Raw genomic sequence first — 72,089 nt, forward strand, 5'->3', positions numbered from 1 at the left:
CCTACGTCACCAAAGAATCAAAACCCAAAGAAATCAAAGACGTTTCTGTAGTTTCCGACTTTGTTGATGTCTTTCCCAATGAACTTCCTGGCATTCCTCCCAATCGTGAAGTAGAATTTAGGATCGATATTATTCCTGGAACTGCTCCGATAGCCAAGGCTCCGTACCGCTTCGCGCCAACCGAGATGAAGGAACTGAAGAAACAATTGGACGAACTTCTCGAAAAGGGTTTTATACGACCAAGTTCATCACCATGGGGAGCGCCGATACTATTCGTCAAGAAGAATGATGGATCCATGCGTATGTGCATTGACTATCGAGCTCTCAATAAAGTCACAATCAAGAATCGTTATCCACTCCCTCGTATCGATGATCAGTTTGACCAACTTCAAGGTGCTAGCTTCTTTACAAAAATCGATATTCGTTCCGGCTATCACCAACTCAAGGTCCAATCCGAAGATATTCCGAAAACCGCTTTTCGAACAAGATATGGCCATTATGAGTTCACCGTTATGCCATTCGGACTTACTAATGCGCCAGCCGCATTCATGGACATGATGAACCGAATCTGTAAGCCTTACTTAGATAAATTTGTGATTGTTTTCATCGATGACATACTCATTTACTCTAAATCTAAGGACAATCATGAAAATCATCTTCGAACGTTACTTGAAATTCTTAGAACCGAGAAGTTGTACGCTAAGTTCTCAAAATGCGAGTTCTGGTTGCACGAGGTGCAATTTCTTGGTCACATCATTAACGTCAATGGTATTCAAGTGGATCCCGCTAAGATTGAAGCTATCTCTTAGTGGGAGATCCCAAAGTCGCCAACCGAGATTCGAAGTTTCTTGGGATTGGCCGGCTATTACCGTAGGTTCCTAGAAAACTTTTCCCGAATCGCTTTTCCCTTAACCTCCTTAACTCGTAAGAACATCAAATATGAATGGGGAACAAAGCAACAAGAGACGTTCGATATACTTAAACAAAATCTTACCCAAGCTCCTATACTGGCCTTTCCAGAAGGTATTGAAGATTTCGTTGTCTTTTGCGATGCATCTTATTCCGGTTTGGGATGTGTATTGATGCAACGAAAGAAAGTAATCGCTTACGCCTCTCGTCAACTCAAAGTTCACGAAAAGAACTATACGACTTACGATCTAGAGTTAGGCGCCATAATCTTTGCACTTAAGATATGGAGGCACTATCTCAATGGAGTAAAGTTTATCGTGTACACTGATCATAAAAGCTTGAAACACATCTTCGATCAAAAAGAGCTTAATACGCGCCAACGGCGATGGATGGAGTCACTCAATGACTACGATTGTGAGATCGTCTACCATGAAGGCAAAGCCAACGTCGTGGCCGACGCCTTAAGTCGCAAGGAACATGAAAAGCCCAAAAGAGTCCGAGCATTGCGCCTAGAACTCCAAATCGATCTTTTCGAACAAATCAAATCGGCTCAAATTCAAGCGATCAACGAAAACCAAATCTCCGACGAAAAACATAACGGCACCATTGATTTGTTAGTCAAGGGTGACGATGGTATCCTTAGACTTGGCAATAGAATTTGGGTATCAATCGTTGGAGGATTGCGTGAGAAAATCTTAAACGAAGCCCATAAGTTCAAATATATGATGCATCCCGGAAGCGACAAAATGTACCATAATCTGAAAGCAAATTATTGGTGGAATGGAATGAAAAGGGATGTCGCTTCGCATGTTGCGAAATGTCTTACTTGTTTGAAAGTCAAGGCTGAACACCAAAAGCCTTCGGGACTGCTCCAGCACCTCGAACTTCCCGTATGGAAGTGGGAGTTAATTATTATGGATTTCTTAACCAAACTCCCTAAAACGACTCGACAACATAATGCTATATGGGTAATTGTGGACCGTTTAACAAAGTCCGCACATTTTATACCTATCAATGAGTCATACTCAATGGATAGATTAGCGCGTATTTATGTAAATAACATTGTTGCTTTGCATGGAGTACCGCTATCTATAATCTCTGATCGAGATAGTCGTTTTACGTCTCACTTTTGGAAAAGCTTCCAACAAGCACTCGGCACAAAGCTTAACCTTAGCACCGCCTATCACCCACAAACTGATGGGCAAAGCGAAAGGACAATTCAAACGTTGGAAGATATGCTCCGCGCATGTGTGATAGACTTAGGTGGAAGTTGGGATGACCACTTACCCCTAATGGAATTCTCGTATAATAATAGTTATCACACGAGCATTCAAGCCGCACCATTTGAGGCATTATATGGTCGAAAATGTAGGACGCCCGTGTGCTGGTCTGAAACCGGAGATAATCAATTATCTGGACCCGAAATAGTCTAAGAAACCACCGACAAAGTTATTCAAATCCGAAAAAAACTTAAGACGACACGTGATCGCCAAAAGAGTTACGCCGATGTCCGTCGTAAGCCGTTACAGTTCAATGTTGGTGACAAAGTTCTTTTGAAAGTCTCGCCCTGGAAAGGCGGAGTCCGCTTCGACAAGAAAGGAAAGTTCAGTCCTCGATTCGTTGGACCCTTCGAGGTACTCGAACGAATTGGTATCGTTGCATATCGTTTGCGACTACCCGAGGAAATGCAAGGGAAACACAACATCTTCCATGTCTCAAATCTGCGAAAGTGTCTAGCATACGAATATTTTGCAATGCCGTTAAAAGATGTTGGAATTGATGAAACCTTAAAATTCATAGAACGTCCAATCCAAATCGAAGATTCAAAATTAAAAAAACTTAAAAGACGAACCTTGAAAATCGTGAAAGTAAAATGGGATTCCCGACAAGGACCCGAGTATACTTGGGAACTCGAGTCGGAAATGAGAAAGAAATACCCCCAATTATTCTCGTAAAAGCAATCTCGAGGACGAGATTTATTTCATGGTGGGGAGGATGTAACATCATGAAAATTTCGAACCAAAAATGTAAACTTTCCAAAGTATAGGGATCATTTTAGCCAAATTCCAAACACCAAGGTTGAAAATGAAAAATATGTTTTCTTATTCTATCGCGCTATGCGACCGGACAAAGGATAAGCCTATCGCGTACCGCGATGGGGCTTGGTCAAAGCTTCTGGAAGAGGTCAACAGCGATACGCGATCGCTGTTAAGCCTACGTCATCGCGTACCGCGATGACGTGGCCTGACACGTCTGACACATTTTCACCACGTGTCCACACATGGCACACCGGTCGCCACGTGTCCCGACACGTGGCACATCGTCTGCCACGTGTCAACACGTGGCACACCGTCTGCCACGTGGCGACACCAAATTGTGACTCACCAGACCTACGTCGCGCTACTCGACGGGTGCACAGGAGCCCATCGCGTACCGCGATGGGATCCCAGATTTTGCCTATAAATAGCAAGTCCGGGATCTCATTCAAGGCACACCAAATTCAGCTATACTTTCTCTCTATAACATCTCTCTACACCGCGAAATACGTGCCACCGATCCACCTCGAAAACCGTGTCCGATTCCTCGATAAGCGTGCCATACCTCAATACTCGTGTCATTCCCCGACGACGTGTATATCAAGAAGGCGATACTATTCCGACGTCCTGACGATTGTCTCGAAGTGCGTGCCGTGAAGGGTTGGTGCCTTGAGAAGCGTGCCAAAGTAAGGAGAAAGATTGTACGAGGAAGGGGTGTTGATCAAGCGGCGTAGAAGTGCTGCTCGAGTATCTAGGGATTTTTAAGCCAAGTAAAGGTAGGCATAATGCCCGACTAAAATAATAATAAAATATTATAAAGGCTTAATACCCTAAGTCGGAATTATACTCGATGCTTATGAAAAGAAAATAAATAACAAAGAAAAGAAAAGAAAGAAATATAAAAGTGTATATATATGTGTGTGTGTGATTATATATACAATTCTTTGTTATAAATATTATTTAAGTAATAATGAGTATTCTTAAATAATAAAGAAAAGAATATGTTTCTTAAAGAAGAAGAAACGTAGGGTTTTTATAATAAACTAAAGGTTTATAAATATTACTTTTTAACTAAAGGTTTTTAATTAAAAGAATATTGAACTAAAGGTTCATCGAGATAAATAAAGACTAAAGGTCGTAAGCCGGATTGTATATCCGACTAATAAAAGTTATACTCGTACTATAGGTGTGAGATAGCAAGAGAAAGACTCACGGACGGTGTTGGAAGCCGATCCCACTTGAAAAGGTGAATACGCCCCACTTTTACAAACTTGTTTTCAAACAGTCAAATGTGTTATGTGTAAAACTTTACATGTGACTAAATGTCTCTAAAAACATTATGAATAAGAGTAAAACCCTAGCCCTCAGCCTGTAGTATACGTTTGTCTGGATCCTTACATATGTGGTTAAATGCGGTGGGCACATCGCACCACGCCTGGTCACGACCTCCAGCCACGATGGGCCGAACCAAAGTATGTTCGAGTGAGAATGACCTTGTGTATATTTATGATTCCAAAGTCACCAACCGAGATCCGAAGTTTCTTAGGTTTGGCCGGCTACTATCGAAGCTTCATTGAAAACTTCTCTCGTATAGCCGTTCCCCTAACTTTTTTGACTCATAAAAACATTAAGTACAAATGGGGAGCTAAATAGCAAGAGTCGTTCGATATACTTAAACAAAAGCTTACCCAAGCAGCTATACTAGCCTTGCCAGAAGGTACTGAAGACTTTGTTGTTTTAGTGATGCGTCTCATTTCGGCTTAGGATGTGTACTAATGCAACGAAAGAAAGTGATTGTTAAAGCCCCTCGTCAACTCAAGGTGCACGAAAATAACTACACAACTCATGATCTAGAGTTAGGCGCCATAATCTTTGCATTAAAGATATGCAGGCACTATCTTTATGAAGTCAAGTTTATCGTGTATACCGATCATAAAAGTTTAAAACACATCTTCGAGCAAAAAGAACTCAACATGCGTCAACGACGCTGGATGGAGACTCTAAACGACTACGACTGCGAAATCGTCTATCATGAAGGAAAAGCCAACGTTGTGGCCAACGCCTTAAGTCGTAAGGAACATGAAAAGACGAAAAGAGTCTGAGCATTCATATTAGAACTCCAAATCGATCTCATTGAACAAATCAAATCTGCTCAACTCCATAAAGGCAAGATCTCCGACGAAAAACGTAACGGCACCATTGACTCGTTAGTTAAGGGTGACGATGGTATCCTTAGAATGGGAAACCGGATTTGGGTACCAATGTTGGGGACTTGCGTGAGAAAATTATGAACGAAGCTCATAAGGCAAAGTACATGATGTACCCCGGTAGTGACAAAATGTACCAAAATCTTAAACCAAACTACTGGTGGAATGGGATGAAAAAGGACATCGCTTCGCATGTGGTGAAATGTTTAACATGTTTAAAAGTCAAGGCTGAACAACAAAAGTCATCGGGACTGCTTCAGCAACCCGAACTTCCCGTATGGAAGTGGGAGTTAATAACCATGGATTTTATCACTAAACTCCCGAAAACGACTCGACAACATAATGCTATTTGGGTTATCGTGGATAGGTTAACAAAATATGCACACTTTATACCCATCAACGAATCATACTCAATGGATAGATTAGCGCGTATCTATGTGAACAATATCGTTGTTTTGCATGGAGTATCGTTGTCTATAATATCTGATCGAGATAGTCGTTTTACATCTCACTTTTGGAAAAGCTTCCAACAAGCCTTAGGCACCAAGCTAAACCTTAGCACCGCCTATCATCCGCAAACTGATGGCAAAGCAAAAGGACAATTCAAACGTTGGAAGATATGCCCTGCGCTTGTGTGATAGACTTAGGTGGAAGTTGGGATGACCACTTACCCCTAATGGAATTCTCATACAACAATAGTTATCACACGAGTATTCAAGCCGCACCATTCGAGGCGTTATATGGTCGAAAGTGTAGAACGCCCGTGTGTTGGTCTGAATTCGGAGACAATCAATTTTCTGGACCCGAGATAGTCCAAAAAACCACCGATAAAATCTTACAAATCCGAGAAGGACTTAAGACGGCACGTGATCGCCAAAAGAGTTACGCCAATGTCCGTCGTAATCCGTTAGAATTCAATGTTGGTGACAAAGTTCTTTTGAAACTTTCGCCATGGAAAGGCGTAGTTCGCTTCGGTAAGAAAGAAAAACTTAGTCCTCGATTCGTGTGACCCTTCGAGGTACTTGAACGAATTGGTACTGTTGCATATCGTTTGCGACTACCCGAGGAAATGCAAGGGATACACGATGTATTCCACGTCTCCAATCCGCGTAAATGTTTAGATGACGAATCTTTGTCTATGCCACTAAAATACGTCGAAATTAACGAGAACTTAAAATTTATTGAAAAACCAATTCAAATTGAAGATACAAAGATAAAGAAATTGAAAAGACGAACATTTAAAATCGTGAAAGTAAAGTGGGACTCACGAAGAGGCCCCGAATACACATGGGAACTCGAATCCGAGATGAAAAAGAAATACCCTCACTTGTTGTAAGAAGCAATCTCTAGGACGAGATTTATTTCAAGGTGGGGGAGGATGTAACACCATGAAAATATTGGACCAAAAATAACAAGTTTCTAAAGTTAAAGGACCAAAAATGTTAAAATCTAAACCTTGGGGTTTTAAATGAAAATTCTGGTTTCCTGACCCATCACGATACGCGATGGATCAGAAGGGAAACCCATCACGTATCGCGATGGGTTGTCTGACACGCGAACACGTGGCTTGCCACGTGTCCACACGTGGCACAACGGTCGTCACGTGTCACCACGTGGCAGCACGCCCGCCACGTGTCGCCACGTGGCACAACGCCTGCCACGTGTCGCCACGTGGCAGGTCTACGGGGTGACTGGCCAACCCTACGTCGCGATATGCGAATGGGTTTTCTGGTGACCATTGCGTATCGCGATAGGACACCAGATTTGCCTATAAATAGAAGGCCATGGCCCTCTCACTCATCACACTGAAATTACATATACATCTCTCTCTCTCTCTAGCATCTCTCTAGAACCCGATAATCATACCCTCGATCCACCTCGAAAAACGTGTCCATAATACTCGATCTCCATTCCCGATTCCTCGATATTCGTGCCACTTACCACCGACAATTCAATCAAGAAGGTGTTACCATTCCGACGTCCCGATGACCCGCCTCGTGAAGCGTGCCAGTGTGAGAAGAAGTGTTGGTGTCTCGTTTTGCGTGCCAAAATGAAGTGTTGATCAAGAAGGAATTGAAAAGGGTGAAAGACGTAGAAGTGCTGCTCGATTGTCTAGGGTTACTATAAGCCGACAAATGTAAGCATAATGACGAATAAAATAATAAAATATTATAAAAGTCTTAAAACCGTAAAGTCGAGGTTATACTCGATACCTCGATAAAATAAAGGAATTATATATAACAAATAAAAGAAATGAAAGAAAAGAAAAAGATAAGTATATCTATATAAATATATATATATATGTGTGTGTGTGATTATATATATAGATCTTTGTTATAAAATATTATTTAAATAATATAATTATTCTTAAATAATAAAAGAAAAGAATATGTTTCTTATAGAACAGAAACGTAGGGTTTAAAGAAATAAGATTTAACTAAAGGTTGTTTTATAAAAGAATACTTTTTAACTATATGTTTTAAAGTAAAAGAGATTTAAACTAAAGGTTCATAAAAGAAAATAATCGAAGTAAAGATTATAAAAAGACTAAAGGTCTTAAGCCGGATTGTATATCCAACTAATAAAAAGGTTATACTCGTATTATAGGTGCGAGATAGCAACGAGAAAGACCCTCGGACGATGTTTGAAGCCGATCCAAATCAATAAGGTGAATACGCCCCAAACTTTACAAATTTGTTTTCAAACGAGTCCAATGTGTTATATGAAAAAGGTTTACATGAGACTACGTGTCTCTAAAAACATTTATAAACAAGAGTATAAACATAGCCCTCAGGCAGTAGTATACGTTTGTGTGGATCCTTACATATGTGGTAAAATGCGGTGGATACATCGCACCACACTTGGCTATAGTCACGCTCAGCTGCGGGGACTAATGACCATGTGTATACATATAGTGCCTAAGTAATGTCAAACGATGCGGTGTTTGCTGGGGTGCTTTGTGTAGAGACTTGAGTTTATAAATTGTATTGTTTTAAAGCTTGAATATTCCTAATCTACGATGGGCCGGACCTAAGTTATGTCTCGAGGGGTAATCAAGTAAAAAGAAAATGTTTTAGCGTCAGCATATTCACAATCATTCGTTGCTAACGTATTTTCTTAACATTTTGCAGGTAATCAAGATTAGAGCTTGGAAAGACGAAGTGCTCAAGATATCTGATGGCTCGGATCTTTTGTTAAAAACTTAATATATATAAAGTGATGTTTTGTAAATTAAATAAGTAAATGTTTTGTAAACACTAAACGGGAACTTTTAAAATCCCGTCTTTTGTTAATGTAAATATTAAATCCACATGTTTCAAAAGACTTCCGTTTTAACACGTAACTCTTATTTATTTACAAATGTGGTACCAAATGTTGGTTATACGCCCAGGCCTTAAACGAGGGGGTGACAGAAATAATATATATAAACTATATTAAGTTAAAAGAATTCATATTAAGGAAATTGGTGAAATAATTTCATCCCACATGGAAAGGAGGAAGAAATTGGAATTCCTTTCCATGGGTATAAATAAGGAAAATAACTTCCATCTCACATAGAAAGTGGGAAAGATTTGGAAGCTCTTTATAAGGGATGGAGTTTCCATAGTAATATTCTTTTATGTATAGTATGCACCAAGTGGTCCTCGCGGAGGGTGCGTACGCACAAATCGGGCTCGGGCGAGGAAGACGGCGATGGGCGATGAGCGCTTTTATGGCGCACTTCGCACGCTCGCATCGCCGCAAGCCGCTTGAGAGCCGCCTTATTGTTTTTGGAAAGTAGAACCAAGACCAAGACGTAACAATCATCAAAAGTAAAGTGAATGAAAATTCTGAAATTCAAGACCCATCGCGATACGTGATGGATCGAAAGATGACCATTCGCGATAAGCGACGGGAACATCACATCGCCCCAGGATGGGCGGTGTCGCAATATGCGATGGCCAACCTTTTGGGTCATCGCGATACGCCTGACCCGACTCTAAGGTATTGAAATTTTTTTAATATTTAATAATAGACAGCTGATCTTCAAAATTTTCGACCCCTGTCAGAAAATTTTCTGGGTCCGCCACTGGTTGAGAACCCTAACAACATCACTTGCATGAATATCTGGTCCATGAATTACGAACCAACCATGAACATTGTTTTGCTTTTGTGATTTTAAAGATCGATCTCTTTTGGACCACCGTTATCGATACAAACTTATACAACACAAATACATGACCATTATATACTTTTAATAAGAATGATTATTTAATATCCATGGTCTTGTCCATGAATTATTCTATATAACTTGATACAACTAATTAAATGTATTTTATAATAAAGTAGTTGTAAAGTCGTTAATAATAGTTAAAATGGAATATTAATAAGATGTAGAATACCCGTCCTCTACATCATAGTCCACGATCTCATATTATGGTTTTGTTACAACCACTAAAACCTTAAAAACAAATTGAACTACTTGATTTATATAGTAATAGGATTTGTTTAGTTAGACAAATGAAATGATAGTTCTAGAGTTGATGGCGTAGTAACCTAGATAAAGTCTAACAAACACTTGAAGGCTCTAAGTTAATTCAGGAAAGTAAAAGAAATTCGTTTTAAAAGGGTGCTGCTAAACGTACCCCCTACACCATTTTTACTAAATATACACTCACCCTTAACATTATTTATATACATGTTAGTCCATACAACATTTTTTTTCATTTAATAGTCTTCACTACATATATTAAATTAAAAACTATCAAGTATTACTATTAATTTATTTTTTTAGTATTAATATTGTAAATATTTATAATATCTATTTTTTTAATTTTAGTAGTATATATATTATAAGTTGGATGTGGCTCAATGGTAGAGCACTCACTTTACTAGTGAGAGGTAGGGGGTCAAACCTCACTATCACCAACTTATATGGGAGATATAAGGGATGACCCTGGCTTGCCAGGGTTCGAATCCTGATCTCACCCGGTTTTACCGGCTCCTCGCTGTCGTGCCGTTTGGCGGGCGTGGGGGTCGGGTTTTATCCGGTGAATCCCTCAACAGGTGGACCGCTAGGGGCTCCGTCCGTCCGGGCTAGTGGCCGGCTCGAGCTACCTTTGGCCAATGGGGGCTGCGTACGGAGTACCCGGCGTTACTTAGTTGGCCGTTCAAAAAAAAGTATATATATTTATAATATCCTTATTTTACCTCTTTATTATTTAAAAAATAAACCCGAAACTCGAAAACCTAAAACCCTAAACCCGACCCCTAACCCTAAACCCTAAACCCGAACCATAAACTCTAAACCCGAAACCCTAAACGCTAAACCTTAAAACCTAAATCCTAAACCCGAACCCTAAACCCTAAACCCTAAGCCCGAGACCCTAAACCCTAAACTCGAAATCATATAAAAAAACGAAACTTGTAAAAAAATAATATAAAATCCTTATTTTTTTGCTAATTTGGCAATCATATAATTTCAAGTTGATTTTTCCAGGAGGGGTATGACAAGCAACCAGTGGATACATTTAACCTGACCCTTTTAAAATAAATGACAACTATTAAAGAATGTAAAAAATCAGGTATGTGAAGAAATTAAAAAAAAATAAGATGTATAGAGTGTTTATTACATAATTTAGCAAAATAAAAAATTCCTATATTGAAAAATAGATACTTATAAAAGATAAAAAAAAAAATTTAGTTAAATTGTTTTTTAAGGAACAAGAAACCATACTCTCATAGTTTCATTCCACTCCTCGATGATATTTATTTTATTCGATCAGTTCAAGGTTAGATGTTTTAACTTTTAACAATACGATCGAAGTTTTTAAAATATTTAACCTGTTATTTAAACCGAACTACAACCACTAGCTTGGTCTAGTTTAATGGCAAATGTGTGTGACTTACAATTAAATGGTTGTGAATTATAGTTTTACTTGAGACATTTAGTAAAAATATGTAAAAAAAAATAGTCATTTAACCTTTACTAACTATTTTCTTCATTTTCAAATGTGCACTTATGTAAATGCGTATTATGTTCATGAATCAGATTTATCATTTAAAACTTTCAATGTAACAAATTTGAAAATACAACTCTGTTTGACATCCAGACCGCTTAAAGTGACTGGTCTAGCTGTCCCATCCAACCCAACCAGTTTGGTATACTATTTCTCAAAACTAGAGTTAGTATGAATTGGTGAAGGATAGTAAGGGCCATGGGTAGCCCTTACTAGAGTTAGTAGAGTTAATATGAATCCTCATGATCCTAAGCAAGAAATTTGCCCACAACAATTACCATTGTCAAGGGTGAAGCTTTTTGATGGGAAAATATAGCTGAGTCAAGCTCCGCCACAGACCATTGTTAGCACCTCTGCTCCCTGCAACATCGACTATTCACTGCCACCAATACCACCTCTCATGCCCACTACTGTGCTTGTGGTTGTCACTAGTGCCATAAAAAACATAATCGCGAGCGACCCACAAAACCCGTTTTTACCCACACTAAGTTGAAGTTTTTTAAGGAGCCCGTGTTGACCTAAACCAGTTTGACCCAAACTCTTTTTGGCACGTCACCCGACCAACCAGGCTCACGGTGCTAGCTCTGCTAAGCTTCAATTCAACTTTTAAAGTTATAATAAGAGCATCCACATCCTCCTCTATCTCCAAATTTAAAGCAATGGAGCTCCAAATATGCAAACTCAGAACTAGAGTTGGCAAACGGGTCGGGCTGGGCCAAAACAAATTAGGGTCCCGGAATGGGTTAGGGTCGAAACGGGTAATATAGAAAAGGGGCCCAAGACTCGAGTTGAACGGATCCGGGTCCAAACAAGTTCGGGTCGGAACGAGATGGGCCTTTTTTCCTTTTTATTTTTGCCATTGCTAAAATCATGACATCATCATTAATAGACTTTGGTTCGGGATGGGATGGGATTTGTATCGGAACATGTTTCGGGTCAAAACAGGTTTCAGGTCGGAGTGAGTGAATGCTTTCGGATCACAACAGGATTCGGTTCGAAACGGGTTCCGGGTCAGAACAGGTTTCTTTTGGACCTGAACGGGTGGGGCCGCTACAAACCTCAGTAATATGGGGAGCTACGTACGGAATTTACACAATGCATTCAAAAATCCTGTAACAGAGATGATACATTGTAAGTTATCAAGGGAGCTAAGCCTATGGAAATTACACAAGGCATTCCAAAATCCTAAAACAAGGATGATACATTGTAAATCTTGAAAACGGTTGGTTGAGTCAGGTTAAACGGGTCGTTTTTAAAAGGTTTCAAGCAAATATATGAAAAGTTAATTTCATAGTATGTGCTTCGACAAGCCCAACAAATTACTAGAGTAGCTATCACTATGCCAACAAGCACACACCGCCTCCACTACATTGCCCTATAGACAGATAAAAAGCCGAATTCTAGTGTCGCTTATTGTACTTCCTTTCGATTTTATGAACTTCACCACATACATGTTACCATAGTTTGGGTTAAGTATCATCCCATGGCAGGAGTTCATTTCAATATTAAGCAACCATTTTAAATAGAAATATAACTATGAATTCTTTTGCACACCAAAAGTATAAAATAAAAGACAAGATACTAAATTACGAGATAACAACCAGATATTACCATTTATCTAGTTAAAACATTCTTACAGGATTATGACTCCGGATACAAGTAGACCATTTTTGCTTTTGATGAGGCTCGTGAGAATAGCATGACATCTTTTGCAATGCTGAGCATTTTCTGAGCATCAGCCGTAGCCCTTGGTTGGATAATCATATTTTCAAGGTGGGGAGAATGATCGAGTAGAAGCTCTACAAAGAGCAACTCTGGTCTTGATCCTTCAAAAGATGTGATTTCCACAGTTCGCAACATGAACTGTGTCTGATCCAAACAGTCGAGGGATTGCAGATAACTAGATGTTAATTCCATATCAGCCTCGTCTCCCTACAAAAACATAAAAGTGAAACGACGTATTACCACACAATTTTTAACTATGTAAGCTAAAAAAATTATTAACAAACATTTAGCCATCTTTACCATCGGTATATGCGTCACACTAAGTTCTTCCAAATTAGGCGAGTTCCGAAGCATACATAGAGCACCTTGAAGTTGATCCAAATCACTAAAACTAAAACTTTCAAACTCCAACTTCTTTAAGTATTTTAGCTCACCTGGAAGCCACTTTGGAAACTTTTGTGCAGCCAAAAACTGTGCAATGTAAGTGAGATTTTAACAATTTAACATACCAAAATAACATATAACAAAGGCTAAACATTTAGATTTGAAAGTTTGTATCACACCTTAAGAAAATAACTATCAATGGTAAAAGATAAAATGTTGGGCAGCTTGCGTAACATCATGGCCAAAGTAAATCTTTCAACTTGTAAAGACTCGTCTATGGACTTCAACAAACATATACGAACCGCTGCAAGGAGTTCGCTATGCAATAACCGAAGAAGCGTGGCATCATGGCAACTAATGACCCACAAAGTCTGTAGATTCACAGCCTTGATGTTAAAGCTGTCAACATTGACACAACAATCCAGTGTCAACACTCTAAGTAGCGGTAAATTGATGACGGTTCCAGCCAAATGATCCCCAAACCAAATCCCCTCCATATTAAGATTTATAAGATTGGGAAAACCTTCAAACCCAACCGGTGGTTTGAAGATACAATTATGTAGTACCAATATGGTCAACTCCACACAAGAGAACACAGAGTATGAAAGCGGATAAACTTTGTTCGAATTAAGAAGGATGAGCATTTGGACCCGGTTTCTCGATAAGATTAGCATCCATTGATCAACTTCCTGGAAGCTATCAAGTACAATGTCTGGTATATAAAGATGAAAATTCAAAATGGGACCTTTGTGATTGATCATAATCTTGTTTATAGTTCTTATAAACCCATTATGATGCAATGCTCTCCTTTTTGTTAACTTTTTTGAGAATTCCTCGTCGAAACTCAACGACGTCATGGTAGTCCATACGTACCGCCACTTCTTTGATAGAACACTTGTCCTTACGGCGTCTTTAATGGGGAGCAGCTCTAAAATCGGGTCTATCAAATCCGGTGACAAGTTACTGATTATGTCTTTATCAGTTACAAACCTCTTATGCTTATGATTCTCTGTCATTAAATTCAGGAAAACCATTACTTGAGGGCATGTTTGGCGCAAATAAGCAAATAAGTATGTTCGGATATCACAAAATCACTTTACTTTTCTGCTTTTGTTATGGGTTAAAAAGTTGTTTTTCAGAAAAAGCTTTTTGTTTTACTTTTTGCTTTTGGAATACCAAATTACAAATATACCTGCAATTTCATTATCTGCAAAACTAGTAAATATATAAAAATATCATTTTACCTACTTTTTGGTTTTTCCAAATACAAAAGCTAATCCAATCACTTTTTTTTAAAATTACTTTTGAAAAAGCCATAAGGCTATGTGTAGTGGACGACAAAAGGAAGGTTTTTTGGGCCAGTTTTAAGTGGAACACCGCCCCCTAGGCGATTTTTGGGCAACAAGGGGGGAGGGTATTTTTGGGGGGGCAGCATACCTTTGTTGTCGGTTGTGTGATAAAAATAATAAAATAAGTGGAGGGCGATTTTTGAGCTACAAGCCACTACGCCCCTAAAATGAAAATAGCTCATCAGCTGACATGGCACCACGTGTCAAAAATCCCCCCGTTTTGTAACCCTTCACTACACAGAGCATTTACATTCAACCCCTTATCTCCAAATCCAAAATTACATTAAAAATCATTACATTTTCTCTCTCATTTCAATTAAATAACATTTTTTTTATATTTTTATCATTACCATTTATCTTTCCGTCACTCACAACCATTTTCAAAATATATTAAAAAATTATAGGGCGTGAAAAGTAGTTTTTCAAATATACAGAAAAATCACAGCATCTCTCAGTCACATCACCCTAAGCCACCCCACACATTATAAAAACTTCACTCACATTTCTTATATTTTGATGGATTGAATGTGAATGCTCTAAGTAAATAAGCATTTTTGTCAAGCACTTTAGGAGTTAAATAACCTTAGCTAAACACCCTCAGAATCAGTAACATATAATTAAAAAATGCGAATAAAATTCAACTGGAACAAAAAACAAAGGCATAAAAACATACAAAGATATCATCAAGATCTTTACGGGTATAAAAAGAATGAGATGGTAAGTAAGGTTGCGAAGTAGAACTTACCCATTCAATCCCTCAAGCCATCAGTAGTTCTTGAGACTGGAATTAGGGTTCCCAAAGTAAAAGGGGGAAATGAAGGAGCAAGTAATGTGAAATTGAAACAAAGGAGATATTTAAAATATTTTAAATAAAGGATTTGCAATTCAAAAGGATATCGCATTTTCGCTTACCCATTGTTCAGATGTAGCTCGGTTAGTGTTGTATATAAATTAAAAAATTCTCTTAAAAAAATGAAAATAAACTTTTAAAATTATGAGATAGTTAAGTGAGTGATTTAAATTAAGTCATCTTCTAGGGAAGCAAACGAGCTGAGCTTAAGCTTGACCTGGCTCGAGTTCGGCTTATTTAACTTACACAGAGCTTAAGTTCGGCTTGTTTCAAACTCTATTTTCAAAGCTCGAGCTCGACTTGTGAGTAGATTTTCAAGATCGAGCTCGTCTGAGGCTCGACTCACTTACTATATATATATATATATACATCAATTATACTTTATATAATTATAAGTATTTTTATATAATTCTTTCTAATAAAATTTTATGTATAAAATAATATATATTATTTAGTTATTTTTATTTATTTTTTCATAATATTATATATATATATATATATATATATATATTAATCAATATAATTTTATATATAAAATAAATGAGGGCCTCTCACCGAGTGTTTCTTCGTTTTCAAGTAGCTCGGCTCTCGTGTCTAGAATAGCGTGACCGATTCTGGTCGAGTGTGAACAGTTATGACCATTGACTCGTATTTAATTATTAACTTCGTTAAGGTCCGAATCAATAAATAGAAAGAGGTAGAGTTGAACCAATACTTCAATTATATCAATTAGTTGAGTATGTCACCTTTTTAAATATTAATTATATTTTTGGAAAATGTTCTATTGACTTGGTTGTATATATAATATCCAACCTATAAACAATTTAAGAAAAACTTTTATGGGTTGAATGTTATATTTTAAAAGAAAATTAAGCATAATTGAATAGTAGTTACAATCGTTGTACAACCTACAACAAAAGGAAATGTTGATTCGAAAATCATAAACAAATATAAGAACCGTAACGATCTAAAAATACAATATTTGACTGGTAAAGAAGAAGGACTCTAACAAAAAGTTGAATGATAGAATATTCATTATTTGGGGATCATGAAATCATGTTACAGGGGAGGTATAGTTAGTCCCAATATAATATATTTATGTACAAAGATAACTTTGGTATCAACTGACGTATACATCAGCATTAGCTGACGTAAGTTTTCAAAAATATTATGCAACAATAAAACAGTTAGCAAGATAGATTGCTGATGGAATGATGATCTCCTAAGGCAACGTTAAAACCTTGTGGCTATATGATTTGTACAACTGTCATAAAACAATAAAAATGTAAATATGATTTAAACAAATGTTTTGAAATAAAAGCGGGTATTTAATTCTCGGTGTTTCATAAAAGAATATTTTAAAGTCTTCCGCTTAAACTCTATAGGACATGTACCAACTATTGGTCACATATCCAGGCCGCTGAGGTAGGATGCGGCATTTAGGGAGTGATTTAGGGTGTTGTTAGTAAAAAGAAAAGAAAATGTTGTGATTTTTCAGTACATTTGAAAAAAATTTCTATCACTCTATAAAATTTTATTACTTTTTTAAAGTGGTCATGAGTAGATGATAGATAAAATGTAATGATAAATATAGGTGCACAAAAAACCCGAACCCGGATAAAGACCTGGAATTGGGTTTTTTGTACCCCGGGTGTTTACTATTCAAACCGGTTTAACCCGTACCTGACTTTACCCGTAGGGAACGGATAATGTATGCATTTAGTACCAAAAACCGGACCTGAAACTGGACCGATTTTTACCTGGTAAAACCCGAAAACCGGAACAAGTTCCATATCCTGAACCGGGTTTTTCCGATAACCGATTTATCCCCATAGAATACCTAAAAAATACCCGAAAATACACTTAAAAAGTCCAACCCCTTAAATAAACGGATTTATACCCGAAAATAGGTTTTTTCAAAACCCGAAAATAGAGTATTTAAATACCCTGTACATAATTTAGAGACAATGCCTAGACCGAACCCGACCCTGGTATGACCAATACCCGAACCTGGTTTCATACCCGAAACCTGGTATTTGCACCTACATTTCCACCTATACAAAACACTATTGTCTTCAACCGAACCCATTTTAACCCGTTACCCAATCTACCCATCTTGCAACCTTTACACAACAAATAAAACACGGGCATAAAGCATATCATATCACATCTACGAAGGGATATTGAGGAGTACTTGCTTGAAAGTCTTCGAGAAACATGTTAGCAGGAACTTCAAAAAAAATGAATGATTTGTAGGTCGTTAAAAACCGTGCGAAATTCAATCAAAGTGCTGATACGTCGCTAACCATGGAATCAAAGAATGGTAATTCAATGATTTTTGTTGCACTTCGATGATACCTTGTCACCTGTATTAATTATATATAGCCGAGATAATTCACATATCAGAAGCGAAAATGACAACACAATGATAAATTTGTTATTCAGTGTATGAAGTTTAAACAAATAAACATCATCGAATTCACAAGTTAAAAAATTAGAAGCTTTGGTTTCTGCTCATCTCAATCAAGCACATCGAATTCAGTTCTTATCATAGTTAGTCTATAAGTTATACAAATACAAGCTCATTATTGAATTTAAATTAGTTTTTTTCAACGGTTAAATTTTAAATAGAGTAATTATTTAGTCACAGTCTTGTACATGAATTATTTTATTTTATTATTATTATTATTATTATTATTTATACAAATTCTTTTTCATTAAAAGAATTTGTACTTTTGTATAGACATTCTTCTTCTTTTTTTTTGTATACAAATTCTTTTTACATGAATTATTTTATTATTTTTTACATTGATTAAATGTACTTTTGGAAAATGTAGTGGTAAAGTTCTTAATAATATTTAAAAAGGAATATTATAAGCTATAGAGAATACGATTCATGGTCCAATGGTCTCATATCATGGTTTTGTTACAACCACTAAAACCTTAAAAACCAAACTGATCTATTTTGATTTATATAGTAAAAGGATCTGTTTAGTTATTAGACAGATAAATGACAACCATTAAGGAATAAAAAAGATCATCTAAGTATATCTTTGATACATTCTTATTTTTCTTATGTTTTTATTATGATATATATATATTATGGGTAGTTATTCTATAAAGGATAACAAAAATAAGAAATGTGAAAAAGCCATAAATAATTGACATGTGTCAAGTGAGAACCAAAAGGAAAAGAGTATAGAAGTAATTGTACGCATTTTCTCTCTCCACATGCAAGACACATGTTAATACCCCCCATCATTTTAGAGCGTCTATAACTTTTTCGTATGATATTTAAAAAAAATCATCATAATAACAAGCGTTTTTTATCTTTAATATGAGTATAATTTTTGTTATATAATTTAAAACAAAAATTACGTCATTGTGTCTTTTTGCACACCATTGTGTCTTTTCGCCCACCATTGTGTCTTTTCGTTTATCATTGTGTCTTTTCTCACACCATTGTGTCTTATCGCTTATCATTGTGTCTTTTTTCGTCATTGTGTATTATCGCTTATCATTGTGTCTTTTCTCGTCATTGTGTCTTTTCGCTTATCATTGTGTCTTTTTTCATCATTGTGTCTTTTCGCTTATCATTGTGTCTTTTTTGGTCACTGTGTCTTTTCACACATCATTGTGTCTTTTCGCTTATCATTGTGTCTTTTTTCGTCATTGTGTCTTTTCGCACATCATTGTGTCTTTTCGCATATCATTGTGTCTTTTTTCGTCATTGTGTCTTTTCGTACACCATTGTGTCTTTTTTCGACATTGTGTCTTTTCGTACACCATTGTGTCTTTTCGCTTATCATTATGTCTTTTTTCGTCATTGTGTCTTTTCGCATACCATTGTGTCTTTTTGCATACCGTTGTGTCTTTTTTGGTCATTGTGTCTTTTCACACACCATTGTGTCTTTTCGCAAATCATTGTGTCTTTTTTCGTCATTGTGTCTTTTCGCACATCATTGTGTCTTTTCGCATATCATTGTGTCTTTTTCGTCATTGTGTCTTTTCGCACACCATTGTGTCTTTTTTCGTCATTGTGTCTTTTCGCTTATCATTGTGTCTTTTTGTACACCATTGTGTCTTTTCGCTTATCATTGTGTCTTTTTCGTCATTGTGTCTTTTTGCACACCATTGTGTCTTTTCACACACCATTGTATCTTTTCGCTTATCATTGTGTCTTTTCGCACATCATTGTGTCTTTTTTCGTCATTGTGCCTTTTCGCACACCATTGTGTCTTTTAGCTTATCATTGTGTCTTTTTTCGTCACTGTGTTTTTTCGTCATTGTGTCTTTTCGCTCATCATTATGTTTTTTTAAATACTAATAACACCGTTGTGTGATAATAATATGTAAAAAAAATGATAAAATAACAACAAATGATCTAATACATAAAACACAATGATTAATACATGTTACACAATAACATGAAACGTAAAACACAATGGTGAATACGTATAATACAATGACCTAAAACGTAAGACACAATGGTGAATACATATAACACAATGATTTGAAACGTAAAACATAATGGAAACAACGTATTACACAATGAACAACAAAAAACACAATTAAAAAACCCATTAATTTTTTTTATTTTTATTTAACAATATGGTACTCATATTAAAGATAAAAAAAACGCTTATTATTATGTTGAATTTTTTTTAAAAAAATAATGTCGTATGAAAATGTTATGGACATTTTAAAATGATATGGGATTGACATGTGCCTTGCATGTGGAGAGAGAAAGTCAACAAATGTGGGTTATTACCTTCATGCTCTTTCCATCATTTTATATGTATTAAATTAATCTCAGTCATTCAAATCTAAGATCAATGGACTGGATTTCTTCTCACCCTTTTTCATTTTTGTTATCCTTTGTATTTTAACTTTACTCTATATATTATTATGTCCAAGGTTATTTTTCACGGCTTAATGCTTTAACGGTATGTTTGAAGTCTTTTAAATTCGGAACCGGTTATTTAAGGGTTATTTGATTTTAATAATCATAACTTTAACCTATTGACGGAGATTAATCTCAACTGCAAAAATGTTTTCTGACCGTCTTAAAATTCAACATATTTTCCTCCTATAGTCCCATACTAACCAGAATATAACCCCGTTAGAAAGTCGTATTAGATTGTTGAAGTAAAAATAGGTTGAAAATTGGATTATCAGAAAACATTTCTTCTGTTAATATTAATCCCGACTAATAGATCAAATTATTAAAATCCAATAACCCGCTATTTATACAGTACTGGACATTTAGCCTTTCTTATCAATATTCTTCACTCTTAAATATGCAGTTGTATGTGTGTATTATACTTACGAGTCAATTTTATCATTTTAAATATTTTACATAAATTAACAATTTCAAAAAAAACATATCGGTTTATGACGTTCAAACAGCTTAAACCGACTGATCCAGTTGTCACGTCCAATCCAACCAGTTTAGTATATCATTTTTCGAAGCTATAGTTAGTGGTTCGTCCCAAGATTTTACATTAAACCCGACCGAACCGGAAAATAAACACCCAAACCCATTTCATCATGTCTTCTACACAAATATTCAGACCCCACCAAAGCTAATGGCATATTCACCAGAAACATAAGCAAAAACTATATTAGATTAAAAACTTTCACAACTAAAACACCAGCAACAACTCCATCATATTCTTCATGAAACATGCATTATAAATCACCACCTACATGATCACCAAAACCATTCAAAACACATACACATTTCAATATGGCAAAGCATTCACTATCAACTACTATATTCACAATACTCATTGTATCTCTTATTGGAACCTTGAATGTATTAGCAACCGACCCGACACCCGAACCAGGTGTCCATGTATTCGAGCTCTATATTCATGCAAGCTATCAGCACCCGAATCATATACAAAACAGCTTGTAAGATCATGATCTAATCAGCAATTTGCAAAAATATGATCACCAACAAAATTTTGACTGAATTTTCATTAATAATTGATACAGTAGGGTGTACATGGGTCGGTTTTGTGGCGAAGCTTGGACGAAAACGTTGAGGGGGGCGAGCGTGCAAAATATGTCAAAAGTATTTCATAAACACAGGGGACGGGCTCAAATTTTCTGGTGAAAAACGGTAAATTTTAGGACGAAAACAGGTAAAATTACACTACCGCGAAAAAACAAACGAAGGGGGGCTGAGGTCACCCCTGACCCTAACTATCCTTCGCCAATGGTTTTAGGCTAAAACCAAACCAGGAACCGCAAATACGGTTTCTGAGACTTTGAAAACCATTTGATTTTAGTTTTACCAATTTGGTTTTGGTTTTACCATTCAATTTCGGTTTTTTGGTTTTCGGTTTCTGTGTTACCATTGCGGCCGAAAAAACATTTGGCCTAAAATAATGAACTTGGGTCTAATTTTTTTTCGTTTATTAATAATTAACTAATCACGGTTCAAAAAACAAATAAATAATTGATAATTATACATTTCACCAAAAAAATCTGTGCTACATTGTTTATTAAATTATTATAAATTACTTAACATATATATTAAAAATAAAAATTCATACATTCGGTTCACTTTTTCGGCTTTTAATACACACAAAACCAAAACCGAGCCAAAAAATCAGTTTTTGCGGAAAAATAAAATCAACTGTTATTCCTTTTCATTTTTTCAGTTACGAATCGATTTTTTCGGTTTCACGCACACCCTGATCCACAGTAACAAGTACCAATCTAACTCACTTTATAAAATAATCAAACACCAAAATTTAAACATGAATTTATTAATATTTATCCCAATCACCAACTTTACCTTGGTGTTACCAATAGAAGCCATAGAAAGAGCAATAATCTCAGACCCATTTCCTCTAATAACAGTCGGCTTCAGTTCCACAAGCTCAAGACACGCTTTCATCCTAAACCCAGAAGCACCAACAGCCGCGGGGTCAAGAACCCACGGCTTATTAAACTTATTAGCCACACCGGCTGCAGCTTTCATGGCGGGAAGCCATTCAGGTGTGAGTGTGCCAACGTTAATAAGAACGGCTTGTGTGTGAGGAGTGAAGTCTGGGATCTCGAGAACAGAGTGGATCATTGCGGGTGATGCACCGGCGGATAAGAGTGTGTTGGCGATTAAGTCCATGGAGACTAGGTTTGTGATGCATTGGATTAGTGGTGACTGGTGTCGGACTGATGACAGGTGGGTCCATGATTGTGAACCCCATGTGTTTGTGAGCTCTTGTTCTGTCATACCTAGGAAGCTGCAACCTGCGAGAAATGTTGAACTCGAAGAATCTTGTTCTTGTTTGGTCGATCACTATCCTAGCGTAGAACCCGTGACACCTTTTGGTAAATACCTTGCTTTCAGTTTCCACTTAAGCAACTTGATATCGAATCCGAAACGAGAGAAGACTTATTGTTTCCGAACACATGACTCAAATAAAGTTTGTTTAGTATCTAAGTCTAAGCTCGAGCTTTATATGAAAAAAAAAAACGTGTAATGTATTTAAGCAATTATAACCATTCTTATAAACTGTTTTCTTAATAAAAAATGAAAGCAGAAAGCCAAAATAAAATGGGTTTTAATCAAAGTTTATGTCTTCAAGTTTTAGTTTCAGATTTAAAGAAAATATGAATAACTGATTAATCAATATCGCTTTGATACCACAAGTTTTAGTTTTATGTCTTCGAGTATCTTGAAAGATCCAACAAATCGAGGACATAGTTTGTCTTTCTTGCCAAAACAATCAACACCTTTTCAAGGGGATACCTTGAGAAAAACACGGTCGCCAACATTAAACTCGAGAGCTCGTCGCCGGTTATCAGCGTAACTCTTTTGACGGCTACGAGCGGTTAAGAGATTTTGTCGAATTTGAGTGATTCGATCGGTAGTCTTTTGAACAAATTCTGGGCCGGTGATTTGGGTTTCACCAATTTCATTCCAACAAATAGGAGAACGACATTTATGATCATAAAGTGCTTCAAATGGAGTCATACCGATACTCGAATAAAAACTGTTATTGTATGAAAACTCAATCAAGGTGAAGATGAGAATACCAAATTTCTACTGAAATCCATGACACATGACCTAAGCATGTTTTCGAGCGTTTGAATCGTTCACTTGGATTGCCCATCGGTTTGAGGATGATAGGTTGTGCTAAGATCCAATCGAGTTCCCAACGCGGTTTGAAGCGACGACTAGAAATGTGAAGTAAAACGGCTATCACGATCGGAAATGATACGTAAAGTTATACCATGATGACAAACGATGTGTTGAACATAAATCTGAGCAATTTGATCAATCGAGAAATTTTCGTTAATCGGAATGAAATGAGCGGATTTAGTTAATCGGTCGACTATAACCCAAATACCGTTGTGGCGACTTCGAGTAGTCGGGAGTTTAAACACGAAATTCATAGATATATCTTCTCATTTCCAAATAGAAATGTGTGGTTGTACAAGCAAACCAGATGGTCGTTGATGTTCGGCCTTTACTTTAGCATAAGTAAGGCATTTTGCCACATATAACGCGATGTCTTTCTTCATTCCGTGCCACCAAAATGTGGACCCTAGATCGAAATACATCTTATCCACACCGAGATGAATTGAATATTGAGACTTATGAGCTTCGTCCATGCTGAATGTGCGAAGATTATCACGACTAGGAACCCACAAACGATTGAGGTAATACAACAAACCATCGCACTTAGTTTCAAGTTGATTTTTGGCACCACAGGACATTTCATCGTACATGTTACCCTCGGTGACAGAGACATGTTGGGCTTCAAATATACGAAGTTGGAGATCGGTTTGAACAGTCACACTATGATGTAAAATTGATTTCACATGGGTCTTTCGACTAAGGGCATCGGCTACAACATTCGCTTTACCGGGGTGGTAACGAATCTTGCAGTCGTAGTCACTAAGTAATTCAACCCATCTTCGTTTTCGCAGTTTAGATCCTTTTGGTTAAAAATACGTTGAAGACTTTTATGGTCGGTGAATACCACACATTTAGTTTCATAGAGGTAATGCCTCTAAATTTTCAACGCGAATACAACGGCACCGAGTTCGAGATTGTGTGTTGTATAATTACTTTCATTAACCTTAGGTTGTCGTGAAGCATACGCGATAACTTTACCTCGTTGCATAAGGACACAACTGAGGCCTTGATTAGAAGCATCACAATAGACAACAAATTCCTCATTGCCCTCGAGGAGTGCAAGGATCGGTGCATCGCAAAGCATACACTTAAGAGTTTGAAAAGCTTCATCTTCCTTTGGCCCCCATTCATAAGGTTTATCCTTGTGAGTTAAAGCGGTTATAGGCAAATCGATCTTGGAGAAATTAAGAATGAAACGACGATAGTAACCCACAAGACCAAGAAATGAACGAACTTCAGTAGAAGAGGTTGGAGTTTTCAAATTCTCAATGACTTTGATTTTGGTTGGGTCAACGTGAATACCCTTTTTGTCTACTATACGTCCAAAGAATGAAATTTCTTTCAACCAGATTTCGCACTTTGAGAACTTAGCATAAAGTTTTTTGAAAACTCACGTTCAAGATAGAAACCACACCAAACATCACGTACACGATTGTTTTCATCAAGGTACTTTTCAGGTGAAATATAACGCGTCAAACGGATTTGCTTTATAATATGACGTGGTACGTGAGAACAATGACAAGTGTCAGAATATGATTGGTAGATGAAATCTCGTGGCGGTTTACAAATATCATGTGGGAGACGGATGTGGATGAGTTATTTTGGGAATTTTGATTTTTGGTAGATCATCTTGGGAACTTCTCTCCTAAAAAAGATCATTTTGGAAATTTTCTATTTGATAATTGGGTACTTGACACGGGATTTTAAGGTAAAGTTAAAATACAAAGGAAAATAAAAATGAAAAGTGTGAGAATGATTTTTGACCACACAAAAAAAGTTCTTAAAAATAAATTCAAAAAAATAATAAAAAAATCATAACTCATAATATAGATGAAAAACGAAAAAAATAAAAAAAAACTAAAATGTTTCTGCCATGATGCCATCATTCCCGTTCTAAAAAATAATAAAAAAATAAAAAAAATTGACGAAAAGACACAATGGTGTGATCAAAGACACAATGACGAAAATAAACAAAAGACACAATATATTGCAAAAAATAGCACAATGCCGAACAAAATATAGCACAATGTTGAATATTATAACACGATATAAAGAAAACAATATACAACGTCAAGAAAAAAGACACAATTAATGACGAAAATAAACACAAAACACAACGATAAACAAAAAGACACGACTTTTTTCACTTACCATTGTGTTTTTTTATGAGAACGAGAAAGACGGTGGAAACATGTTTGTGTTTTTACTTTTTTCGTTTTTTATTATATTTTGAGTTATGATTTTTTTATTTATTTTTTATTTTTTTGACGGTTTTTTTTTGTTTGGCTACAAATCATTCTCATTCTTCTCATTTTTGTTCCCCTTTGTAGAATAACTTGAATCCGAGGTTTTATAATTGGGATAAAAATTTGGATTCCCAATACTCGTAACAAATTGGATCCATTGTCTCCCTAGAGTAGATTGAGATCTTTCTTCAATTTCAATGAAGTTTGTGGCTTTGGACGGACGAAATCAGGAACTGAGTGAAAGCCGCGGATTTAAAACTTAATTGTCAAGATTAGAGGTGCACAAACCGGTTTAAAACTTAAAACCGGTTCAGTTTGGTCAACAAAAGTCAAAACCGGTTTATGATCGGTTTCGGTTCGGGTTGAAACCGGTTTCTTACCATGTTACGATCGGTTTCGGTTCGGGTTTTGACAGGTTTTTGTCCGGATTTGGCCGGTTTTGGTTCGGTTAACCGGTTTGAAACCGGTTTTGGTGGAGTAAACTGCAAACCGGTTCCAAACCTCGGTTTCAATCGGTTCCAAACTGGTTTCTACATAATCAGTTTCAAATCGGTTCGGTTAACCAATTTGTTAGCCCACCTCTTGTCAAGATGGACTTTTATTATACTAAGAATTAAGTGGCTATCTCAGTTAATATGATGCATGATAATTTAGAAAAATGTTGTGGACTTGTGGTCTTAACTTTTATGTGAAAGGATGAAGTAGTAATTTCAGTTAATATAATGCATAATAAGATAGTTTATGTATTCATCAATGTCTTCATCCAGTACCATCTATGATGTTATGTTCATCTGTCGTCACAACACACAAACAGGTCTGCCCGCCTGAAGATATAAAAACATGTATTTTAAATAACATCTCAATAATCTCTCTTACCTTCACATAAATACAAAGAACATAGACTGTAGTTTCTGTATCATAGCTTCCTTCGTTTAGCCTGCAGTGATTAATAACAAATTTGAACAATCAGAAAAAAAAAAAGAAAAAAAGGTAACTCTTGTAATTTCCAAGCATATGTCGCAAGGTTGTCACTTCTTTTGTTTGCTTACATCGTGAGTTGCTTTAAACAAACTAAGGCTTCAATATGTTTAAACAAAATAAACGTGGTCATTTGTAAAATAATTTGTTCACATGTCTGGTGTTTATTTGCTAAGGTATTAGATTAACATAAAGATACGTATTTGGAGTTACAAAATAATCATAATCTTAAACTTATTATTGGAAACTATAATTTGAAACGAATTCCATATACGAATAGACCCGGGATAGCGTTTGAGAAAATGAAAAAAATGGTTTTTGGTTGTCCAATGGAATAAAATCAATGATCACACATGGAATCTTATTCTATAAAAACCATTAATTCCCTATATTCTCAACACCACTACCTAACAACAGCCACCACCTGACCACTACCCCCACCACCTGACCACCACCGCTGCCACCACCTGACCACCACCACCACCGTTACAATAACCATCATCATCTGACCACCAGAGCTGCAACTTTCACCGCCACCACCACTGCTTGACACCGCAACCCCCACCATCACCATCGCTATCACCACCCCCTCCCCTGCTTCATGGCCATCACTGCCACCGTTGCCACAATCACCACCATCGTCCTCGCCGGAGCTACCACCACCATCGCCATTGTAATGGTTTTTTTTAGGAAAAAAATTGTTAAAAAATATATTTTAAAATAAGAGTATTTTTATCATTTTTATTTCACACATACATTTTTTTATTGATACCAAACAACATATAACAATAATATATTCATTTCCTATAGGTTAATCAAACAAGACAAATGTATAATAATGATTCATTTCATTCATAGTCTATTCTATTAACTCCCATGTCATTTCCCCTGCATGTCATTATCCCTAACTAAACATACCCCTAATTTCATTATATTTTGATTATATATATCTTATTTGAACTTTAGCAAGCATAACCGAGTGCAGACAAAGAAACTTAATCGAACTTGTCCGAATATATAATCACAATTTTACGAGCATAAATAAACAAAAATTTGGTGTGAAGGGTTTTAATGAACACATGTTTTGTGCGTTTAATCATCTAATGAGGAAAAGGGAAAGGGTTTTGAATGTACCTGACCAACTATTTCATACGTGCTTTGTGAGAACGCTCTAAAGCTCATTCTGGCTCGCTCTGGTAAAAAGAAGAAAAAGTAAAGTGTCATTTCCGTTTCTAAGGTTTAGTCAGTTACGCAACTTTAATACAAAAACCTTTTATATTATATGGACCCAAGAGGTTTTCGAATCTTATTTGTTTGTCTATTTCAGTAGCCACGCTAATTTTGTAACGTTAAGTCAAGAATAATTTTGTCCTTTTACTTATTTGAATGAAATTGACAATTATGATCCAGAGACAATTTTATAACTTGAACATTTCATACTTACTCACCTCAATATATTTTGTTAGAAATAATTAATAAAATGTTTATTAAACTCATATTTTTACTAAAAATATAAAATTACTTAAATAGTTATTTTTTACTAGCTTTTTTTTTCTTTTATTACTAACTTTTGGGTTTTGATGATTTATTCTAGCGTTCATTCTAATCTTTTACGTTTTTCTTTTTGTTTAAATAAAAATTTATTCAGTTTCATATATTTATTTATAAAACTTTATTCATTCATTGATATCTACCTATTCTAATAAAGTAAAATGACTGTAGACACGTGTCAGTTTATGGTTAATCCTCACAATTGTTTTCCCTCCAAAACTAATATATGGCATATATCAATAATTATTCGATTTCCTTTTACACTCCATTTATATTATATCTATTAGATGATTAAATTATTCACTTTTCTTTAAATTTATTTATATTATATCTATACAATTTTAATGAAAATAAATATTTACATATTATACTACTATACATTGTTAGATTATACTTCACAACATACTTGGTGAAATCCAAAAATAACAACAAACTGTATTTATGAAATATTGAAAGAATATAATTTTAAATGTTATCATTAACATATTATACTATGTATATTGTTGAAAATTGTAAATAAAAAACAACAAAAAAAACTCTAATATGCTTTCCATTTATGACGTGATTTTTTTAATCATTAAATTATAAATATATGCTTAAAAGTTGATCCATTTTTTAAAATAAATCCATTTATCTATTGGTTTGTTTATACATTGTCATATCAATTTATAAATAAAAATATATAATTTAAATCTATCTATTTATTTTTTTGGTTAATTTAGTAAACACTACATATATGTGTTAAATTGTATGGATAATATATAACAATCACTATCAAATATAATAAAGTTTATCATATGTAGTTTTTTAGATTTTTTTATAAAGGATTTCTTCAGGTTTTTTTAACTTAAATTTGATTTATTACGAGATAAAAGTTGATAAACAGATCGTTTGGTACAAATTAACTATATTTTTCTCAAATTTGTTACGGGTAAAAAATGGGTAATCTAAGTATTTTTAAAATGTTGATAATGCAAATAGATTTATCGTCAAACTTGTTACTAGTTCAAAGTTTTAATTTAAAAATGTAAAACAAATGAAAGTTAGAATTTTTAATTCTACTGTGTTTCGAATTTATTTTTAAGGACATTTTTAGAGGTAGTTAAAAGATTCAGATTTTGCACATTAAGTATTTCTCCCATGACTATTCAAAATTTATGGAAAATGACAAACACTTCCGACATGTCACCTCCAGGCCTATCAATGCTTCTAAATTTTAACAAATTAGAAACATTGTATGTGAAACATGTCAAACAAATTAGAAACATTGTATGTGAATGGGTTAACATGTTTTTTTTTCAATCGGCAAAGTCGAGAAAATGCTAACAATGTTTATTATATGAGAAATATTCTCTGAAATTAGTTCATAACCAAATTTCTTTCAATTATACATATATGAAATTACCTCTTTTATTTAAATACAAAGACAAAAGGTAAAAGGTTTAAATGAAAGCGTAAACAAATCATCACAATCCCAAAGATGGTAAAAACCACAAATAAAAGAAGAAAAGAAAAAAAAAACACAAAAACAAAACTAGTTAAGAAATACATAAAGTCCGGGATGATAATATTTCATCACTTTTGAATTTGTATATCTAGAGAGCAAATTTTAAAATACTTATAAAGAATAAATATTTGTTATTTCTTTATACGTGTGTGTAAAAATGGGGTGCATGCGTGATGTGATAAGGAACGACGCTTAAAGCTTATTTATATAAAAAGAAAAAGTATTAGATTAGAATGAAAACTTACACAAATCATCAAAACCCGAAAATCAACAAAGAAAAGAAAAAAAAACTATTTAAAAATTATAAATAAGTGATTTTATATTTTCAGGAAAGAGATGAGTAAATATACATTTTATCAATCATTATTAATAAAATAAATTGAGATTGTAAAATATGGAATATTCATCCCTAATAATTTATCACAATCGTCAGATACATCCAAAAAACTAAAAGAACATAAATAAATACATTTTACTTAACGTTATAAAATTAACGGGGCTAGTAAAATGTACAAAAATAATAAGATTCCGAAACCTCAAAGCTCTAGCTACAAAAAAAATGCTTTTGTGGAACTGACAAAGTCACAAAACCTCAAGAATGAAAATGACACTTTACTTAAGGGAAAAAAAAAGAAGAAAAGTTATACACCAGTTAATTATTATTCACTTCTACTCAAGGATGAAGTAGTTGCATAATATTACATATAGGTATAAATTTTATTAATAGAAAAGACATTTACCTTCAAAAAATCCAGAGTTGTCCAAGCTATAGTATCCTGTTGTAAACTGAAAAGGAGAGATATCTCGGCCAATGATGTGGTTCCATGACTTGTAATAACCCAACACATCTTCTTCTTCCACCTCAATCTTCCCATCTTCATCATACACAACACTAATTCCACACTCCCTTGTAAATGGCTTTTTGTCACCATCACGCTCACTATGTGCTACAGTAATAGTAACCAAGTCACCTCCTTTCATCTCATTAGGCCCAAACATCCAATGGCTTAACATACATAAACACTCTCCACCAAACTTCACTTTACTAATAATATGATCATAAATCCAGAAAAGCTTTTTTGTAATATTACTAAATTTGACCATTGGCAACAAAACATATTCATCTGCATGAAATTGAAATGTTTCCACACAGCAGAAATTCAATCCTCGTAGCTTGTTAGGAGATGATGGAATGGTAAATGATATTGATGGGCCCTCGCTTCTATATTCAATCCAATTCGGCATCTCACACCCCCGATAAAACGTGCTGAATATTCCTAATTCATAAAACATCATCTGCCAAATAAATACAACATTAGTAATCACCATATATAAATTCATAACACATATTCACACAACCAGAGACAATTAAGTTATTAGTTGAAACCTGGGTTCGACACTCAGTTGGTGTTCCTTTAAATATGCGAGTTGTCGGAAGCCTTTCTTTAATAAAGTCTAAATTTGTCCAGCCCAAACTATGCAATACCTTTTCCTCAATATCTTCCATAGCTTGGATTTTCACCACACCATCAACTTCAAATGAACAAGGCCGTAGTAACGCTTTCCAACAAAATCTTAAATTGCGTGGGGACATTTCTAGATGAAATTTAATTTTCTTTAGTGAGTGAGTGTAGATTGATAGTTTTCTTAGAGTGTGTGGAGGATGCTCAATTGATATAACCATTTCACAATTGTTCATACCAAGTATCTCAAGCCTAGGAAGGCTTCTCACGCAATCAGGCATTGAAACAATTGGATTACCATCTAAATACAACTCCTTCAACATGAATAAGCTACTGAAGTCCCTGGGAAAGGATTCATTAGACAAGTTATTATTTGCAAGTGACAAAATTCTTAATGAGCTCGACAAAGAAAACGCCATGAGCTTCAAATCTCTTGGTGTAGTCCCAATTTCAGATACTACACAGGAACAACAACCATCTAACAATAGTGTTTCAACCTTCTTTAACTTGCCAATGGATGTTGGAACCTTTTTAAGCCTGTAGCAGTAACTCAAATCAATGTGAACAAGTTCAACACATTGATCAATTGATTCACACACCTCAATCAAACTTATGCACTTTCTAACTATTAACCTCTCAAGTGCAGGGAGTTTGAAAAAACCACCGACGCTACGAAGACATTCACAAAAACTTAAATCAAGAATCTTCAATAATCCAAGCAATCGTCTGTCTTTTGACATGTCAAAACACTCAATATTGCTATAGGACATGTCAAGAGCAACCAGATTCTCCATTGGTAAGTCTAAAGGTATAGACTTTAAAGGAGACCCATGCATACACAACAACCATCTTAATTCTTCTGGAAAATCCTCATAAGAACCATTCATTTGCACATGATTGAGTTGCAGTAGCATTAGATTATCCATCTTACTCAATGACTTTGTTTTCACCTCAAACGATCCACGTAACTTCTTTTTGTCAAGCATTCTCATGTCAAGGGCAAGACCTAGAATATCTTCCGTACCCTACCAACAATGGGAATGCAAAAAAAGGTTATATACAAAGGTTATATATATATATTGACAATAAAAATACTTAAAAGGAGAAATATGTACTAAAAATTATTCATGGGCTCTAACCTTCTCTTGTTTCAACACTTTGAATGACTCCTCATGACACCATAATCGACTACGCCTCCATGGCTTTTGAAGAGATTCTTGACGCACTAAATCTCTTCCCATCTCTTGAATCAATGAATGCATAATCAAGTAATTCTTATTAACGTCGACACTAAGAAGGCATCTGTCAATAAGATTCATGATTCCAAATCGCGTCTCTATATCACATGCATTTAATAATGTTTCAGTAAAATATCTATCTTTCCCAACAAAGAAACAAGCAATATGCTTAAATAATTCCATTTCATTTGATGACAAAGAGTCAAAGCTCATTTGAAAAACTTTTTTTATACTGGAATGAGGTTCTTTATTTAACCCTTTTAAGCATTCTTCCCAGTATGCAACATCTCGCTTTTGCAATAACTTGCCCAAAATCTCAAGAGCTAGTGGATGTCCTTGACAATACTTCACAAGCTTTTCCGAAACCTCTTTATAACCTTCTTTGGGATTGTGGCTCTCGAAGGCATGACTGCATAGAAGCTCTAATGATTCACGTTGATATAAGCCATTAAGTAAAACCTTTATGTGATTGGGATGAAGTTGTGACTTGAATGATGCACACCTTTCCGTCAAAGATGCATCCTTGGTAGTAATAATGATTTTGCTTCCCGGATGTAAACCTTTGTTTCCAAGTAAAGCATCCAACTGGTCAAAACTACCAATATCATCAAGCACTATAAACACCTTTGTAGAGACTTCATTAACAGCTTGTAATGAGAATCTTTTTGAAACGACTCCATGAAGTTGCTTTTGTAAACCAGTCAATCCATCAAATCGTTCATTACATCTTGCGTTGATACCTTCAATAAAACTGCTTTTGTAGAATTTACTAGAGTGTAATCGGAAAACATATTTAGCCAATGATGTCTTCCCAATCCACCCATGCCTATGATAGTGAGAATGTCAATAATATGACAAGCTCCATCTGTCAACCATGAACCGATAGATTCAATATAACGATTCATCCCGATCAGACGTGGCCATGTATTACTTAGAGGTACACCTAACCTACGGTGGATGTCGGTAATAACTTCTTTAATAATCTCAGTCTCTTTCCTGGAATTTGAATTCATTGAGAGAAACAGTATATAACATCCAAACCAAATATAGTTGTGTAGTATATAAAGATTTTAAAACTATAAGAGATTTACATTTACCTTCCCTTTGAATCTTTTCCTTTTAAATCAGCGACCTCGATGAGTGCTTTCTTCCATAACTCTATCTTTTGAGCTAATTCACTTCTCTTGTATGCATTTGTTTCATCCTCCATCCTCCGTTTATGCTTCGCCATTGCTTCCCGGAAGCTATCTTGTTGCTTCCTGACATCACTGGGTTCCACATGGTACAATATGGGGATAACGATTTGGTTAAACTTCTTCTTCTGTTCAAGGATCAATGTCAATTCATCCAAGCACCATGCGGAAGAAGCATAATTCTTGGACAAGACTATTATAGAAGCCTTAGATGATTCGATTGCACTCTCCAGTTCTGGTTTCAGTGGCTCTCCGGTTTCGATCTCTTCGTCATCCAAAAAGGTGGTGATATCGGCCTCAACAAGGGCGTTGTAGAGGTGATCGGTGAAACTATTACGAGTGTCAACGCCTCTGAAACTTAAAAAAACTTCATATCTATGATTATGACCGTGATTCGATGAAGATCCTGCAGGTAAAAACTCAGTGGGAACAACCATCTGAAGCTACGAGGTAAGAAGATGAAGACAGGATCGTGTAATCGATCCGATATGTATAGATATCTAAGTCAACACCATTATTGATAGAGGAGTAGACCGAGTGGTTGTGGAATTTTTCAGCCCCCCAAGTGATGCTGCTTATATATATATAATAATAACTAGTAAAGAGCCCGTGCGTTGCGACGGATATGTCAGCTGATGTTAAATTTAATGCTGTTGTGTAATACCAAACAACCATTCTTGATTTTAAACATTTTATTTCGTCCATCCAAAAATAGTCGTATTAGTTTGTATAATAAGAGTGTATGTCTAGTGTGTTAATTCCATTCATTATTGGGTCTCTATGTATATGATTTAGTCGGTATGAAGCTAATGGGTTCATTTTATATGTACACGAATTGGGTATATTAAAATAAATACAAAATTTGTGAATTGCAAAAAAAAATGTAATTTTAATAGGAAATTAATCATACATAACTGAAATACAGAATGTTGAAGATAAAACAAAATTTATACCAACCTCTCGTTAAAAACAAACACACCACATGGATTGTTGACATGACATTTTCTCAATACACGAATTGCTCTTGATATTTTCTTAGTTGATACCCATTATTAGTGACCAATCTTCATCTTTAACTTTTTATTTTTACTTTCACATGTAAATAATGTGAGGGGATTCTTCATTTATTAGAGATAGTTAAAAGTGGTTGTTAGAGGAGGAGAGAGAAAATGTTACTATTCATGGTTAAGGGTGTGTGTGGGATTGCTTATTTAAGTGAAAAGAGACTTTTGATTAAAAGGACTTATAAACTTATAAAATTTTGAAAAGAAGTTTTTAAAATGATGTTTGGATTAGCTTATGTGTTGGGGAAAACTAAAATGACCAAAATGGACACTCTTTTTTAAAAGGAGTGTAATGGGGTTTAAGGATGAGAAGGATATAATAAGTAAATCAAACTCATTAAGTTAATAAGTTACATATTCCTAACTTTTCAAAACCCCTCTATTTTGCCTTCACCATAAGTTAAAATCCATAAGGCCTTATGGTTTGCCAAACACCTTATACACCTTATTAACTTTTCAAAAAGTTTATAAGTTACAAGTTGATGAAAATAAGGAATCCCAAACACCCCCTAAATTTGGAGAAACACAACAATTTTTTAATGTTTTTGAAAGTTGTTGTAAGTGAAATAGAGATAAAATGTAATGATAAAAGTATAAAAAGGTATTATTTAATTGAAAATGAAAGAGAAAAGATATTGTTTTTTAGTATAATTATAGAGATTGACATAGATAATAGAATGAGAATGCTCTAATACATAAATCATAATCCATCTTTTAATCATATAAATCTCAAAACATCAGCACCAATATCCAACAATTACACTTTTAAACAGAGATCAGCTCAGATTAAGTTATGGAAATGACCTGATTTTTGTTCTCATAACAAAAGTAAATTTCATGTCCTGTTAGTTTCAAATGACTTTCAATAACTACAAATATCATATAATCTATCAATATTCTAATTATCCACCATAATAACCAAGTTGTATCATTGTATATGTGTCAACATTAGAACATTTTGGTCATCGTAGTCCCTCCTCAAACCAAATTTCATCTTAAAACAAAAACTTAAAAACCGACGTCTAACAATTCTAAACAACAAATGGCAATATAATAATAATAATAATAATAACAATAAAAAAATACTAATTTCACATACTAACATAGTCAAATACAAAAACGACAATCATCCATAACATCATATAGAATCTAAACCAGATTCAAAAGTCCCATGAAGATACAGAAGTTTTAGTTGGCAAACTCAAGTCATAAAGAAGATAACTGAACCCAAAAGCATTCACTCTTCCTGAGTAGAGATTCAAATGTGTCTGTTCTGTTACATCGCATAGCTCCGGTCTCTCAAGAAGATAGAATCCATATGAAATCAGGTGTAAAATAACCAAGCCTCATGAATCAAACAAAATTGAGCTTTAATAAGTTGTTTGACTTTTGAAAGTCAAGCTTTAAAAATGCCCTATCGAAAGATACCGCACTTCACGACATGTATGTATTTTTTAAGCTAATCTACTAATTCATTAATGTACCAATTCACAATAACTTGCAATGTAAGTAAGCCACAAATTTCTTTTTAACCAATTTGCAAATAATAAATACACGTAGCATTTAAGTTTAGAACTAATTTTAGTGCAGTAATTTCACAAAGAAAAGTTAATGAGTAAGACCGAACCCGAATGGCTTTCAAAAACTTTAAAACCAAATTTTGTGTTTGAGCCCGTAACACCATCCCATCCCATCCCATCCCATCCCATCCCATCCCATCCACATCCCTAATATAAAGATATGGCTTCTTAAACATGTATAGTATGAAACCTTTTTAATTCTCATGTGGTATTTGCTAGATGTTACAAAGTTTGATGTAGTTATAACACAGATGTTACAAAGTTTGATGTAGTTATAACATATGATTATATCAATTTTAAAGTTGAAATGTGTAGTATCACTACCTTGAAAGTGAAAACTGCCTCTTTCAAGGTAAGGCAGGAGCATGTTACACATCTCAAATTTAGTTTTCATACATTAAATACCAAATTTCAAGGGAAGGCAGGAGCATAAACATTTCAGGTCATAAGGATAAACAAGCCGACCACTGGCCAGGCCGAGTCGTTTACAACGCGAATAAAACACTCCCACATTATCCCTTGTTTATACCCAAAGTATGTTGGTTTATACTAAATTTCAATTTACTATTTGACAAACATGTAACTTAAATATCTATTACATTCAATTTCCAAACTGAGTTCACGAGTGTATCCTTGATAGATTCTAGTTGTGATTTAACAACGCTAACATGCCTATATCCATCCGTTTGAAACTTTGTCTACTTGAAGTTACATTAATTGCAAAGCTGAAAGTTAGGTTCACTCTATAAAAGATAATTAACCAACTTTGTCACATTTCTATTACGTGACGCTTGATTAATTATTTTTCTACAAACTCGTTTAACTTATGTTTATATTAGACACAAATATGACAAAAGTAGGTTACTGCTTTGACAATTTGCCTTTTTTTTTTGTTTCTTAAGAGTTATATTTAGTTGAAGTAATTTGTGATTTAAAAAAATGACCTTTGTTTCAAACCTACAAGAAAAAATAAAAAATAAATTATGAAGGCAAGAAAACGCAAAAATAAAAAAAGTAAACATAAACCAAAACGTTTATCTAAATCCCGGTTTCAATAAATAAATAAAAAGTTTCTCAGTTTGGCTAATTTTTACATATATGTATAATACTAAAATGAAAAATTTAAAAAGCAAAAAAAATTGCAAAAATAAAAGAAGTAAAAAAAACCAAAACGTTTTTCTTACATCACAATTTCAGAAAAAAAATTATAGGTTTAGCTAATTTATACATTTATGTATAATACTTATTTTTCAATTTTATACACGTATGCACATATAAATACATATATACATACATACATATACATATATGTACATACATGTTATTCTTTATACACATATATGCAACTAAGATCCATGATAATGTATATATGTGTACATTATGTAATTGGAATGATAATATACATATATATATAATTAAGGGTTTTTTTGAAGTTTGGATACTTGATAAACGTTTAGATATTTTTTTCTTTTTAATTTTTTTTGCTTCTCTCTCTCTCTCTCTCTCTCTCTCTCTCTATATATATATATATATATATATATATATATATATATATATATATATATATATATATAGGAGTTTTTTTAGTGGTCTAAAATGATTCTCAAAGTTCTCAATTTTAAAAGGTTCTCTTAGGACCTCAAAATATTTAAGTCTGCAAATGAACCGAACATCGGTGAAATGTTCGTGGACCGTTCTGCGGGAAGTTCGTTTATGTTTGTTTATTTAATAAACGAACGAACATGAACACATGTTCCGCTCATTCATTTATGTTCATGAACGTTTGTTTATGTCTGTTCGTTTATGTTCATTTGTGTTGATTTAAGTGTTTTAGTTTATGTTCATTTGTCTTTGTTTGTGTTCATCTACATATGTTCATATATGTTCATTTATGTTTTTTATTATTGTTTAGTTATGTTCGTTTAGATTTTAAACACACGAACATAAACAAACACAAATGCTCATTTTTTAAATATATGAACATGAACATAGATATTTGTTTGATCAAGTGTTCGTATTCGTTTAAAAAATGAAAGAACACGACCATCCCCTTGCCCTTGTTTGTGTTCGTTCAATTCGTTTACAAGCTTTCATTATTCACATTGATGAATACACGGTCTCAATCTCAAGGTTCTGCCGATTTTATTTATGTCCGTGAACATATTCATTTTCTTAATGAACGAACACGAACATAAAATCACGTTTCGTAAATGAACAAAGCCTTAACAAGCGATCATAACTATATTAATATACATATAGAACGTATAAAAAAATTCTTTTCACTAAGGGTATGTTTGGCAAAGAGCTTTTAGGAGCTTTTAAGAGCTTTAAGCTACAAGCATTTAAGAAAAAACTCATATTTGGCAAAGAGCTTTTAGGAGCTTCTATAAGCTTTAAGCTACAAGCTTTTAAGAAAAAACTCATATTTATTGAAAAGTCTTGTTTGGTTGGAGTAGCTTGAAGCTTTTAGGTTATGAGAAAAAGCTTGAAGCTAAAAGCTCCAACTAGTAGCATTTAGAAAAAAGCTACAAGCTTTTAGCATTTTAAATTTTACAATTTTGGTACTTGAACTTTCATCACTTTTTGTTAATTTATATAATAATTTCATATTTAACCTTTATTCAAAACAAACTACCCCCCTGTGACTTTTTAAAAGGTCATAACCTTTTCACACATTAATATTTCTTTAAACAAATTACATCATAAAAACGCGCATTTTATTCTCTTTAATTTGAGTATCATATTGTTATACTTCTTTAACTTTATAAAAATAGCATATTATGTGATTACTTGTTAGGGTCAGCAACAGTCGAGTCAGGCAAGCCCATGTCATGTGTAAGACCAAAATAGGGTTACATCATAAAAACGAGCATTTTATTCTCTTTAATTTGTGTATCATATTGTTATACTTCTTTAAATTTAAAAAAATAGCATATTATGTGAATATTGGTTAGGATCGACAACAAGTTGAGTCAGGCAAGACCGGGTCATATGTAAGACCAAATTAGGGTCGGAATAAGTCGATGCAAAAAGGACTAATTTAGTTCGGTTAATGTTGGTACGTTTTTTAGTCGAAATGGGTCAAGTCAGAATAGGTTTCGGATTAGAATAGTGCACCGCGCGAGCACCCAACTAGTTTTATTAAAAGCTCCAGCCACTCTACCAAACACTTAAATATTTCTAAAAAGCTACAGCTAACAGCTACCAACTACAGATACCAGCTAGTTTTGCCAAAGATACCCTTAAATCTCTTAGTGTTAATAGTTTTACAACACTTAAAGCTTAACGTACAACCATCCAAGCATGAATAAATATTCTCATATCTCAAACCCGCTGATTATTCGAAATTTAAATTCAATCTGCACGGTCCTCTCCTGAACCCTACTTCTGTCGCAGCTCAGGAGACTCAGGCGGGCAAGACGAGCCAGTTTAGACAGCAGCTCAGGCGGTGTTTAATTGTAGGTGTTAATTGGCGATGGTGTTCGTTCATGGTCACAATCGACGACCACCAACAGAAGTGGGGAGCGTGGTGTATGGTAACAAGTAGTCGATTATCTGGTAACCTGTAAGTTGTTTTGGCCAAACTTGAATTTCCGGTGATGGTTCTTGTGACAACTCGAACTAACATATACTGACATTCAAATCTGTTTATTTTGAGCAGTAGCAAGCTTTGGGAGCCATAGTCAGTCATACTCAACCAGATTAATTGGTACAAATTTTTTATATTATTTCACAGTTTCTTTTAAAGTCTTATATCAACATTTAACATGTCTATATTGACTTCAAATCTGAATACGTTTTATTATTAAGAATCTCGTAGAAACCCGGCAATCACAATAATCCGGTTGCTTCAACCGCCAAATTCATTTCAACTTCAATATTTTATTAAGGGATATTTGTAGACTGAGTTGAACTTGACATCATTATGTTACTAATAAATTTTGGTTATTAAACCTAGAACATAATTGATATGGATATTTCTTTTGAAACTTATAGTTGTGATACCGAAAGGAGCCACAAATGTTCAAGCTTAACATTGACATGTCAATATATACTGCTTTTGTGTAGGTAAGAATACAGCATTTAATGGCATGATAACTGATAATTATTTTGTAGCATTATTAGGTTTGATAATTGATTACTTTTTAAACCGGTGTTGTATGTTTGACATGTAATTGTGGTTCAGGTTATCTGATGAATCCAGGATCTTCACCTGTGTGAAAGAAAAAAGGGCTTCCACTCTGCTGTCTGATATTGGTCACAACAAGCATATGTTGATAGCTAACCATTTCGCTCAAATTCTTAAATACTGTGCATTCACCTGATCCACCGGTAGGCCTTTGAATGATTTTATAATATTTTATTAGTGTGGAGTGTATATTTCATTGAGAGATTGTTCGTCTTGTACATGGTAGATTTTGTGCATTGGGTGGCTGTGCATATATTTTTTAGATTGTATGTCTTATTTATATATTAAATCGTATATATAGGGGCGTGCATTGTTCGGTTCTGGTCAGATTGGGCTCAAACTAAATGGAAAATTGACATTTCAGTTTTTTAGTTAATGAAAACCGTTTGGGTTTAGATCATTATTCAGCATATCTTCCATGAGTTTCGCCTAAGGCATTACAACATATCAATTAGTATTCATTATCATGTAGATCATATATATAGCAACTTACTAAACATGAACTTGTAAAATATGAAATATAACCATGACCGGCTTACAAGCGGCCGTAACTCAAAAGTTTACTGGTGTAAGTTACGCCGGTTAGCGTAGCCTACGCCCAGACCTACATAGCTTACGCCATATCCTGTACATTTGACCCGTTTTAATGCTTTCGCTCACTAATATATTGAATCAATACCTTGATTCCGGGTCACTAATTAAATGCATCGCAATATGTTTAACTCAACAAGGTTCGTGTCTTCAAATCCAAACACTTGAAACATACGGTTCAAGATCAACACGATTTCTATACTATTATTATAAACACCAACTAACGGATCTATAATCCAAATCAAACATGATATTAGTATAAAGACAAATTAACGGTTCAAACTTCAAACACTACAAATAAACCCTCTATATCACATGGTAAGTTTTTTGGACCTCAAAGCTTTTGACATTATTTTAGAAACCCTCCATATATGGCTTCTTTGGAATGTTATTACTGATTGGATTAGTGGTATGCTTAGCTTGAATATGTGATCTTGTTCCTTTAATCCCACTCTTATTTATTTTTATACATGTATATTTGGTCATTACTTTTAATGTAATTAACGACTCCATATTATGGTGACATGCTTCTGGTTGTGAAGTATAGTGAGACTTGATTAACAAAAGTTGTTTACTTGCGGGATTGCTTGTTCTTAACCATCTCCTTGAATCTCTAAGGTTAACAGTGAACCAAGTTGATGAACAATAATCATATGTGTTTTCTTTGTGGACTTATGTAGAATAAACTAGAGAGAGTTGTACATAATCTTGTAGAAAATTGAATAACAAATAACTGTTTTAATGGCATAAAATGTTTAGTACCTTCTTATATGGAATAGGTTTTGCACCGAAAGAGAACAAAAAGATTTCGCTAGCGTTCTTCAGTTATGTCCTGGTCGGTTGTCAGATCACGGTTTGATAATATCCTTAATTTTTATGCTTAAAGGTGACAATTTTGGTCTAGTTACTTAACAATGAGACAATGGGTCAATTAAATTAGCTAAAAGTGAAGCGGGCCAAATAGATGAAAGTCTATTTTAAACACATACAATCTCCTACTTCAGATTTTTATTGTAATCATTCTTCTGGGGAGTCCAGACTGTTCTGCAGGTTTGAATTAAGCTTATTCGTGTTTCTGCATTGCAATTTATGTGTGCTTCTTCTAGAGTATAGAGAGAAATCAATTTGAAATATTTGAATGCGAATAAATAAAATGAGTTTTAAAGAATCGTAAACGGAGGTGTCATTGGGCGGGATTTTTCCAATATGGGAGGTATTGGTTTTCTTTTTGTCCATTTGAAACACATTTTGATCACCAAAGTAATTATGACCGAAATTATAAAATACATCATTATTAGAATTACAATCTCATCTTTAAACACCAATACATCCACTTATGATTGAAATTTTATTCCTTAACCTTGCTGGTTCAACGGCCAGTAATGAGACATGGCCACTGTAATTTAAAATGACAATTTAAATATTGAAAGTACAATAAGTTCGTAAATAATCAACAATTATCTAATATCCCCACAAGAGAATCGGTGGCGGTCCAGGACAAAGCATAGAGCCGAAGTGTTCAAATGAGCACACAGAAGACTTTTTATTGATTTAGCTGTTCCAACATTGGGTGCAGATTCTCTTCCAATATCTACAATATTAACACGTCACACGTATATCCAAAAATAATAGTATCAAGATTATTCCATTTGCAAGATGAAAAGCGGCTTACAGTCCTTTACTCTGTTGGAGAAGCATTTGCAAGTGCAGAGGTTACAATAGCATCACCGGAAGGATTCACGCTCCGGAGGACCTCCATTGCCTCTGCAACCTTTTCCTGTAGTGCTTCTTGTGATAACAGCATTATAAAATTCTGATGCAGTTCCAGCTGATCCACTAGCATTCTAGTTACCACTTGTGCTGACTCAGCTTCCAACTGTTCCACTAGCGGGTACAGATAGTCACACAAGATCTACAATATCCACATGTCAGAAACAACATATATCCATAAATAATAATATGAAGATTAAAAGGGCTTACAGTCCTTTGCTTTGTTCCAGAATTAGCATTTGCAAGTGCAAAGATTGCACAAGCTAAAAGGAGATGATGGTCCGAACTCTGGAGGCAGTCCATTGCCTCTGCAACCTTTGCCTTTAGTGCTTCTGGTGATTCCAGCAAGTGTCGAACCTCTGTCAGATCCAGCTCCAATAGCATTGTAGTTACCTCTGGTGCCGACTCAGATTCCAGCTCTTCCACTAGTGGGTAAAGGTTCCTACCTAATATCTACAATATTCATGTCACACACATATATCCAAAAATAATACTACCAAGATTATTTCATTTTCAAGATTAAAAGGGCTTACAGCCTTTTCCTCTGTTCCAGAATTAGCATGTGATAGTGCAAAGACTACACGAACACTACGGATATGTGACGAACTCCGGAGGATCCCCATTGCCTGTGCAACCTTTGCCTTTAGTTCTTGTGGTGATCCCAGCAAGTGAAGAACCTCTGCCGGACCCAACTCCAATAGCATTTCAGTTACCTCTGTTGCTGACTCGGCTTCCAGAAATTTCACTATAGGATACAGTTTCTCGCTCAATATCTACAATATGCGCATGTCACACATATATCCACAAATAGTAATATCAAGATATTTCATTTTCAATATGAAAAGGGCTTACAGTCCTTTGCTTTTCTGGAGAAGAATTTGCAAATGCAATAGCTTCACCAGCATGGTCGTTTAATTGCTTCACAGTGTATCCACCTGGGCTTAGTTGCTTCTGGTGCCCAAAATCAGGCTATCCAGGTAGTACCAACACATTATAAATAAATCCAAAGTAACTTTAAGTCTTGTTAAAAAGTGAAAAAATTGAGATTACTTGGAGAGATATTGACATGTAAGGAACTCCATCAGGCGACATGGCAGTTGGACGCGTTTCTGAACACTCCGCCTGCATACGGGTAAAATCCAAAGATCACTCTATTTGGCATTGTGTGGTTTTTAACCATGAGATAAGAGTATGTTTAGGTGTTGAAATGTACCTGAGACCCAAGTATTTCAGAACTCTTTTGGGAAAAAGCTTTAAAGAGCACTTTCTCTACTGGTGGAAAGAAAAGAAGATAAAAAAAAATACTTAATACTTCAATTACTTAGCTACATTATTAAAAAAAAGGCGTACTACGCAAGACTTTGAGTAAATTTAATTCAAAGAAACATCTACCTTTATAGTTCCGAGGCCCAGTGGAAAGAGAATAATACGAGTCTTTGGGATCCCTTGTAAACTGAGTTTGTTCTAGGAAGTATTCTCCTGTTGTTAATTGCAAATCAGATAAATCTCCACCAATGATGTGATTCCATGACTTGTAATAACCCAACGCGTCTTCTTCTTCCTCAGTCTTTCCATTTTCGTAATACACAAGATCAATCCCACACTCCTTAATAACGTCATCATCATACGTAGGAAATAGATGTTCTACATGTATAGTAATCTCATCACCAGGTTTCATCTCATTCTGCCCAAACATCCAATGGCTTAACCAACTGAAACACCAGTTTTCACCTTCCCGATTACCATCCAATGGTTTAGCCATCTCCGCAGAATTGGTACAATGATGATAAATCCAAGTGTGCTTTTGTGTAATATTATTAATTGTGATCTCTGGCAAAAAAAAATGTTCCTTTTAGCGATGGGGTTGGTTGATCTAGTAATGGGGGCTGCTCCACACAACAGAAATTCAATCCTCGGAGCTTTCTAGGAGATGATGGGACGGTAAATTTCATTGCTAGGACCTTGATTGTATTCCTTATCCAGTTCGGCATTCCTTCCCCCCAATAATATGTACTGAATATTCCAAACTCATAATGCAACTGCCAAATACAATATGAATCACAATAAGTTCTTAAAAACGCACACGCACTCACACACACACACACACACAGACACACATGTGTCTATGTGTACACGCAACAAGAGATTATTAGTTAGAGCAAACCTGGAGTTCTTGAGTTTTCAAGCTTCCTTCTATGGTAAACTCTAAATTTGTCCAACCCAAAGTATGTAATACCTTTTCCTCAACATCTCCATAGGTTGAATTTCGACCATGCCATCAACTTCAATTGGTGAACATAGTAATTGAATCTTATTTCCCAGGAATCTCAGCGGAGACATTTCTGGATCAAATTTAACTTTCCTCGGCATATTAGAGCACTTTATTGATAATTCTCTTAGCGAACATGGAGGATGCTCAATTGATACCAGGCCAAGGCAGTTATTCATACTAAGTAGTTGAAGCCTAGGAAGGGTTCTCACACAATCAGGCATTGAAACAATTGGATTACCATCTAAATATAATGCCTCTAACTTGTTTAGACAATTGAACTCCACTGGAAAGGATTCTTTTAACAAATTCATATTTATAAGTGATAACGTTTTCAGTGATCTTGGTAAAGATGTCATAAATGTGGATACAAGTGAATCACAACCATCTAACAATAGTGTTTGGGCGTGCTCTAACTTGCCTAGGGATATTGGAAACCTTTTAAGCTTGTAGCAGTAACTCATATCAATGTGAACAAGTTTAACACATTGCTCAACTGATTCACACACCTCAATTAAACTTATGCACTTTCTAACTATTAACCTCTCAAGTGTGGGGAGTTCAGAAAAGCCACCAAGACTATATAGTTGTTCACAAAAACTCAGATCAAGAATCTTCAATGATCCAAGCAAACACCTTCCTTTTGAGCTTGATTCAACCAACTGGTGAAATGGAAATAAGTTAAAATAAATAATGAAATGTGTTTACTCAAGTTGAAAGAACAATAATAGTTCTATACGGTAATTTTAATAAAGCTCTAATACGGGTTAGAAGATTTGAAGTGCACACTCGTATAAACTAATCTAATTCCAAACATGATGAATGTGGCCAAGAGGGTCGTACCCCATTGTGTGGTTCGAGGGAACACAAGGAAAGGTAAACAGTAAATATGGTAGTTATGGTGTGTTTGGGATTCCTTATTTTACCTTCTTATAACTTTTCATTAAGTTAATAAGTTACAACATTGTAACTTATGCAACTTTTTCTCTCACAATATAAGCAATCCCAAACACCTGATTATTTTTTAAAAAGTTAAGAAGTTATCAAAAATAAGCAATCCCAAACACCCCCTTAGTTGCAAACTGTTTTTCCCGCCAATTGAAATGACCACCAAAATCAACGATTTATTCCCTCTAGGCCTGACAAAAGAGCATGATCTCTTTGGGTTACGCGTTGTAACATGTTTTAAACAAAGTTAATTGTTTTAGAAAAAACTAGCCCCTCCCGGTTAAAACTATTAGGTTTAGGGGGGGGGGGGGGAAGTACTCACCCAGCCATCCCACTCAGATTAAATGAGCCTTTTTTTAAGTATTCACCCCACCCTGGATTAAAATGACTCGTTTCAGAGAAGAAAAAAAGTTACAATTTTTGTCCTTTTGAATATCTCAAATTAGAGAATGGGTCATTTTCAAAAACAAATTTCACTTACTATCCGTTATATGATTTTTCATCTTGCTTTTAGTCATTACAGAAAATGAAGCTAACTTTTTTAGTTAAGAGCATTCTTAGTCTGTTTCTTATAAATATGTGAGAGAGATTTGTAAATTATATGGTATGGTTTGAGTGATTGTGAGTATATAATGATAAACTTTTTTATAAAAAAGTTAAACTTAGGTTACACTATTCACAATGTTTAATTCTTTAATATTTTTTGAAACTGTCAATTAATGAATGAGTAGCAAAAATAATAATAAATACAGAAGTATTATTTAAGTAGTAGAGAGAAAAAAAATATTTTTTAATTTAGTTACATGAATATGTGTGAGGTGCATGAGAGTATTTAATTAATTTCACCTCTTATTATTAATCATTAAATAATATCATATTTTATTTTTATTAGTAGTTAAAATAATATTTGCGACACTGTATCATAATATTTGCGAAATTTGAAACCCGTAGTAGTGGTCACTCCTCCGTTGTTTAAACGACCAAACTTTAATTCATTTTGCAATTTGTTTTTTTATAAATCAATCTTTAAACATCGTTTGACATCATCTGTCCAATTTAATTAGGTTAAAAAATAAACTTAAATAGCATTTTCCACTACTTCCCTATGAAGACGACCTTATTTGACCGGACTAGTCCTAGTGATTAAGACCGACAAATTATGTGTTATTTATCAGACCACGACATCCACATCAGGCGATACCGCATTGAAGGAACATAACGATGCAATTGCAGGTGTGGCAGATTGTAATTATTGGACGGAGATGAAATCGGAAGGGGGGGGGGGTGTTGTTGTGAAGTGCTTTATTGTGAAGGCGTAGGAACTTGTGGTGGTTTGGGTTTGGGGAGGGGGGGGGGGGTGGGGGTTACTTAGTTTTTTTATTAACATTGTAGGCCCTGTGCTTATATATCATTTTGTTTTTAAAATTAAGGTATATTTTAGTTAGGGATTGAAAATTACATGTATGCTTTCATGTGCTTGACGCATAGTGCCATTAACTAAGAAATTGGATGGCCGTTAGGCTAGATAAGTAAACCAAGGCTAAATTCCAAATAAATGATAGTAAGAGCATCCACAACGGTGTCCATGTGACACCGTCTTGATCTATATGGATATGGCAGACATAGAGGAGTACAAACTTTGTTGATGTAGTGATTGTTTTTGAATGTTGGTTGTGAATGAATTTTGCAAACCTAAAGCAAACCTTGATATTTGTGCATTTTAGTGAATAATATAGATTAATTTTATATTTGACTGGATCCCACCAAATTTATGGAGAAAAGCACCCGATTCATATATTTATATATATATTATATACTATATATAAAGCATGAGTTAGAAACCTTTTAAATTTTAAGAGGTACACAAAACCATGCATAAGATACAACACACAATGCATAATCTTATGAAATTTTAGGGGTAATATAGTCTTTTGTCACCTCTTCTACGGTTAACAATATTAGATTCAAATATAATTACAAATATAGTTATTTAACTTCAATCACACTTTGTCAATTTATATAATATTTACCCGTTTACCCCTTATTCTAAATTAACTACCCCTACGACTTTTAAACGACCATAACCTTTTCACATATTAATATTTTTTCAAAAACAATTACATCATAAAAACGAGTATTTTATTCTCTTTAATTTGAGCATGGTATTGCTATATTTTTTAATTTTAAAAACGTAATATGTTACGTGATTACCAGTTAGGGCCAGCAAACGGGTCGGGTGGATTCGGGTCATGGATCAGATATGGCAACTGTCAAAACACGTGATACAAAAAATGTTAATTTCGTCCTGGTCTGGTCAGACCGGTCACGCGTGTACCGACACTAGGTTGCACGCGTACAACCGTTGTGTGACACGTTTACCGATACCGGTATACGTCCGATGTAGCGTTACACGAACACTGTTGTTGGATTAAACGCATGTCGATGTGATACCGGTCGCGTACTAACACCGGTTACGCGTTCGATGTCGTGTTTGCATGCATACTCGTGGCATCGCATGGGCAGATGGCTAGTGTGTGTATATATATATATATATAATATTTTTATTACTTTAAATTAGTAACCATATTTAACTTTCACTTTCATATTTGTTTTTTTTTTATATTTTTTTTAGTTTCATATTTAACCATATAATCATTGGAATATCTATGACCATCGGTATTTTTATACTTTTTAATACTTAGTAGTTGATTTCTACTAATGGTAAAAGTATATGATGATGTGGAGTATGAAGTATAGGTTTGTTGTTGTAAAATAAATTGAGGTTTTTGTAAAAAGTTTGGAAGCTGACGTGACACTGAGATGTTAGTTTGTACACGTTTGTTGTTATGGATACTTTAAGGTTATGCGTAGTGGAGGGGCTACAAATTGGGGCGGATTGTGACACGTGGCGCCCAGTTAACAAATGGTAGGAATTTGTTTTTGGGTTGTAATGGTGTAGGAGCTACAAATAGTAATATAATAGTAATATATATATATATATATATATGCATATATATAACACACTTACATACTAATATAATAATAATATTCATTTCTTTCTTTTCGGCGACAAATTCATCCCGTCACCGCCCTTTATCGCCCCAATATCGCCTTCGGGGGTGGTGTTCCCCCCAAAATTCGCCCAATTTCGCCCTCAATTTCGCCCACTACACTTAGCCTAAGTTTTTATGGTTATTTTCATAAAAGACATTCAATTTGGGATATAAAAAAGAATAGAAATTGTAATTAAAAAAAAACAAAAAAACAAATATCAATATACCCCGCCATTAGGGGTGTTCAGTATTCGAATAGGACTCGAATAACTCGAAATTCGATTCGACTCGTATTCGAATTCGATTTTTATCATTCGAATTCGATTCAGTTCGAATTCGATTTTAGAAATCGAATCGAATACGAATTTATTTTTAAATTCGATTCGATTCGAAATTCGAATTCAAATTATACATTTTATTATTGTTATATATATACATACTTATAAAAATATAAACCACATAAATTTAGTATCAGATATGGCAACTGTCAAAACACGTGATACAAAAAATGTTAATTTCGTCCTGGTCTGGTCAGACCGGTCACGCGTGTACCGACACTAGGTTGCACACGTACAACCGTTGTGTGACACGTTTACCGATACCGGTACACGTCCGATGTAGCGTTACACGAACACTGTTGTTGGATTAAACGCATGTCGATGTGATACCGGTCGCGTACTAACACCGGTTACACGTTCGATGTCGTGTTTGCATGCATACTCGTGGCATCGCACGGGCAGATGGCTAGTGTGTGTGTATATATATAAAATATTTTTATTACTTTAAATTAGTAACCATATTTAACTTTCACTTTCATGTTTGTTTTTATTTTATATTTTTTTTAGTTTCATATTTAACCATATAATCATTGGAATATCTATGACCATCGGTATTTTTATACTTTTTAATACTTAGTGGTTGATTTCTATTAACGGTAAAAGTATATGATGATGTGGAGTATGAAGTATAGGTTTGTAGAGGTTTGTTGTTGTAAAATAAATTGAGGTTTTTGTAAAAAGTTTGGAAGCTGACGTGACACTGAGATGTAAGTTTGTACACGTTTGTTGTTATGGATACTTTAAGGTTATGCGTAGTGGAGGAGCTACAAATTGGGGCGGATTGCGACACGTGGCGTCCAGTCAGCAAATGGTAGGAATTTGTTTTTGGGTTGTAATGGTGTAGGAGCTACAAATAGTAATATAATAGTAATATATATATATATATATATGCATATATATAACACACTTACATACTAATATAATAATAATATTCATTTATTTCTTTCCGGCGACAAATTCATCCCGCCCCCGCCCCTTATCGCCCCAATATCGCCTTCGGGGTGGTGTTCCCCCAAAATTCGCCCAATTTCGCCCCTCAATTTCGCCCACTACACTTAGCCTAAGTTTTTATGGTTATTTTCATAAAAGACATTCAATTTGGGATATAAAAAAGAATAGAAATCGTAATTAAAAAAAAAACAAAAAAACAAATATCAATATACCCCGCCGCTAGGGGTGTTCAGTATTCGAATCGGACTCGAATAACTCGAAATTCGATTCGACTCGTATTCGAATTTGAAAGTTCGAATTCGATTTTTAATCATTCGAAATCGATTCGGTTCGAATTCGATTTTAGAAATCGAATCGAATACGAATTTATTTTTAAATTCGATTCGATTCGAAATTCGAATTCAAATTATACATTTTATTTTTGTTATATATATAAAAATATAAACCACATAAATCTTTTGAGTAACACAGATTAAAAATTAAAGGTTAATCGTTTGGTCAATAAATAATGTAATTGAACAATAATATTTTGAATATTTAGAATGTGATAACTTTAAAATATATATTTATTTTATGTGCTTAACTTTTTGTTATTAAAAAACTCAAATTTGTAGTGGTTTTGAAACTAAAATAGATTTTTTTAACTGAATTCGAATCGAATTAATTCGAATTCGAACTTCATTCTCGAATCGAATCGAATTTCGAATTAACTTTTCTGAATTCGAATCAAATCGAATTTGTTGAATCTATTTCGAATTCGAATCCAACTTCAAAATTTCAAAATTCGAATAATTCGATTCCAATAGATTCTTATATTCGAAATTCGATTTATTAAAGACCCTCACCCGCCACATGGTTCCACTATGTTAATAATTCGTTTAGAAAAAGTACTCACTCATTCCCACCTCTATAGTCTACACTACCTCCAGATTAAAATATACCCATCCTCATCCCACCCTACCTCCCGGGCAAAAATGAGTCGATTCAGCAAAATTAAAATTATTAACTACCCTAACCAACAAACCCAACCCACTCCGCCTACCCCCACACGAAGACAAAAATAAAAGTAACCATCCCACTCACTCAATCCCGGGTTATAATGAGCCTTTCAAAAACAAAGGTAAACCACCTGGGTTAAAATGAGTTATTTTAGAAAGAAAACTTACCATGTTGAGCCGTTGTCTAGTTTAAGTAACCCAAATTTGACCATTTTTTAATATATGGTAACCAATTTTGTCCCGTTGGCTAATTTGAGAGAAACAATTTGTTTTCTCCCAAATCAACTCATTTTTAAAGAATGTGCAACAATAGTTATCTAAAATGTTACCTTTTGCCTATGTGCAGGTGGTTGTATGTTACTTCTTATGTCAAACGATTCAATATTGCTATAAGACATGTCAAGAGCAACTAGATTCTCCATTGGTTGGTTTAAATATATAGACTTTGAAGGGAACCCATGCATACACAACCATCTTAACTCCTCTGGGAAATTCTGGAAACACTGATCATTGAGTTGCATATAGTTTAGTTGTAGCTTTAGATTATCCATCTTCCTGAATGACTCTTTTTTCAGCTCAAACGATTGAAGTAACGTTTTATTTTCAAGCATTCTCATGTCAAGGGCAAGGCCTAGAATATAATCTGTGCCCTAAGAAAAAAGAAATTGCAAACAAATTATAATAAAGGTTATATACATGTATATAGACAATAAAGGTAGTTAGAACATGCATAACTAGTAAAAGACACATGGTCTTACTCTTTTTTTTCCAAGTACTTTGAATGAATCCTCGTGACGCCATATTCGACTACGTTTCCATATAATTTCAGGTGATTCTTGATGTACAAAATCTCTTCCCATGTCTTGGATTAATGAATGCATCGCCAATTTGTTATCCCTTTTAACACTTAGAAGGCATTTCTCAACAAGATGAGTGATCCCAGTTCTTGTGTTTAATATTATTTCAGTGAATTCTCTATCTTTTCCTACAAAGAAACAAGCAATATGCTTAAACAATTCCTTATTTTCTGATGACAAAGAGTCAAAGCTAATTTGCAAGACGCTTCCTATTTTTAATTCAGGTTTTTTCTTTAGGTCTTCTAAGGTAGCATCCCAGAAATCTACATCGCGCTTATATAGAATCTTGCCCAGAACTTCAAGAGCCAGGGGAAGTCCATCACAATAGTTTGCAAGCTTTTCAAACACCTCTTTATAACCTTCATTGGGATAGTTAGGCCTGAATGCATGATAATATAAAAGCTCTAGAGATGCATCCATATCTAAAGGCTCAAGTTTATACTCGGAATGCTGGATTTGAACTTTTGTTTTGAGTAGTTCACACCTCTCCGTCAACGATGTGTCCTTGGTTGTTATTATGATTTTACTTTCAGCATGAAGACCTTCTTTTCCAAGTAAAGCATCCAATTGATCGAGGCTATCAACATCATCAAGAACTAGTAACACCTTTTCACGAGCAAGTACTTTCCCAATCTTAGAGGTGTATCCAGAAACATCATCATCTGGAATCAAACTTGTTTTTAAAATGTCTTGGAGAAGTTGCTTTTGTACATCACGCAATCCATGATGTTTTTCCAAACATTTCCTTCTGATACTCCAACAAAGCTGCTTGCGTATTTATAACGATGTAACTGATATACGTGGTTTGCTAGAGATGTCTTTCCTATCCCGCCCAGACCCGAAATAGTGATAATGTTTGCGGACGATCCATCTTTTAGCCATGAAGTGATACGTTTAATGTCATCTTCTATCCCGATAAGTTGTGGTAGAGGCGTATTTAACGGTGCACCTAATATACTGGAGACTTCTTTGATTATTTTCTCGATAAGCTCCGCCTCCATCCTAATAATTGATTTCATCATTTCAATGAGAACTAGAAAATACAATCTACAAAACTGATAACTAGAAGGGGAGTTACGTATCAAAAGACTCAAAATCAATCGTATATAATAAGAATGCCCGCGCTATGCAGCGGGAAATACAAACCTTGATAATTAATCACGTAATAGATTTATGGGTGTTCACTGTTTCTTTTGTAATCGTGAAACCGTTTATTGGTATAGGTAGATTAATAATTCTTATTTTAAACTCAATTTAGTATCGAAGTACACCCGAAACCGGAACCTAACCATTGCTAATGGTTTGGTTTTGTTGAGTTAAATTTTCAACGTTCTGGTTTTAATTTTCGGCGACAAAAGCGTTGCTAACAGCTTGACTCGCGGTTTAATTTAAAACCATCAAAACCGAACCACAAACACATATACGTAAAATGTTATTTTTAACTAAAAAAAACTATGACAATATCATACTCAAATTAAAGAGAATTAAATGCTCGTTTTTATGGTGCAGTTTTATAAAAAAAATATTAACGTACGAAAAAGTTATGATCGTTTAAAAATCGCGAGGATAGTTGGGTTAAAAATGAAAATATAAATAATATATACATAAAAAATGAAGGATTAAAGTTGTAACAATTCTTTTATTTTACAAAAGTTATTTAAAGTTAAGGGGTATATGTTGTAAATATTTTGAAAAAATATGGAATGCATGTGAGTTTTTATGTTAGAAAGACTATTTTGTCATTCTTTAAACTTGTACCATGTGCTTAAAACTTTGTAAAGTACTTAAAATCACGGTCTTAATTTGCCCTTCATTGCCATATTATATATAGTATAGATTAATACGGTTTATCAAGGTTTCAAAGATATATGTATTAATATTTACGTGTATACAGACAACCTTAATTTGTTGTAATATTAGCTACTTAGCTTGAGATTTTCTCAACGACGATATCAATGACGAGTATTTAAAGATGGCTGAGAAAACAACGAGAGATGCGTTGGAGAATTTTTGCATGGGTAAAATTTAAATTGTTTGTATTAACTATTGTTTTTAATATAAATATTGTTTAATAATTTATTTGTATAGGGATAATACACTCGTCGTTATCTGAGGATTCCTATTTCAAACGACCTGACTCGCATATATGATGTACACGAAAGCAAACATTATTTTCTAGGCATGATCGGGAGTATAGATTGCATGCATTGGGAGTGGGCCAACTGTCCAACCGCATGGCGAGGTCAATACACTCGTGGTGACCATGAGTGCCAACGGTTAGTCTTCAAGCCATTTGTTCACGCGACTTCTGGATTTGGTCAGCCTACTTCGGCTCAGTCGGGTCCAACAACGACACAAACGTTCTCAACGCGTCACCCGTGTTAGAGTATTACATCAGCCGTAGCATACCGGTCTTACCGTTTTATGCCAACGATACCTTCTATCGTCAGGATACTATTTGGGAGATGGGATATATCCAGAGTACTCGATCATCGTCAAGACGGGTTCAAGACCCTATCGAATAAAAAAGAGATTATTTTAAGAAGAAGCAAGAGTCCGCGAGAAAGGATATCGAGAGGTGTTTCGGAGTTCTAAAACAACGTTGGCATTATGTGAAAAACCTATGTCGTGTATGGACGTTGGCAAAAATGAGCGATGCCATGTATACGTGTATCATATTGCATAATATGATTTTAGAAGACGAGGGAAAAGCAATATGTCAACACTATATACCAGGAAGCGTTCCAGAACAGTCCCCTGAACCAACCTAAGACCAACGAACGTATAACATTCACTAGCTCACATCAAGTGATATACATAACCAACTGAAGGCGGTTTGGTTCAACACGTGTGGGATAATCGTCCCGTTGAGGACGAAGAGGAGGACGGAGAGGAGGAGGAGGACGAAGACGAGGACGGGGACGAAGACGAAGGTGAAGACGAATAGATTAGTATTTTTATTTGTATTTTTATATGTATTTTGTTGTGGTGTGTTTTTTTATTATAATTTATTTTTATTATTTGTGTGTTTTTTTTAGTTTTATGTATTTATTTTTTAGTTTTAATACATTTTTATTTAATTATTAAAATAAACTGGTTTTTATTTAATTAGTTTAATTATAATAAGAAAATAATAAAAACAGAAACTGTGGGCCCAACTTGTAGCCCCTGCACCATTACACCCCAAAAACAATTTCACACCATTTGCTGACTGGGCGTCACGTGTCACAATTCGCCCCCAATTGTAGTCCTCCACTACACATAGCCCTAGGGGGTGTTTGGCCTAGCTTTTTTAACAAAGCTTATAGCTTATTTAGCTTTTTTTTACAAACTAAGCTTAATTTAGTGTTTGGTTTAGCTTTTTAAGCTTATGCTTATGAGCTTATATAAGCTCATTTAGAGAAGCTTATGTGAAGATAGTATTTTAGCTTATTTGAATAAACTTATTTGTTTAAAATTGTATGTTACTCATTTGCTCTCAAGTGGTGATGATTAGTAATTATTGAAGCAACAAATTAAAAAATAATGAATTTGACAACTTATTAAGACACATAATTAACTTGTAGAATATAAGTTAATTCAAACACTTAAAAATGCATAACACCCCCTTCCACCCAACAAAGCCTTTCAAAATATAATAATAATAATAATAATAATGCCTCGAAGCATATCGAGGTCTCCGACGTCTTACCGGCGGAGATACTCGCCGTCTCCGGTCAGCCGCCGTAGACGGAGGGATCGCAGCCGTTCGCCTTACACTCACAGCAGCAGGTCAGTTTAATTTCTGTGATTCAACTATTTTACTTCATATCGCTCTATTCATAAAGAATCATTAAAGACCGAATATAAATTTATATATTTATCAATTGAGTGACGGATTGTATGCCCAACATAATTGCCTACATAACCCACAAAAATTAAGTTCAATTTGAGTGTCAAACTGTAGAATAATGAAATTCAGTTTTAAGATTATTAAAGATGAAAATTTTTTAATATATATTTTAATAAACAAAGAAGCCGAATTTAAGGTAGATTATATGGTTTTGTAAGTCATGTTGTTTACTGTGTCAAGTAGGAGAAGAAGTCATTCGGGTAGCCCTCGTCGCCGTAGAAGTCGGTCGCCGGTTTCTAGACATAAGAAAAGTCGGTCTCCAACACCGCCTAGGCGTCACAGAAGGCGAAGAAGCAGGACGTCTTCACCGAGTCCTGTTGGGTCTCCAAGCCCGAGTAATGAACGCAAAAATGCCCTTGAAAAGTCGAGAAAGGAAATGGAAGAAAAGAAAAGGTACACAAAACTTTGTTTTTTTGGTCGAGTGTTGTTTTTTTCTTACTTTATGTTGATTTTTTCATAAAAAATAGTAATGAGGCGCATTTGATCGGGTATTGTTGGTTTTAGTTTTTGAATGGTAGGGTCTTGCTAGTTATCCTTGGCTTAATATGTGAGTTTGTATTGATTTATAGGCTATGAACTTGTTGCGGTGAATGCGTAAATATGTGATATATAGACTAGCCTAGTTAAACTTTATTGGAGCATTACTTGCTTAGTAATTTTGAAAATATATAAGGTCAAAGTCAGACCTATGCAACTCTGTGAGTCTGTGTAATGCCAGTTAATTTCAAGAGGCAAAGCTGTGTAGTTTAGACTGGTTTTCTTAGGAGTTTGCAGCTATCTCAACTCATGATAATTAGGAATGGAACATTTTTATCAATTAATGAGTTGATTTGGCTTGGTGCTTTTTGTATACTTTGAGATGGTTTTGCAATCTGCTACATGTTAACTTCACTTGGTTTTAATTGCATCTAATGCTTCCAATGTAGTGCATGCTTATATGAATGTGAAATAGGTTAAACTGTTAACTGTATAATATTGTAGCGTTTTGCGGTCTGTCTCATAGAACTAACATAACTTAATTTGTCAACTTCCTGAAGTAACTTTGCTCAATGTTATATGTGGAATCACCACTGTAAGTGTAACACCCCTTTCCCCATGTAGAAGGGGATGGCATGACAACCATCAACAAACATAACAGATTGCAGTTTACATATGGCGGGCACCGATCAGCAGATATCCAAACATGTAAATTATAATAATGCACTAGATTTTCATGTCTAAAGTCTAAACATCTAGGGTTCTATGATTTCACCAGTGAACATACAATCCAACTGCTGCGTTAAAAAATATTTGCTCAGGAGCTGTAAATACTATTCTACTATTATGATGCGCCAAAAAAATACTATTATACTTTATATCTATTCTACTATTATGTTGCTTGTTTTTGGAGCCGGGGGTCCCTTGGAAACAGCCTCTCTATTCCCTAGTGATAGAGGTAAGGTTTGCTTACATCCCACCCTCCCCAGACCCTACTAATAGTTTTTTGCTATGTGTGGGATTTACTGGGTATGACTGTTGTTGTTGAGCTGTAAATAACATAACCCTAAAGCATTAGCATAATTATAAATCATAAATTTATCAACATTGTCAAACATTGTCAAGTAAGAAGTATGGGACTATGGGCCCTTACCTCCATGGATACCTAAAATGCTGGATACAAATAACCCATTAGATGTCATCTACCAAATATAATATAATATAATATAATATAAATACTGTTGTATATTAAATAATCTCATTATCTTTTTTTTTTTGTAAGCCAGTGATTTGTTATGATAGTCTAGGAAGTTTTGAATTTATCTGGTTTAAGGTTACGTATTCTTAACTTATGGTTGATAATCATATAATATATAACTTCAAAACTAAAACGAAATATGTGGATGGTTACTCACCGAGTATCTAGAGGATGAGTTCACCCAGTGATCACTCCAAGTGTGTTTTTTCAATATTAAATTTAAACATTTTAAATTTTGTTCAACTCTCTGCTTTTTTCTTGTTTTTTTTTGTTTTTGTTTTTTTTGTTTTTTGTATTTGTTTTTAGGTAAAAACGGGAGCATAAATAGAGAGTTTACAAAACCTAGAAAGTTAGGTTTCTATTTAGCTTCCATTCTATTATATCCGTAGAATTTATTTATTTACGTATTATTTGTTATTTAATATGGGTTATTATAATTATTATTTGAAATCAAATTTCAATTTACAACAAAATCTACATTGCTTCTAATTTGAAGATTTGAAAAGAACTTGACTATCTGTATATGTTTTAAGGCTTGAAAAGGAAATGGAGCTCAAAATTTTAGAAGAGGAGACAGCAAGGAGAATAGAAGATGCAATTCGAGCGAAAGTTGAGGAGAAACTGAAGTCAGAAGAAGTCAAACTAGAAATAGAAAGGCGAGTAGAAGAAGGCCATAAGAAACTTTTTGATGACGTGGAGGCTCAACTTGAACGAGAAAAACAAGCAGCCCTTACTGAAGCAAGACAGAAAGAGGTGATCACTCTTTTCATATAGCCGGGTTGGGTTAATGGGTCAAAACGGGACAATGTGTAATCTGGTTCAAAACATGCCGGGTTAGGCTGGACTGGTGTAACTCCCCAAAACCCGAACAAAAACTTAGTTTTAAAAGTTCAAATCGCATTTACAAGTTTCTAAACATAATTCAGCTTTTGTTAAAACACGTACTAAAAACAGTCAGCTTTAGTTGGTGAGTCTATAATTTATAAAATCACACACTGCATATCATAATCATTATCTATCATGCAATATCACATTTTAATAACTCACCAATGGTTCAATGATGTGAACCACACTGAAGTCACACTTTAACCACTGTCCGTATAACCGAACCGCCTTATTAACACACATTCTAAGCATCATTAGAACACACATTTAAGGTCAAATAACTGAATAAGCTATATCGTAACCTGATTAAAACCCTCTAGGCATCTACCAAAACAAGCACTGAAAGCCCACATGTATCACTTTCCTGGTTACTCGTTACATCACACTATAAGCGTTTATTAACATTTTTCACCTTAAAAATACACATTATACGTGAATCAGCTCAAAACATGTAAAAACAAAAAAAGAAGGCTTATAGTAGGACACATAATTATCCACACATACACACATAATTAGTTAATTAATTGAAATTAATTAACTGACATTTTAACTGAACTCCTTTTAGATTGTCATACATTTAATTTAATTTTGAGATAGTTAACTAACACACGTATTGCTAACATTGGTCTTGTTTAGTCGTTTACACAGATGCACATTAGTCACATATTCAAATAAATAAATCTCACTTCACTTTGTTGTAGATGTGAACTCACTAATTTTTATTTAATTCAACTAAAACTAACACCTGTAAACCGGGTGTTACAGCTGGGCTCGGTTGACCCAGAAGCACATTTATGTCCATTTTAAATCTTTTAAGATTAGGAAAACAACACTATTAGTTATTACCATAATCAGATAAAAACTATTTAGGAGGGTTGTATGAAATAAAAATAATAATGAAAAATTTATTAATATGCAGGAGAAAGCGAGGAGAGAGCGAGAAGAGCTTGATAAAATGTTGGAAGAGAATAGAAGGCGAGTAGAAGAAGCTCAAAGAAGAGAGGCGCTCGAGCTTCAAAGGAAAGAGGAGGAAAGACACAGAGAGCTTGAACTCATTCAAAGACAAAAAGAAGAGGCAGCTATTAGGAAGAAGCTTGAAGATGAACAAGAACTTTTCAAGCTTTCAGCAAAACTCAAATCACGATAACAAACCTACTCTAGAAATCAATCCAGCATTATTGTTATGTCCAGGTAATGATCCAAATTTTATCTTTTGATAAATCCTCTGTTACTTGGTAGTTAACCATGATAAATGCTTTGTTTTTTAAAAGGATTTACCTTTTGTTGAATGTAAGCTGAATAATTTTTTTAAGTACTATAAACTAAGCTCCGCAGCTTTTTTGACTAGTCAAAGGTTTGTGTTTGTTTGACATTCTTTTTCATGCTTTCAAATTAGTAAGGAGGTGTCAAAATGGGTTGTGTTTGTTGATTCATGGGTTGAACCGTCGGACTCAACAAGAACTTGAAAATTGTATCAGACACATGAGTTTTCATGGGTCAAACATGACCCGTTTACAACAAAATTACAAATGTATAAAATTTCCAGTTAGTTTAAACTATGAACCTCAATGCTAATTTCTCTTTCGTATTCTACCTTTTGGCATAACATATACAATTAGTTTAAGTTATGTGATAAAACATATATATTTATCCATTTATAAAAATAAATGGGTCAACCCACGCACCTGTCAAGTCGATCTGAGCACAACACGTTTAGCTAAACGTTTTCACAGGTTCGACTAAACTCGTATAGACTACGTGTTAGATTAATGCCATACTTACGTGTCGTGTCAAGAGTCCACACACCCGTATCTGTTGGTGGGAGTGTGTCTACTTACAAACACTTCTTTATCCTGTTATCCATATTTTGAAGAGCAATTAACATGTTAAATTTGATTACATTACTGCATTATCATATCATTATTATTACAATAATGATCCAAAATTATACCAAAAAAAAAAATTTAGGCTGGTTTTCTTTCATTTACTGGATTACACTAAACTTTTCCATTCGAGATTTAAAAGATGTTTATCTTTAAAACCAAGTTTATAACCAAAATCTGACTATGTGGTTAATATTGATGTTTTAAGTGGGAATCTTGTATTTGGATTACATTTGAAGCTCTAGTTACTTTGAAAATGGTAGCATTCAATAACTGCAATATTGTCTATTATGTATGAAAATATGCATGCCAGCATGTGAGTGTCAAAATCACTTTTAATATTACCTTTAACTTGTTGGTGGAGATAAATAAATAATGCCCATAGTCTCATAGACATGGCTATCTATCCCTATTAGTTTTCATAGATTCATCATTCTACTTTGCTTTTATGGTTCCAAAATTCAAAGATTTTGTCCCTTTTCTAACTATATTTATATTTATTTAGTCATGGAAATCCTCTATGGAGATTTCATTGTTTATTATTATTTTTTTTAATAACACTGTATTTATTTTATTCTAAGCTGTCAAAAAAAAATGCGACATGCTTGTTAATAAGTTGAGGTGCATAAATCGGTTTCGGTCAAAGAAAGTCAAATCGTTTTTTTCACAAACCGAGTTGGCCTGTAACTGGTTTATATGGAGAAAGTGATCGGTTCGAAACCATTGTATATCCTGTTCCGTTTGGTTTAATTACTTTTATATTTTCCTCAAGAATGTATAATTAATGTAGTTACTTTCTATAGTGACACATGAATGTAATGTATTGTAATTAAAATTCTCATTCTTCATTTCTATATCAAGAATAATCTACACGAGCCTAAATTAATATACAAGGCATAAACAATATATGATATCTAAGTCGAACAGAAGTTTAACTCGTGTGGATAGCTCAAAATCATGGCTAGTTATTCATCACCATTCACAAAACACTCGTCACAAACTATTGGTGTCAATCAAAAAGTCATCAAGGGTTGCAAGTGCTTGTAACTGCCGATTGAGAGAAGCGATCGTCTTCTGACACTCCACGAATTGACTCCCGGCAATCGCTAACTCCTTGTCCTGTAAATGCCACAGCAAAGAGTTGATTTTGTAGGACTAATATTTTTTATGAACTTAAAAAATATATATAAGATTATAAATACATGTTTTAGTTTCTTTAGGGTATGCAAGCTACCTGCTTTATTTTGAGGAACCGAAACTCTTCAGCTCGATTTCTTGATTTTGTATCTTGAACTTCGTGTTGCAGTTTCGATACCTCATCTTTGAGGTCCTGATACTTGGCTTCGGTCTGCCTCGATAAATTCTGTTCCTTTTGGATATTGTTTTCCAAATAATCAGCTTTTGAAAGCAACATTTCTATCTCGGCTTCTAATGCCTTACACCGCGATTCAGCCTCTTCTTTTTTCACTTGAGCATCTTCGAGTCCCGCTTCACACATTTCTAGCCGATTTGTGGTGTTATGCAGCTTAAATTCAGCCTCTTCAAGTAGATATGTAGATGCATTGAGCTCAATTTCAAGCTCAGCCAACTTGGATTCAGCCTTTTCAAGCTGATATCTCGATAACTTAAGCTCGTTTTCACGCTCAGCCAATTTTGATTCAGCCTCTTCGAGACGGTTGGTTGATTCGTTTAACTCGTTTTCACATTCAGCCATCTTGGATTCAGACTCTTCAAGCTCGTTTTCTCGGTCATATAACTTAGATTCAGCCTCTTCAAGTCGGTTTCTTGTCACTTTAAGCTCGTTTTTACACTTGGATAGCTTAGATTCAGCCTCTTCAAGCGAGTTTCTTGATGTTTTAAGCTCGTTTTCAAGCTCGGTTGACTTAGATTCAGCCTCTTTAAACCGATTTCTCGTTGTTTTAAGCTCGTTTTCACAATCAGCCAGCTTAGATTCAGCCTCTTTAACCTGGTTTCTTGATGCTTTAAGCTCGTTTTCACGATCAGCCAACTTAGATTCAGCCTCTTCAAGCCGGTTTCTTGAATCTTTAAGCTCATTTCCACGATCTTCAACTTCACAAGTACCAGGCAATGCTACAAGTCTTTCCATTTCAAGAAAATCATCCATGAGATCAATCTCGATAACAGAATCCACTCGGTTTCTCACCAATCTACCCGTCTCCTTGAAATCACCTTTCTCAGTAACTGAAGGCTTTTTATGCGCTTTTATTGGATTGTTATTATTATTATTAGCTTTCTTAAGAGCCGAGTTTAGCCTACGACACCCGGCTTCAAGCCGAGCCACTTTCTTCACACTATCAAGCCGTTGCTTACTGGCTTGTTCAGCAGCTTGGTTGCTTAAATCCCTTTCAATAATTCTTATTTCAAGCTCTTCAGCCATTGATGAAATCTTGTGTTTTAAATCCGAGTTTTCTTTCTCAATCATTTCAAGCTTTTGATGAAGACTGGTTTCAATGGAGGTCAAAGAACTCTCGCTTCCGGAAACTTTCTTCTCGAGTGCTTCATTTGCAATTTGTTCTTTTTCTTCTCGCGTTTGTCTGAGTTGTCTCATACATTCTTTTAAGGCTTCGTCAAGATGAACTACTCGATCTTCGAGGGTCGAGTTTCTAGCTGTTAGAACCTCAACTTGCTGCCTTAAAGCCACCACTTTCTGTTCGGCATTCTCCCATCCTATATAATTAATAACATTGTGTTGCTTGTAGTTGTAATAATCAGACAAAATGTGTAACAAAAGTGAATGTTTAAGAAATGGTGTGTACCTGAGACAGCCTCCTCTGCTACCTTAGCATGCTGATTTACCAACTGTTCTTTCGCATTGATGCTCGCAAGTGCTTCCAATAATTTATCGGAAAGGCTCTTCACGACATGGTTGTGTTCGCTTGTGCGTTGACTAATGGTTGATGCAACTTCAAGTGATTGAGAATTTTGATTTGAGTACACCTTACCAAAAGGAATAAAACATTATTTGACTCCATAGAATGGTTAAAAAAGACATCCATATGGTGGTGTAACAGGTAATATTGTTGATTTACGAAACACTTTCTATTTCCAAATAATTGTGATTTTGTTCATCACTAACATAATTGGTATGTCGTTCAAAGAAAAACCTATAAACAACTTACAAAACATATGTGATGACAATGAAACTTGAACACTATGAGAATATATACTCGAAACTTCAAACATCTAGGACGTGCATGGGGTCTGGTAATCGACTATGGGATCGGTTATTGGGTTACTTTTCAAATTTTTCACAGACACGGGTTCAGGACAGGAATGGGATTGAGTGATATACCCGATAACATATAATGCTTGTTTACCCTATTATATGCCCAACATGTTTTTTTTATTTAAATAAATTTAAAGTTTATATCGTATATAATATACCTGATTATATTATTGGTCTCGTCATTCGTCCATCCTAGTTCTCACTATTCTCAAATCCCAAAACGATTAATAGTTATAGGATAGATACCCGACGAGTTTTGGGTCATGTGTTTTCTCAAAATGTAGTTTTAATCAACTAACGGGTATATTATATGCCCGTGGTATACCCAATACCCAATAAATACCGGTTTGGGCCAGGTACGAGACAAACTTTTATAATCGGGTATGGGGTTGAGATTTTTTTAACTCGTCTCAAGCCCGACCCATTGTAATCTTAAACAGGACTAGCTCAAAGGTATTTTAAGGTTAATATATAATACACTCTGTTTGACTCTTAAAACTTAAAAGTTAAAATGATGATGTACACATTACTCACAGGTGTACAACCGGAAGCGAATACATGTGTTATTTAAAAACATGAATGAAAAAATCTTACTGAGTACTGACATTAATTAAAGATTCACCGGTTTAGTAACTTGAACCGTTGACCATACCTGATCATCAGAGAACCGTTCAGAATGAGAAGAAACTGACCCACCGGAGCTTTCAGTTTCTCCGGTACTCTTCTCCGACGACTTCCGCCGCCAAAGCCAACTCCGGCGGTCCATCTTTTCCGACTAATCCCACACACTCACCCTCACACTTCATCTACAAGTTCACCAAACTTAATCATTCAAAACCAAATCTTTTTTATTCAATGATGAATACCCAATATGTAGTATTATATTACACAAAACCCACAATTTAAAACTTAAAAATATAAATTATAACTTATATATATGAAATCTTTACTCAAGATTAAAAACCCACAAATATTTTTAATAAAAACAAATAACCCAGAATTGAAAAGCTGCCAAAATGAAGCTATAATAAGAAAAAATGTTTTCTTTCTTAATATAACTACACAAGCTTTGCTTCCAAGTTAATGTTGGAAAACAAAAACTGTATCTGTATCTGTGTGTGTGCGCGCGCGCGTGTTTATGGAACAGTATGAAGAAGAGGAAGGTGTAACAAATCAATCAATAATCATCAAAGCCACAAAAAAAGGAATGAATGATATGGATGATGTAAATTATGTAGAATAAGAAAAAGAGTGTCATTCTCCTGGTGATTTTGTGTGAGTGGAATGGAAGGTTGCTTAGAAGCTACAAGTTTGAAAAATAAGGCTCTTGTAGGATGTGATTGCACACCTTGTAACATTAACATGTAGTAAGAGAGAATTCTAGTTTGTGTATGTGCCAAAAATTGACACAGAAGAAGAAAGGCAACACCCCATGGCCTTTTTTTGCCTTTTCATTCTTGTTTTCTTTTGGTTTTAGTCTTATTCTCCTTGAATCATGACTTGCATGATTTCCTTACAATTAGTGATGTTTGCATGTTCTTGTGACTATAGGGTATTTTTATATAAATGAGTAATAAAATTAAGTGTGAATATGAGAGAAGATAGAAAAATAATTTGACCATTAAAGAAGAGAGAGAAACATACATGTGAAAAGGAGAGTGAAACAGATATTAAAAAAACACCTTGTGTAAATTTTAGATTACGAAGGTTAGGTTGGTTGTTGTGGAGGGGCTTTAAACCTTAAGTTAAAGTGTCACGTTATGTTAAAACATCATTCTTTACCACCGTGTTGTGGTTTAAAGGTTTAAAGCTCAGTTTTCATGTTAAGACCTCATCATTTCCTTGTTAAAGCATTTGTGCCATATCATATGCTCCATGGCCGCCCCGTCAATATGTTGAAGCCCCTCCCTTTATCGTCTGGGCCTTAACGGCTCGACACGGTGTGGGCAGCGTTAACGTATGCCACATCAGCTTTTGAAACCCCACAACGTTCTAGCCTTAAAGTAAGGGTGAATTTAAAAGTTTATGCTTTATTTTAGTACCATTATTATAAATTTAATTAAGTCCCCGAAATAGGTACTTAGATAGTTATTGGAAATGTTGGTACCTTATTAGAGGTGGCAAATGGGTTGGGTTGGGTCGAACGAATCAGGGGTTGAAATGAGTCGAGTATGGGTCAGAATGAGTTTGGGTCAAAACGGGTCAATTAAAAAAAAGGTTGTTTTGGTTTGGGTCGAAATAGGTTAAGGTCAAACCGGGTTTTGTGTGTGTGTGTGTGTGTGTTTTTTTTTTGTGAACGAGAATAATGGCGGAAACATTTTAATTTTTTTAGATTTTTCGTTTTTTATTTATATTTTAAGTTATGATTTTTTTTTGACTTTTTTTGAGGGGTTTTCTATTAAGATCAAAAACCCTCAAAAAAATATTCAAAAATAATAATAAAAAAAATATAACTCAAAATATAAATTACAAACAAAAAAAGTAAAAACACAAAAATGTTTCCTACGTTAAATTCGTTCAAAAATAAAATAAAATAAAAAAATACCCACCTAGAATCGAACCGAAATCGAAAGAATCAACGAAAATGAAACAAAGAAACAAAAAGCCAAAACCGGACCACATCAATCGAAATCGAAAAATTCAATCAAAACGAAACTAAAAGAATTTAAACCGAACAAAAACAAAACTGAAAAATGAACAAAAAGGAGTCCGGAATCGACCAAAAAGAAACAAACGAAACCAAAACCCAACACGTCACGGGTGAAAACTCGTGTTGGCTTGAAACCTGAACCGAACCCGTTCCAATCTGAAACCCGTTTCGTGCCGAAACCTGTCTTGTACAAAAACCCGTTCCGATCCGAAACCTGTCACATTTCCTTAGGACACTAACCCACATCGACCCATTTCTTGTCGACCCATTTTAACCCGAAAATAAAAGGATGGAATTTCAAATGACTCATTTTGACCCATTTAGGTAAAACATTTTACCCAAACCAACTCATTTAACTTTTAAAACAATTCAAATTGACTCATTTGAAAGAGTTTGAGTCAAGATTGCCACCCCTATACCTTATCAATTAAAAAAAAACAAAAGGGGTAGGATTGCAAATTTCTGTCCTGAGAAAGCTAGTTAGGTAACCGATACCAACAAAAGGGAAAAGATATATTGCATATGAAGAATTAGAAATGAGTGTCTTATAAGCTACATGTGAATCTAACTGAATATGATAATCCATGTATTAAATTTAATCCTGCATATGTTTATTTATAATGATATTCACATGAACATGTTTACCTTTAGATTTGATTATCTAAAAGGCTGATTTAATGTTATTATATAAAGAAAAAAGGTCCCATTGATAATGATTTAAAAATGAAATTATTGATGTTTGATTGAAGATAAAAAGTCATCTTCTTGGGGGCCAAACGGTGACAAGGACTTGAAATCATACAAAACTTTTTGTAGGTCCTTGCTATCTCATGCTTCAGTTTGGGCCAATCCCAATTGGTGGATGACAACAAGAAAAAACCACCCCTTTTTAAGAACACTGTAGTCATAAAGTCTCACCTCAAGCATTATGTGACATGTGGCGCCCAGTCAGAATTATGGTTTTATACAAAAGTATAGTGTAGTCATAAAGCCTCCATAAAGTCATAAGTGTAGTCATAAAGCCTCCATAAACCCATAAATTTATTATTTGCACCGTATAAAATATTTATTTATCCAAATCTAGAGGAGATTAATTATTTGCACCGTATAAAATATTTGTTTTCTAGGGAATTACTAGGCATTCAAATTATAAGCATAGTTCTTTCCTTGTTGTGAGAATAGAGAGGTTTGTGACTTATGATGGTCATGTTGGAAGTCATGTTTATGCATCTCGAGTCTTTAAATATTTAGTAATCGCGAAAATGTCATGATGAGAGTGCTACGCTTATATTGGGCTTATCAGCGCTCTGATAAACAATTTTTAACTCATTTTCATTCAATTCTTTTAAACCCATTATGGCCATTCTAACTCTGTCCTCTAAATTTTACCACGCAAATGAGTTATATTTGCTAGGCCTAAAAAGAATAAACAAATAAATCCTCTCACTGTTCATTTATTTTACAAATAAAGTACATCATCATCATCATCATCATCATCATCATCGTCGTACTCAGTATATAAAAAACAACGTTACGTATATTAAGTATAATAAAATACTTAATAAGGATATTTTGTCATAAATGGGCATGGTTATGATTAGATGTGCTAAAAAAACCGGTTCCTTGACCAGGCAAGAACCACCGGTTTGGACCCGATATGATAGAAACTGGCTTGGAACTGATTGAGCCTGTATGTTCGGAACCATGCCACAAGTTTCTTCATTGAAATCTGTACCAAACTGGTTAGCCCTAACTGACCTGATCAAATCCCAGCCAAATCCAATAAAAAAAATAGTCAAATTCGCACTGATTTCAACTTGAACCGGTTTTATATTTTTCTTGACCAACATGTACTGGGTTTGGCTTTGTAAATGGTTTGTGCACAGCTATGAGGTTATAAACCGGTTAACCGGTAAAAACCAGTTTAAAAAAGCGTTTTTTTTTTTCAAATCAGGCCGGTTTGAAACCGGTTTGGTTGTGAAATGTCTGAACCGCTATACGAATCGGCGGTCCGGGCCAGTTTGGGAAACGGCTCGGCTGAAACCGGTTTTAGATTGGAACCGGTTCGGTTTGATTTCCGGTTCACCGGTTCAAACAGGTTTTAATGTACATCAGTACATGTCTATCTATACCTCACCATTCACTAACTCCACGTCTCCACCAAGACACCAAGTGGTCTTTCATGAATTCACCATTAGGCCCAGTTAGTATGGTAACCCATTTTTGAAGCCCATCTAATAATGAAAAGAAAACATTTTTCATGGTATGTTTTTTGTTGGTTAGTATGTTTCAAAGCGTTGATTGTATATAAAAGATCCATCAAATCAAAATTAGGAACCTTTTATTTGAAAACAGTTAAAATATAAAACTTTGATCTATAACTTCCATTTTTCATACATAATTACATGTATATGATGGATTTTGAATAAGTTGGTGATTTTAGATACATCAAGTTATTTTGATAATCAAAACTAATTTGTAAATTAAATGAGAAAACATGAGAACTTTGATATAAGTTAGGAGATGTGAAGTATACACTCAATATTATAACTTCGGGATCTTGAGAAGAGGCACCATTCTTGCGGGTCCAGGGTAACGAGGTAAAGGGCTAGTTCCTTGTACGGTCCAAACAGAAAGGCCATGACTAGAGTTGCCATGGATGGAAAAATGTTGCGTGAAAAATATTTTCAAAATTTGTTACACTAGTTAAGTAGGTAGCTTATTGAAGGTCGATATCAGCTTTGTTTTGCAATAGCAAGATAGTTCAAACGGTAGTCATGACTTTTTCTATTGATAGCATATGAGTTGTGTGGAAAGCATGATGTTGTAGCATCTTGTACTTTGATAGCAACAAATTTGCTACCGAATGGAGTTTCTAACACCAATGTAACTGGATCAGTCACACCTGAACTACCATAGTTTTTGAAACGTTGTAACATTTCACCCCAGCCAATATAATGGTTTGGCACCTATACAAAAAATCATTTGATCTGATTTCAATCATCTAATTCATACTTCAAATTATCACATAAAAGAACTCCTTATTAGAAAGAACACTTTTTACTTATTGGATTATTGATTTCATTACATGACAAGTATTTTAAGTGAATCAGCACTATTCAAAAATATATTCATGCCATACAAAACTTACATAATATCCATTGTATTGATTTATTGTTTAATACCTTTTAAGGAACTAGTTTGCAAGTCGTTATGAGTGGATATATTATTGATGTTCAAATTAAATAAAGGTATATTATTGTGATTAAATCAAACTCTCTGATTTCTGATTATCATACATGAGTTGAAAGGGTACATTTGAAATACCATTAAAAAAAATATGTAATCAACAAGCCCAAAATAAGATCAAAACAATATTTTTTGCTTTTAAAATTTTTTAAACTATAATCCAAACAATTATTTTTTGTATAAACCATAAATCAAACCATTCGCTATGGTCTATAACTTTTGAAACCGAACCAAAAGTAACTTTAGAGAAACGACCAATGTTTTGAAACCTGGACCGGACCGGCCGGTTCGACCGGGACCCGGTAAACATCCCGGTCCGGTTCACACTAATAACGCGTTTTCTAACAACCCGGCCGGGTTAGGCGGCTAGCTGACCGGAACCGGTGAACCGGTAAACCTCTTTATTTATTAAATCAAAAACCAAGTGACAGCCGGGATTCGAACCCTGGTGACCAGCAAAATGAAATGCTTAAAGCATTCATCACAAACCATCCAACCAATCACGGTTCTTGTTGTTACGGATGAAAATTAAATAATATATGTTGAAAATACACATTGAATGGGCATGAATATACTGTTAAAAGGCTGCGAACAAGCAAACTTATTTGACTTTTTATTGGTTAAAACAATTTTTGAAATTAACCCATAAAAGGAAATTTAAGTTATTATTATTTTTTATATATAAAAATTATAATATATATATAAATTATTTATGACGTCACCCGGGTCCATGATCGGTCCGACCTCCCGGACCGGTCCGACCTGTGACCCGGTAAGACGTTCAGGTCGATGTCCGGTCCGAGTCTGAAAACATTGAAAGTGACCGCAAAATCAAGTCCATAACCTACTTGAACGGTTATCTGGTTTTAACCAAACCTTGAACACTCATGGTTTGCTTTTAATTGTTAATAATATTACTGATGACAAATTGATGTATATTTATTTTATATTAAATAAATTTAAAATTGATTACTCAAATGATTCTTTTGACAGTTATCCTTTAATAAATATAATTCATACAAATGTCCATTTCCGTTAAAAAGTTGAGATGGTATATTGCATGTGGTACAGTGACGGGCCCTGATTGTATTTGTCGGGTCTAGTTGACACAAAATGACAAATTGAATAATGATTATACTTTGCGGCTAAGAAAGGCTAACAACTTGCTCATGTTGCATTTCAAGTCCTTTGAGTTTTAAACAATTGTAGTTATCGTCTTAATTTGTTTTATGGTGGATGAGATATGCCTTGTTTCTCGCAACGCGTGTTTGGACTCCTTTAGGGAGTACGTGCAAAGTATATGGTAGAGGGCTCAAGAGGTTCATATAGTGACAAGATTTGGTTAAGGATGTGCTCTTTAACAAATTCAGACGTATTGGCTCTTCTGTAACAAAGAAGCGTCTTTGAATTTTTTAATTGGTCATTGGATGGATAGGTAAAACATGCATGTGTAGATTTTACAAGTGTTTCCCCTTTTGTGGGCTTGGGTAGTGTCTTCACAGTGGGTCAAGCTGTGTTAAAAGTTGTTTCATGCAAGGTAACCAAAATGTGAAAACGTGTCTTGACACCAACATGTGTTTTGTAAAATCTGGCCTATCGTATCACCAATATTGTCCATTTTGTCTATGAATAGCTCACGAATTTTTTTTTTGGTTACCCAGGTGAATATTTCCCAAGAGATCACCCATTCAGATACTACTCCCACCTGAACACGCTTAACTGTGGAGTTCTCCTCTCATCCACTACCATTAAGTGTTCAAAACGCTTTATTATGGAGAGGTATCCACCTCCTTATAAAGAACGTTTCGTTTTTCTCACCAACTGATATGGGATGTCACAATCTACTCTCCTTACGGGTCCAGCGTCCTCGCAGGACCTAGCACCACCAGTCCGAACTTGGCTTTGATACCACTTGTAACGTCTAGCCCATCACACCACTAATATTAATGCTATATTTAAAGTACATAGTTTTGCCATCCATAAATAAATTAGAGGTACAACTTATTATCTGTTGTTCCTTTGCATTCGGTACTTTATTACTTTTTATTGACATATGTTGGAATTTAAAGTGGCCTCATTTTACAAATAAAATTTGATCATATCCCCTCGCTTTTAGTGTTTGTTGTCTCATCTTAACTTTCATACGT

General features: G+C 34.7%; 5 protein-coding genes and 2 pseudogenes across 9 annotated transcripts; 1 reads left to right on the forward strand and 6 right to left on the reverse strand.

Moving 5' to 3' along the window:
- Positions 1–12,216: 12,216 nt before the first annotated feature.
- LOC143635977 (F-box/FBD/LRR-repeat protein At1g13570-like) lies at positions 12,217–14,521 on the reverse strand. The gene is made up of 3 exons (XM_077103683.1): positions 13,440–14,521; positions 13,177–13,347; positions 12,217–13,083 (listed from the first exon to the last, which is right to left on the reverse strand). Exons 1-3 carry the CDS (start codon positions 14,292–14,294, stop codon positions 12,793–12,795), a joined length of 1,317 nt encoding a protein of 438 aa, XP_076959798.1. The 5' UTR covers positions 14,295–14,521; the 3' UTR covers positions 12,217–12,792.
- Positions 14,522–20,958: 6,437 nt separating this feature from the next.
- LOC143635987 (hydroxyethylthiazole kinase pseudogene) lies at positions 20,959–22,798 on the reverse strand (annotated as a pseudogene).
- Positions 22,799–30,619: 7,821 nt separating this feature from the next.
- Positions 30,620–34,230, reverse strand: LOC143635988 (disease resistance protein RUN1-like; annotated as a pseudogene). The gene is made up of 4 exons (XR_013154166.1): positions 33,698–34,230; positions 32,502–33,596; positions 31,287–32,387; positions 30,620–31,195 (listed from the first exon to the last, which is right to left on the reverse strand). The product of XR_013154166.1 is annotated as a disease resistance protein RUN1-like (transcript).
- Positions 34,231–41,649: 7,419 nt separating this feature from the next.
- Positions 41,650–44,818, reverse strand: LOC143635973 (uncharacterized). 2 transcript variants are annotated; one of them, XM_077103681.1, is made up of 8 exons: positions 44,380–44,818; positions 44,201–44,259; positions 44,038–44,109; positions 43,840–43,956; positions 43,521–43,760; positions 43,198–43,440; positions 42,890–43,129; positions 41,650–42,808 (listed from the first exon to the last, which is right to left on the reverse strand). In XM_077103681.1, exons 1-7 carry the CDS (start codon positions 44,747–44,749, stop codon positions 42,896–42,898), a joined length of 1,335 nt encoding a protein of 444 aa, XP_076959796.1. In that variant the 5' UTR covers positions 44,750–44,818; the 3' UTR covers positions 41,650–42,808; positions 42,890–42,895. The 2 variants fall into 2 exon arrangements, with proteins under 2 accessions (XP_076959796.1, XP_076959795.1); XM_077103680.1 differs by having other exon boundaries at positions 41,650–43,129.
- Positions 44,819–45,230: 412 nt separating this feature from the next.
- On the reverse strand, positions 45,231–53,507 carry LOC143635989 (disease resistance protein Roq1-like). The gene is made up of 4 exons (XM_077103689.1): positions 52,303–53,507; positions 51,874–52,194; positions 45,346–45,918; positions 45,231–45,269 (listed from the first exon to the last, which is right to left on the reverse strand). Exons 1-4 carry the CDS (start codon positions 52,819–52,821, stop codon positions 45,231–45,233), a joined length of 1,452 nt encoding a protein of 483 aa, XP_076959804.1. The 5' UTR covers positions 52,822–53,507.
- Positions 53,508–56,046: 2,539 nt separating this feature from the next.
- LOC143635948 (uncharacterized) lies at positions 56,047–60,255 on the forward strand. 3 transcript variants are annotated; one of them, XM_077103653.1, is made up of 4 exons: positions 56,047–56,172; positions 56,474–56,686; positions 58,562–58,781; positions 59,833–60,255. In XM_077103653.1, the coding sequence occupies exons 1-4, from the start codon at positions 56,057–56,059 to the stop codon at positions 60,058–60,060; spliced, it is 777 nt and encodes a 258-aa protein (XP_076959768.1). In that variant the 5' UTR covers positions 56,047–56,056; the 3' UTR covers positions 60,061–60,255. The 3 variants fall into 3 exon arrangements, with proteins under 3 accessions (XP_076959768.1, XP_076959769.1, XP_076959770.1); XM_077103654.1 differs by having other exon boundaries at positions 56,048–56,172; positions 56,477–56,686; XM_077103655.1 differs by having other exon boundaries at positions 56,048–56,172; positions 56,480–56,686.
- A 1,414-nt stretch (positions 60,256–61,669) lies between these two features.
- On the reverse strand, positions 61,670–64,937 carry LOC143635974 (filament-like plant protein 3). The gene is made up of 4 exons (XM_077103682.1): positions 64,696–64,937; positions 63,574–63,754; positions 62,031–63,484; positions 61,670–61,915 (listed from the first exon to the last, which is right to left on the reverse strand). Exons 1-4 carry the CDS (start codon positions 64,807–64,809, stop codon positions 61,790–61,792), a joined length of 1,875 nt encoding a protein of 624 aa, XP_076959797.1. The 5' UTR covers positions 64,810–64,937; the 3' UTR covers positions 61,670–61,789.
- Between the last annotated feature and the right edge of the window lie 7,152 nt (positions 64,938–72,089).

The sequence above is a fragment of the Bidens hawaiensis genome, unplaced genomic scaffold (genome assembly GCF_021521415.1).
Source record: "Bidens hawaiensis isolate Kalapana, Puna unplaced genomic scaffold, B.hawaiensis_p1.1 tig00007743_1, whole genome shotgun sequence".
Taxonomy (NCBI): Eukaryota; Viridiplantae; Streptophyta; class Magnoliopsida; order Asterales; family Asteraceae; genus Bidens; species Bidens hawaiensis.

Coding starts and splice junctions, on each gene's coding strand:
- LOC143635948 (XM_077103653.1), top strand. CDS start 56,057: ATGCCTCGAAGCATATCGAGGTCTCCGACGTCTTACCGGCGGAGATAC. Junction 56,687..58,561: donor GAAATGGAAGAAAAGAAAAG/GTACACAAAACT, acceptor ATATGTTTTAAG/GCTTGAAAAGGAAATGGAGC. Junction 58,782..59,832: donor CTGAAGCAAGACAGAAAGAG/GTGATCACTCTT, acceptor ATTAATATGCAG/GAGAAAGCGAGGAGAGAGCG.
- LOC143635974 (XM_077103682.1), bottom strand. CDS start 64,809: ATGGACCGCCGGAGTTGGCTTTGGCGGCGGAAGTCGTCGGAGAAGAGT. Junction 63,755..64,695: donor AACGGTTCTCTGATGATCAG/GTATGGTCAACG, acceptor CCTTTTGGTAAG/GTGTACTCAAATCAAAATTC. Junction 61,916..62,030: donor GGTTCCTCAAAATAAAGCAG/GTAGCTTGCATA, acceptor TGGCATTTACAG/GACAAGGAGTTAGCGATTGC.
- LOC143635973 (XM_077103681.1), bottom strand. CDS start 44,749: ATGGCTAAACCATTGGATGGTAATCGGGAAGGTGAAAACTGGTGTTTC. Junction 44,260..44,379: donor TGGGCCTCGGAACTATAAAG/GTAGATGTTTCT, acceptor TCTTTCCACCAG/TAGAGAAAGTGCTCTTTAAA. Junction 44,110..44,200: donor CTGAAATACTTGGGTCTCAG/GTACATTTCAAC, acceptor ACCCGTATGCAG/GCGGAGTGTTCAGAAACGCG.
- LOC143635989 (XM_077103689.1), bottom strand. CDS start 52,821: ATGGATGCATCTCTAGAGCTTTTATATTATCATGCATTCAGGCCTAAC. Junction 45,919..51,873: donor CACCTGCACATAGGCAAAAG/GTAACATTTTAG, acceptor CCATTTCACCAG/TTGGTTGAATCAAGCTCAAA. Junction 45,270..45,345: donor GCTCTAATATGCCGAGGAAA/GTTAAATTTGAT, acceptor CACCAATTGAAG/TTGATGGCATGGTCGAAATT.
- LOC143635977 (XM_077103683.1), bottom strand. CDS start 14,294: ATGGTTTTCCTGAATTTAATGACAGAGAATCATAAGCATAAGAGGTTT. Junction 13,348..13,439: donor TTGATAGTTATTTTCTTAAG/GTGTGATACAAA, acceptor TACATTGCACAG/TTTTTGGCTGCACAAAAGTT. Junction 13,084..13,176: donor GTGTGACGCATATACCGATG/GTAAAGATGGCT, acceptor ATGTTTTTGTAG/GGAGACGAGGCTGATATGGA.